Below are 72,089 nucleotides of genomic sequence, written 5' to 3'. Positions count from 1 at the left end.
AATAATGGAAATCTATATGTATGACAATAGAAAGAATACCATAGCTGAATATTTGCTACATCCCTAATCTTCATATAGAAAGAAGAACACCACAAATTATAAATTCCTGCCTGGGATACATACAGTGCACGTACGACTTTGATCTGATATGCACATTTTAATACTATATACACAAACACACACTTATATTGCATCAAAATTAACTTTGTCTTGCAATATCAAAAGAAACTTTCAAAAGAAACTTTCTCAGCATAAAAAAAAAAGTGAGTTGGCTTACCTCTGCTCGATGGCGTCACCCACATGTTCAAATCCGTCACTATCTTCACTCGAGGACCCTTCCGAAGAAGACGATGATGACGAATTTGGACCATCCTCTTCCTCAAGTTGATCAAAAAGCACAATTGCTTGCGCTAAATTTAGTTTTCCGTTCATTCTCAAAGTCACACAAAGTCGCTCGCTCGAATCAAACGGCCGTCGCTCGCCACCTCGCTGCTTCAGAACACTCCTCCCTCTCGTTTGGTGGAACTTCGCACGGCAGTTATATTTATTTTAAAAAAAAGCATTTTGTGCTTCCACTGTGACTTCGAAAGGGTTCGTTTGATTTGTGTTTTTTTCATGGAGCTTCCGTTTTGAAAAAGGACAAGAAATGATGGAAATATAGACATAAACAAATGATCCATGCAGCGTTTTAATGTTTTTTTGAGAGGACAATAAAACTATAAAACTTAAATGACAATATCTCACGTTTTAATTGGTCGATTGACTTCAAATAATAACGAGAGTAAACCGCAACTTCCGCACTTTAAAACGAGACCAACCAACGGCATGTGGGTGACGTAATTAAAACGTGAGGGCGCTTCAAAGACGACGTGCGCTGAGGACGCGCCGGCGCGTCCTTCGACTCTCAAGGGTGAAACTTGAGGTGGCATCATACAACAGAGTAGTCCTTGGTGCGTTGGATGCACTGCAGGGAAAATAAACATTCAATCATGAAGGCTCATTATGTATTTTTAGCCGGCTTAGTTAATTTGATAGTAGGCTAATATAGCTAATACACACGGGTGCACATAAGTGGTCCACATGCGCACATGCGTACTGGATGTAGACAAACGTGCTGGCCCTCAACGGTTTCCATACGCTTTTGCGTACCGATGGCTGACCACTGTATTTGCAGCGGACACAAGAAAATAACTTGTCAAAATGTCAAAGAGGCAGGCCCCACTGAATAATTATTTCGTCTGTGTTCCCCCACCCCCGTCAAAAGACAGACAGACGACAGAGACGTCACCGGAGCTACCGAAAAAAAAGGACTTTTGCTGAAAAGTGGCTGCAGGAGGTAGGATGGCTAGAAGTAAATGATGCTCGCACGGAAATGCGGTACAAAATGTGCCGTGAGAATCCCAATGTCGCTGATAAGAGCAGCGCATTTTATGTAGGGTCAAAGAATTTCAGCCATCCAAACTTTGAAACGCACGAAAAAAAACAGCGCATGTGGCAATTAAGCAAACTATCGATGTCAGACAGAACCCCACTTGCCCTATGGACAAGTGGCGGAATAAAGGTAATGAAGAACAGCGCCATGCACTGACAAACGTGTTTTTGCTCACATTTTACAAAGCTAAACATGCACGTTCAATGAGGTCTTTATGAGGAGGACAACCCACTTTTACAAAGGTTTGGAGTTAATGTGGGAGACGCATAATGCCCTTTATTTTGAATTGGTGCTTTCATGTTTATTTCTTTACATTTCACTTCAAAGTAATGGCAGTTTTTTTGTGCCAGTTGATGTTAATCAAGCATTAATTGTTAATATAATTAATTAAAGTTACTTGGCTCTAAGTAAAGCTTGTCATAATTTTATCGCATCAGGCGGGTCTGCTCTCAAGCTCAATCAGGACCAAGTCACATCTACAGGTCCTCCTCTGAGAACCTGGGCAAAAAAAATATGTTTACCCCTACTAATACAGATACATACAGCATGTGTTGCCTTCATTATTAAGTTTATTTAAGGGCTTTTAATTTTTTGCAGATCCAGACATATTATTTCTTGTTTTTTTTTGCCCAATATGGCTCTTTCAACATTTTGGGTTGCCGACCCCTGCTCTAGCAGAATGACTAACATTTAACTACAGTTCCTTTGTAGGCCTGTGTGTTCACACCTCGATACTGCATACCTTAAAATACTCAAAACACACCTGTTCACTCTTTGTTACCCACCATGATCCCTACCTCTGTTCTATCTTTACGTCTCTTTATCGTGCTTTTAATCTTTTTTTATGATTGTTTTGTTGATTTGTCTTTGTGTGGATTGAAAAGCGCTCTAGAAATGAAATGTATTATCATTCTTAAATTATGACTCCAAATATATTACACATACTGTAAAATCTGGAAAAATTAGAATTTTGAAAATTGAATAGATGCTTTGAAAACAAACCAATCGAAATTATTACGAGAAAAAAAAAAAAAGTATTTTAACAGGTTTTGAAGAAAAATACAGTAAGTTCTAATGGAGTGATTTTTTTTTTTTTTCTCGCCTACTAAAAGAGGGCATCCGCATACCACCAGTAGTACATATACCACCCTATGAGATTGATCTATACAATATCACTCCCCGTATTGTATTGAAAGCAGTTTTCTGCATTGGTCATGCTGGTAAAAAAATAAAAATAAAAAAATCAACAAACAATATAATGAATACTTTAAAAACAAGAAATAATATGCCGCCTATAACTACTAGTATTGCATTTCCATAATCATAAAACAAACATTGATTTAAATAATTATATTATTTGCTTGTTGTGGAATGCATACAAAATGACAACAATGCATATTCAATTATTTTTTCCCATGTGCAAATACAATTTATGCATAATGGCAATTATGTGCACCATCAAACAGATGTGCTTTCTGAGCATCCAGCTTGGATATATTTAAAGGCTTTTTAATGAGCTGCACTCATTCGCTAAATTTAGAAACATTTGACTGATGCATTGTGCATGATTCATTGACATGATTTTATCTACTGCACCTCACTTATGGGCAATGTTTGCAAAAGTAAGGTATTTCTCTTTTATTTAGCACTTCTTCTGTCACAACTCTGTAATTGTATAGATGTTAATGCTCTTCTCATTGTTACATGGAGCTATGGATATCAGTAGATTACTTGAATAGACATTATCATTTTAATTGCACTGTCTTTGCTGGGTAATGTTATTCTCTTGTTGACCGAAGAGACTTAGAACTAGCATCCACAAATTACTACTACTACTAAACTAGAATATAGAGTGAGAAATATACTCTGTAAATAATGGCTTAATTGTAGTATTATAAGTAGTAACATGAAATACTAATCAGCTGATAATTTTTGCTACATTGAATATTAATTCAAAAGCTACACTATTTAGAATTGTTTGTTTTTCCATGTTCAGTTCGCTTCCAAGATGGCTTCTGTGGTTTCTGCTCTGTAAGGGGAATAAGTGTTTGTTGCGCCACGCCAGTGTCTTCAAGCCATGTTCTTTAAAAGGTCATTCATTCCCTTTGGATTTCCCTTTACACCATTAGGAAACCATTCTGAGGGTCAGGGGAAAAATAGGGTAAAAGTCCCTTCTACTTCACACAAAACTGTTGTTGCACGGCACTAGGAACAAATTCTCAACCATTATAATCAATGTGTGTAATTCCATAGAATGTGTTTGCTGATGGGGCCCTACACTACATTTAAAAAAAAAAAAAGCAGGTTCTACTTCATGAGTGACGTATGACCAGGGGTGAAAGTGGGCCAGAACGGTCAGGAACACAGTTCCGGTATAAGATTCAGGGCCGGAATGCTGTTCCAGTACATGGTGCTTTCATTCCAAAAATATGATGGTAACTGTCAAAACATTATGTAAAAAAAAATATCTATCTATCTATCTATCTATCTATCTATCTATCTGTCTATCTGTCTATCTGTCCATCTATCTATCTATCTATCTATCTATCTATCTATCTATCTATCTATCTATCTATCTATCTATCTATCTATCTATCTATCTATCTATCTATCTATCTATCTATCTATCTATCTATCTATCTATCTATCTATCTATCTATCTATCTATCTATCTATCTATCTATCTATCTATCTATCTATCTATCTATCTATCTATCTATCTATCTATCTAGAGAGAGAGAGAGAGATGTTTCCAGTTATTTCTACAACTCTGATTTTTCTCTGATAGAGTGATTGGAACAGATACTTCTTTGTCACAAAAAACATTCATGAAGTTTGGTTCTTTTATGACTTTTTTATGGGTGAACAGAAAAAAGTGATCAAGTCTGCTGGGTCAAAAATATACATACAGCAGTGCTAATATTTGGTAACATGTTCCTTGGCCATTTTCACTTCAATTAGGTGCTTTTGGTAGCCATCCACAAGCTTCTGGCAAGCTTCTGGTTGAATCTTTGACCACTCCTCTTAACAGAATTGGTGCAGTTCAGTTAAATTTGATGGCTTTCTGACATGGACTTGTTTCTTCAGCATTGTCCACTAGTTCTCAATGGGGTTTAAGTCAGGACTTTGGGAAGGCCATTCGAAAACCTTAATTCTAGCCTGATTTAGCCATTCCATTACCACTTTTGATGTGTGTTTGTGGTCATTGTCCTGTTGGAACACCCAACTGCGCCCAAGACCCAATCTTCGGGCTGATGACGTTAGGTTATCTTGAAGAAATTGAAGGTAATCCTCCTTTTCATTATCCCATTTACTCTCTGTAAAGCACCAGTTCCATTGGTAGCAAACAGCCCCACAGCATAATACTACCACCACCGTGGTTGACGGTAGGCATGGTGTACTTGGGGTTAAAGGCCTCACCTTTTCTCCTCCAAACATATTGCTGGGCATTGTGGCCAAACAGCTCGATTTTTGTTTCGTCTGACCACAGAACTTTCCTCCAGAAGGTCTTATCTTTGTCCATGTGATCAGCAGCAAACTTCAGTCGAGCCTTAAGGTGCCGCTTTTGGAGCAAGGGCTTCCTTCTTGAACGGCAGCCTCTCAGTCCATGGAGATGCAAAACACGCTTGACTGTGGACACTGACACCTGTGTTCCAGCAGCTTCTAATTCTTGGCAGATCTGCTTTTTGGTGATTCTCGGTTGAATCTTCACCCTCCTGACAGATTTTCTCTCAGCAGCAGGTGATAGCTTGCGTTATCTTCCTGATCGTGGCAGTGACAAAACAGTGCCATGCACTTTATACTTTCAAACAATTGTTTGCATAGTTGCTCTTGGGACCTGCAGCTGCTTTGAAATGGCTCCAAGTGACTTTCCTGACTTGTTCAAGTCAATGATTCGCTTTTTCAGATCCATGCTGAGCTCCTTTGACTTTCCCGTTGTAGCGTTTGTGCATCCAATGAGCCCAATTTAAATGGCCTCCGAGAAGTCACCAGCGCACCACTCATAATCACTCACAAGAAGTTAAGAGGCCATGCTATGAAGCTCATTTCAATGACACAACTTTCTAAGTCACCAAAATTGCTAATTGGCGTTGCTGTATGTATATTTTTGACCCAGCAGAGTTGATCACTTTTTCTGTTAACCCATAATAAAGTGATAAACATTGGATCATTCAGAGATCCTCACTGAACTTCTGGAGTGAGTTTGCTGCACTGAAAGTGAAGGGGCCGAATAATATTGCACGCCCCACTTTTCGGTTTTTTATTTGTTAAAAAAGTTTAAATTATCCAATAAATTTTGTTCCACTTCACGATTGTGTCCCACTTGTTGTTGATTCTTGACAAAAAATTAAAATTTTATATCTTTATGTTTGAAGCCTGAAATGTGGCGAAAGGTTGCAAGGTTCAAGGGGGCCGAATACTTTTGCAAGGCACTGTATATCTTTATTATGAAAAAAAAAAGAAAGCAAATGTAAATGTTTACATTAACTTCAATTTTAATATACATATGTTCTTAAGTAGTTAAAATTGAGATTTGGCATTTAGTATGTGAGGAAATGAGGGAAAATAAAAAGTAGGAGATGGAGGTTGTGGTTATTGCTGTTTTTGTTAACTTTTATTTTGCAAATTATTGAAAAAATAAAATTTTGAATGAAAATCAGTTTTTGTATGTGTTATAGTGCCAAAATAGTTTTCTTTGCATTTCAGTAGTTTTAGGAGGTTACCCCCCCCCCCCCCAAAAAAAAAGAAAATAAATAAATAAATAAATAAACAAAATTTCAGGCTCCGTGGCGACCTTCACGTCGGGGAGTTCCTGCAATAAATTCTAGCTACTTTCAACCCTGCGTATGACTGTGACTGTATGTGGCCACTCCTCTTACTGGACCCAAAAGTTCATACGTTTATATGTATAATTTGTTGTACGTTGATTTTTGGGGAGCTGCTTGGCACTGCTAACCTACAGTAGACATCACCATATCATATATTTTTATGACTGTGATGTACTGTTTATGTTTATGTGTGCGTTGTTGTTTTTTTTTTCAAGGGGTACTATCCCCTCGTACATTATGGTCACACAGGTTATGAGTTTGATCCCATTGCTGAAGATGTATGCTAAATTTAACTTCTGTGACTGGAAACCAATGAAAAGAAATTTGAAGAAAAACTATATATACTTATGTGATAATCTATGTACATCGATGATTATATTTTGCTAAATAATACCTCCCCAACAGACACACACCCAAAAATTAACGAATCACTCATGTGGTTGGGAGACAAATGACTGTGATTATACTCTTAGCCAGTAGGTGGTTCCGTGGACACATGAAGCTCGGAGAAATGAACCCTTTCTTGAACCAATTGGCTCAAGTGGTGCAATGCCTCATGAAGCTTCATCTAACTATCACTAGCAGGACCTTTTAAAAAAAAACACTCCACTGGGGGACAAAAACGCTATCAAAAACACAAAGTAGCAAACTCAAATAGCTTATGAAATTCTTTCGAATTAGAGTCAGTTGAAGTCTTTGGTTGTGGACAATAGCTGGCTCAGATGACACGTTGGACATTGACTATTTATACACAGAACGTAATGGGAAGCAGGTGGAACCCATTGGTTATCAGGGAGGACATGAGGAATAGCAAGTGCTCACAAATGAAGAGGGTAAACACCTTCAAAATAAAGCATGAAATGGCAGTCCTACTGTGGTATGACATATATATATATATATATATATATATATATATATATATATATATATATATATATATATATATATATATATACTGTTATTCTTAAAGTATACAAAATATACTTGAAGTTATTCCAATTTAGTGCATGTAAGTACATTAAGTACACTTCAAGTTGAACTTTTTCACAATTTAATTACAATTAAAACATATTTAGTATAAAATTACCGGTAGTTGTTCCAAAATATCATGCTCTAAGTAAATTATCCCTTAACACTTGAAGTATACTGTTGATTATTGTGTCTTCAAGTACACAAAATTATGCCACGTTTTGGTACACTTAACACATTTATTTTTCACCAGGACTATGGGGCTACAGAATAAAATATCCAATTGATTTTCTAAATGCTAGTACAATGTGACACTGCACAGCCAAATGAGTCACTTTGACCCATTTTTCAAAATTGAGGTTTGGTAATGGTAATGATTTGGTAAAGAGTAATGTCTCAGCTTTCCAATGACACATTACCATTCTGCTATAACTTTTCATCTTTGAGAAATTGCTGCTAAAATCATCATCAAGTTGAGCAGAACCTCCTTCATTCAATTATTCCTCCCAATCACTGGCTTCACTCTTTTTAAAATCACACATCAACACAAGTTCAATCCACAGCCATGAATTTTGCTGCATGATCCAAATTTCTAGCTAGCAGCTGATTCAGACGGACTTCTGCTTAAAACAAAAACAGAAGAGCCAACAAGCCTTAATAATATATATGCTCCTTTAACATTGTGTTGTTATATTACTGTGTATTGGTGTCTTTATATATATAGTTACAGCATGTCATGAAAAAAACAGATACAGTGGCATCTCAATATACAAAGTTAATTCTTTCCAGGGCCTTGTTTGTAAGTGGAAATGGTCATATGTGAAGCAGGATTTTCCCATAAGAATACATTATAATTCCATTAATTCGTTCCACAGCCCGAAAACCTACACTAAATCCTTAATAAATACTGCCGGAAAAAAATTGACGGTGCTGGAAACATTACAAATGGCAATTACACATAGCGAAACAAATGAATTTGAAATAAAAATTGGAATAATAATATAATAAGAAGAATAATTCCTGAAATAATATAATAAATCGGGTTCTAATGTGTTGATTGTGTTTTGCATGGTGTACCTGACCGCACCGCTTGGCTGACGTGACAGTGAGATAGGTGCAGTAGAGATTTTACTTTCTCTTTTATTGTTGTTGTTGGCGTCAACTGTGGCGGACAGTAGGCGTGTTGTGTTGCACAAGTTCAGAAATAAATTATTAAAAACCTGACGATGCTAGTGATTTCTTTGGCGATGTTGCCACAATAATAATTGTCACCTTAAAGTCTTATAAAGACTGGCGAACGGAGGTCGGAGGAGGACCGTCGACATCGTAAACATTCTACGGCCGTATTGTCAAGCCAGTTCACAGACGAGCACACCACACTCATATTTTTGTATAATTTCCATCCTCATTTCAATGGTCAGCGTCACACTTTTCCTTTTTTTACCACCAGCACTAACCTTCTTGGAACGCATGTTGATTTCTCTCACAAGAAAATCCGCCGTTCGTCCGTCTTGTGGAAAAACAAAGAAACTGCGGCGCTGTCATAAATCGTCGTACTTTGAGCATTTCATCAGATGTAGAAACAAACGACGAGTCAAATTTTACATCGCGGGGTCAAAAAGATGGTATGTCGAAGTGATCGTATGTTTAGGTACCACTGTATTTTTACACGTATTTTTATGCCAATTGTATTTGCACATTTAAAGACATTAATATTCTGCTTCATGTTGCTACACTTTGCAAGAGGTGTACATTAAGAAGATAATTTTAACATAACATAACATAACATAAAATAAAATGTTGATTAACTCATACATGTTCCTTTTAAAAGGATTACCTCAGTAACATTTCTTCCACAATAAACAATTTTCAGCCACTCGACAAAAGCTAAATTGGTTACTTCTTTTGCAGCCAAATGATTCTAAAATACTCTTGGTGATTACAAAGCAAACAGTGGCAACCTTTTGGATTACATAGGGATTTTTTGTCATTTTAATTAGCTCTTTATCCCCCAGGCCAGGGAGATAATAGGCAAGTGTCGACATAATAAATGTTATTTGTTACTGGATTTTTGCCCAAAGGTAAACAAAACTAGGTAGTTAATCTTCAAAGCTTCTAGGTCAAGTGGGAGGAAGTATTGCTCATAGGGCAATCTCGTTTCTACCCTCGTAGCATCTTATTGACACAAAGTGAGTGACTCGCACACACACTTACGCACAAACCAAGACAGAAAGCATCGTGAATATGGTTGATGTTCAGATTCAATGATTACTGTTGAGACTTCAATAATGCAACAGATGAGGAACATTTTCGTGCAGGAGCTGAAAGATAGAAAGGGGGGGTTACCAGGTTCAACACATTTTCTGAAACCAACCTGTAAAAAGTTAAATGCACTGGTAAACAGTAGACTGTTGATTGTAAAGAACTACACAGCTGTGTTCAAAATTATAATTATATATTCATTCATTTTCCATGTCGCTTTTCCTCACGAGGGTCGCGGAGGTGCTGGAGCCTATCCCAGCTAACTATGGGCAGTAGGCAGGGTACATCCTGAACTGGTTGCCAGCCAATCGCAGGGTACAAGGAGACATACAACCATTCACACACACACTCATACCTACGGACAATGTAGAGTGTTCAATCAGCCTACCATGCATGTTTTGGGGATGTGGGAGGAAACCGGAGTTCCGGGAGAAAACCCACGCAGGCATGGGGAGAACATGCAAACTCCACACAGGAAGGTCGGAGCCCGGGATTGAACTCTTGATCTCAGAACTGTGAGGCGGACGTGCTAAACAGCTGCGCGGAAGTTTTATGGGGGGTATTGTATTGGGTATTGGGAAGAGCCGTATAAAGAGAGTCGCGACACTCTTTGTTCTTGCCACCGGTGGTCACATGGTTCATGTGGGGCGTGCGTAGTTCCAAGCACAAGCAGCACTGTAGTGGTTTGCAATGGAACTGACAGCGGTAATTGTGACATTTATGGAAAAATGGATAAAAATCATGTATCTAAGTACTTGTTTGATTATGTCATTGCATTATGACATATATGTAAGTGCTAGTTTTACATTTGGAGTGGTCAGGCAACAACTGAAAAATATGCAAACGCTAACACAGAAGGGAACTCTCCCATGTTGTGGAGTGCACATACTGTATCATTTTTCTGTTAGCATGAGCATGGGAAATCGACTTTTACATTGAAATGCAAGATGATTTAGGTTTTTCTTTTTCACAACTAGAATACTGTTTTTCCAAAGAATGTCTAGATTTTCTTGATTCACCTACCTGTGGTAATATATTAAACGTGACGCCATGTATTACATATTTTGTTCCCAAGTTCTAAGTGGCAGTTCCAAGTTTGTTTTGTCGCATTGACAACTAAAAACACTTCTGTTCCCCAAAAAGTTTGGGCTTGTGGTCACGATTTTTAAATTCTATTTTCCACTTTCTACTGCTTATATACAGTGGGGCAAATAAGTATTTAGTCAACCTCTAATTGTGCAAGTTCTCCCACTTGAAAATATTAGAGAGGCCTGTAATTGTCAACATGGGTAAACCTCAACCATGAGAGACAGAATGTGGAAAAAAAAAAAAAAAAAACAGAAAATCACATTGTTTGATTTTTAAAGAATATATTTGCAAATCATGGTGGAACATTAGTATTTGGTCTATACCAAAAGTTCATCTCAATATTTTGTTATGCACCCTTTGTTGGCAATAACGAAGGCCAAACGTTTTCTGTAACTCTTCACAAGCTTTTCAAACACTGTTGCTGGTATTTTGGCCCATTCTTCCATGCAGATCTTCTCTAGAGCAGTGATGTTTTGGGGCTGTCGTTGGGCAACACGGACTTTCAACTACCTCCTCACCCCGTGGCCTCAAATGATAACAAGAACGGGGAGCAAAAATCCCTGAACCACACAGGAGGACCTAGTGAATGACCTACAGAGAGCTGGGACCACAGTAACAAAGGCTACTATCAGTAACACAATGCGCCGCCAGGGACTCAAATCCTGCACTGCCAGACGTGTCCCCCTGCTGAAGAAAGTACATGTCCAGGCCCGTCTGCGGTTCGCTACAGAACATTTGGATGATCCAGAAGAGGACTGGGAGAATGTGTAATGGTCAGATGAAACCAAAATAGAACTTTTTGGTAGAAACACTCTTGTTTGAAGGAAAAAGAATATTGAATTGCACCATACCCACTGTGAAGCATGGGGGTGAAAACATCATGCTTTGAGGCTGTTTTTCTGCAAAGGGACCAGGACGACTGATCTGTGTAAAGGAAAGAATGAATGTGGCCATGTATCGAGAGATATTGAGTGAGAATCTACTTCCATCAACAAGGGCATTGAAGATGAGACGTGGGTGGGTCTTTCAGCATGACAATGATCCCAAACACACAGCCAGGGCAACAAAGGAGTGTCTTCGTAAGAAGCATTTCAAGGTCTTGGAGTGGCCTAGCCAGCCTCCAGGTCTCAACCCCATAGAAAATCTGCGGAGGGAGTTGAAAGTCCATGTTGCCCAACGACAGCCCCAAAACACGACTGCTCTAGAGGAGATCTCCATGGAGGAATGGGCCAAAATACCAGCTTGTGTGTGAAAAGCTTGTGAAGAGTTACAAAAAATGTTTGCCCTCCGTTATTGCCAACAAAGGGTACATAACAAAGTACTGAGATGAACTTTTGGTATTGACCAATTGAACAATTTATTTATTGAACAATTGGTGAAATTGGTCATGGTTCATTGGTTACACCTAACATTTTATAGATCAGTGGCCTGTTATGGTTGGTTGTGCAGCATGGTTTTCCCAAAGACCAAGAGCAGCAGAAAAAATGGATGGCAATGGTGAGTCATCAAAACATGAAATAAAAGACTTTTTTTGTTTGTTTGTTTGTTGCTATTTAAAAATAGGCTTAGTGCCCACAGCTAGCAGTCACCATCAGCAGGCACCAACAACAGCTTGATGAAACCCCCATCATCCCTTCCTGGTACAAAATTTGAATTACCCCACAGAGGACCATACTGAGAAATTTGAGGAACATCCTTAACGTGTTGATGTGTTTTATGCCAGATGGCAATGCGATTTTTGACAAATGGGTTTCTTGTTTTCCTTTTTAAAGCTTTGAGGTCAGCAGAGTACAAATACAGTCTTAAAGGTAGGCATGGTACCGGTGTCTGCTCTACAGCCAACCAAGATGGTTGTGTCTCATCTGCAAAGTAAAATGCCATTGAACATAGTTAAGCATCCCAATAGTACCATTTTAAATTTGGAAAGCGTTGTCCACCTCGTTCATATGGGAGGTATAGGAGTCTAAGATGCAACCTAGATTTTTTTCGTGTTCCAAATAAAAATGGTAAAAAGTTTGTTTACTGTACTAACGAACACATCTGGCGGATGCAGCGGAACTGACTGAAATAAATACAAAAATTTAGGTGATATATTCATTTTTATCAAATTAATTTGTAAAATTATCAATACAGGAAGTACCATTAAACGGTCAAGCGTTTGTTTCACGTTATTAACTAAAGGATCATAATTCAGAGGAACCATTGTTGTAATTGAAGGTGTTATCTTAACTCCAAGATAGCTAATTCCACCTTTAGCATTAATAAATGGAGTTCTTATGATTTGGGTTGATCGTTCGTCATTATTCAAAAATAATATAGAGGATTTTGTATAGTTGATGCTGTAACCAGAAAACTGCCCAAATACATCAATACACCTAATAAGGCTTGGGATACTTTTGCATAGATTCGTTAGGAAAAGAATCACATCATCAGCATATAATGAAATTTTGTGTTCCAGTCCACCTAAGCGGACACCAGCAATATCATTCTGTGTTCTAACTGCTATTGCTAACAGCTCTATGGCATGTATAAACAGCACAGGCGACAGGGGACATCCCTGGTGAGTTCAACGCGCAAGAGTTATTGGTTTTGAGGCAATAGCTTTTGTCAATATACTGGACAATGGAGTACTGTACAGTATCCGAACTCATTTAAGACAATTATTTCCAAAACTCTATTTAGGAAGACATGCAAATAAATATGGCCATTCAATCCTATCAAAAGCTTCTTTGGCATGTGTGACAACAATGCCGTGTCCTTAGCGTTACACTTTACATGAATTATGTTCAAGACTCATTTTACATTATGAAACCCTTGGCGTTTTCGCACAAAACCACTTTGATCTTCATGTATTAAATAAGGAATACATTTTTCTAACCTCTGGGCTAATCATTTGCAAAGTATCTTAGTGTCACAGCACGTCAAACTTATTGGTCTATAAGAGGACTGTTCTGTCAGAGGTTTCCCTAGTTTTAAAATCAGTGTTAGAACTGCCAATCGTAATGATGGTGGGAGCACTCGATTTTGAAATGATTCATTAAACATATTTAGTAATGGGATTAGCAACTTTTCATTAAATATTTTATAGAATTCAATCAGTATGCCATCATGTCCACACACTTTCCCACTACATGTATTTTGGATTGCTTTTGAAATTTCCTCAATCGCTAAATTACTCTCCAATTCCGTTTTAAAGTCTTCTCCTAATGCATACCTGTCAAACCGAGGCCGTTGGCTATCTTACAAATAGTGACGTATGCTCTTTCAAATTGGTGACTAATCTTATGTTTTATATAAGCATGCAATATGAAACAAAAATAAAACTCAATTTTTAAAATAATATGAATGTATTTGTAATATCGTCAAATATAATCTGGTACAATCGAAAAACAATATCTTCAGCTACATCATAATAACTAAAATTTAACAGTGACTTTTGTTATAATTGTATGTAGCACTTTTGGCAATTTCATGTCTTTTGATGGCTGCACTTAATGCCACTTCAGCTCGCAATTCAGTTTGACTTGAAGGTAGTTCGTTCGTGTGTCCAATCATAAATTAAAAAGGTCAATTGATAAAATTAATTTACCGATGCAATAAGGGAATCAGGAAACATTTGTTTTGCTGATTCAGAGAAGTGATCAGCAATAGTTGCAGGCAAAATGTGTTCGGCAACAAATTGACAGAATAAAATCTCCGCTTCCGTCACTTTTCATTCTGCAGACTTCATCTTTATGACAGGTGTTGTTAATCTTACTTTTAAAAAGTAATCCATTACAGTTACAAATTACTTCTCCCAAAAGGTAATTGAGTTAGTAACTCAGTTACCTGAATATAAGAGTAATTAGTTACTTGGCAAAGTAACTGGTGTTACCTTTCATGTTTTCTTTTCATTAAAAGAAAAAAACGTAGTAACCTTTGCTATGTCATGAAGTCATTTAATATTGTGAATCATCTGTTAAAGTTGTTAAAATTGCTCCCGTTTTTACATTAGTTCCCTTCTGTCTACTTTGGACATGTAAAAGTTTTAAAACGGTTTCATCATTTAAAGATAGATTCATGTCAAGATTTTGCCGATTTAGGAGTATTTTAGATAAAAAGTTACTAAGGTTTGCTAGGAAGGCTCACTACAACAGAGCCTTTCTGTGAAGTCTACTGCTTTAAAATGGCGACTGTTTACTAAAGAGGCCGAGTCTGTCATTTCGCATGTAATTCTATATGCATGTGATATCTAGTGTAGAATCAAGTAGGCGTAGATTGTTGGCTGTTGGCTACAGTCAGGAAATATTGGAGCCACCTAGCCTAGCATCGCGTTTGCAGCAGTGTCACAACACCCTTCCCTCCTTCCCACTCTCACTCTTCTCTCTTCGTGTTTCTCGCATCATTCAAACAACGTAGTAACGCATAGCAACGCACATTGTCTCGTTGCCGAAATGGTGACAAAATCCGAACGGAGAAAACATAACGTAATGCATGAAAAACGCACAGATTTTGACTGTACGGCGTACACATTTAAAAATGAGTGCTCACTTGTACAAATTACGCCGAAACCGTACAACTTGACAGGTATGCTTAATGTTTGAAATTGATATTGATCCAGAAATTCAATTTGTTCATCAAAGGTTTTTGATAGTTCCGATTTATATATCAATTGATAACATTCTCTGAAACTGTCATTTATTTCTAATGGATCTCTGGTCAAATGGGCAGACGAATTTTTTAGACATTTATAAGTTCTCTCAGATTGTATCTTTTTTTATCTGCCAGTATAACAATTTTCCCGCCTTCTCTCCTTGACCATAATAGGTATGTTTCAACCATAAATAATATATACTTTGAATGCTTTTTAGCGTACACTCACCGTAGTTTCATTTGTATTCAATTCAAAACAAGTATCAATTTTACCACCAATATGATTGACAAATTCCGAATTTTGTAACCAGTACACCTGTAAGCACCAATTTGGCAGATTACGGACAACATTTTTATAAGCAAATTCACTGTAATAGCAGCATGGTCACTAATCACAAGACTGTCATACCAGCATTCTTCAATATTAAACATTAGTTAGTTCTCGTGTCACAAGAAAGTAATCAATGCGGGACGGAGACCTAAATGCAGCTGAATGACAGGAATATTCTTTCTTATCAGGATTTCGTTCTCTCCACAACTCAACCAGGTTTAAATCAGACATATGTTGACCCATTATTTTTCTGGTCTGTGTCTTGGTGGTGTCAATACCTGTAAAACGATCAAATTTAGGTTCTCCAGAGAGAAAAATCTAAGCTGCCATCTTGGATCGCAGCCCCACAGCGCCCCCGTTCATCTCAACATTTTGGTAGCCACTGCTTCACATGAGGAACATCTGCCACATTTTGGCCAGGTTTTCAAGCTTCTGGATGCAAATGGCCAAATCATAGGCAAAGCGTCAAATTAATTCGCTGGTGATTGATTTATTTGGGTCACTGCATTTCGTCGGAGGGTGCAGGACATTTCCCTTTCTTAGTACAGGCCATTGCATATTTTCCTCTCCCTGTCACAGTCAAAGGGGTTCAGGAGTTTTTTGGTATGTTAAATTTTTACAACCGGTTCCTTCTCTCCTGTAGCAGCTTCAATGTGCCTTGCGGGGCAAAAAGGCTAGCGATCCTCTTGACTGGATTCTTTAGCAAGGCCAAGTTATTTTATAAGTCAGCCCTCGCAAACGTTACCTTCCTGGCCCACCCAAATACTTCAGCTCCAGTTGCCTTGACGACCGACGCGTCTAATGTTGTCGTGGGAGCGGTTGAACAGCAAGTGAGAAATGTGTGAAAGACTCTTTCGTTTAACAGCCGTATGCTGCGGGATAGCGACCAAAAAGTGTTTTTAGCCATGATTTGCTGGCACTGTATCTTGCAACTAGGCATTTTCATTTCCTGCTGGAGGAGACACTATTTCACAGCATATGTGGACCACAAAACATTTACTTGCACCATGGTGAACATTCCCAAATTGCACCAACCCTTACTGGCCACATGCCTAATGTCCATAGTGAACTTGGATATGGGAAATTAAATGTGTGACAGACACTCGGACTAGCGAGGCTTCTCACTCTGGAAGTGGAAACAGTGGAATTACAGCTGCCTTTCATGCTGTGTGTGTGATGTTTTTTGTGAGTAATGCTCTACTTGGCAGTCAAGAAGTAAAGACGTGTTTGTACAAGATTGTGTCTTTTTGATCTTCTCTGATCCTGATCATGAAATCAACAAAAGCATTTGTTCATATGATAGGGTGACCGTATTTTGCTTTCCAAAAACGAGGACACTCTGCTCGGCCTCAAGATAACTACATTTTACTTAAAGTTCACTCAAAGATGCCTTATCACTTTAATATATTTAAAAGCCTGCCTCCTCTGCTTGGATAGAAAAATTCAGTTTTATTTATACTTTTTTTTCTTTTAGTTTTTGAATTTGATTGAACAATAAAGACAGAAATCTACCTCCATATAATCAGTCAGCAAGGTCCTCATTACACAGAAGTTGTTTTAAAACTAATAGCAAAATATTGTGTGAATATAATGCAGACCCATGGAAGTGTAGTCCAGTCAATACACACACGCAGTAGGCTATGTGACAACTGGGGGGGGGGGGGGGGGGGGGGGGGGAATCTTTGGGCACCTAACGATTCGATTACGATTCCGAGGCTACGATTCGATTATAAATCAATTGTTGATGACCTCCCACCACCACCTCCCCAAGCTATTAGCTACTTTTAATGTTTCGTACATTAGTTACAAAAACTGTACAAAAAGCCTCTCAGGCTTAAACAAACGACTATTTCAGTGTCAAGTATCAACATTTCAAAACAGTAAATAAAATACTGAAGTCCTCATTCTGTATCAACAGCTTTCAACTATATTTAAATAATTTAATGTTGTGAATTAACTGTTAAAATTGATAAAATTGCTCCCTTTATTCCATAATTTTCCTAATGTCTACTTTGGACATGCGAAAGTTTTAAAACTTTTTGAAAGATAGATTCAAGTCAAGATTTTGCCGATTTAGGAGTATTTTAGATACAAAGTTAATTAGGTTCGCTTGGAAGGTTTGCTACAACTGCCTTCCTGGGAAGTCTACTGCAATAAGATGGCGGCTGTTTACTAACGCCGGCAAGTCTGTCATTTCCCATCTGGTTTTCTATACATCTGCTGCTAACGCCACCGAGTGTCATTTCGGCATCTAGTTCTATATACATATGATATCTATCACCTACAGTAGCATTATGTGGACGTAGTTTGTAGCGGCTGTCGGCAGCGGTCAGGTATTATTGTTTTTTTATCTTGCGGCATGAGTTTAGCCAGAGCCGTGAGTTGAGCATTGACATTACCCGGGTACTGACAAGCATGATGTTTACTCTCGATCCGATCCTCTTTGCGTCCTGAAGACCGCGCTGTGTTTTAGTTCTGCTTTACTTGACATATTTCAGTAATCGGAATTTGGGTGTCTGTGAATCGTTCTCGAATCGTCCACGGCTCTAGTGAGAACTAAACATTTTTAGAAATTACTATCAATACAACTGTCTTTGACAAATTGTTATTCCCTCTCAATTATTATCCTCATTCATTGTTCTGGATTGCACGCAAACAATAACCGAAATAATTTGACAATTCAACCAGTTTGTTTCCAAGTGCAGCAGTTAAAAACTTCAATTCCCATAATGCCTAGCATGGCTTAGCTCAATGACAGCTACCCTATTAGCGAGCACCTATAGCTGAGGTAAAAATCAAACATTGCTATAAAAGTTTACAATCATCGGCAGCGCAATGATGCGACACCAAGCGGGATTTTACAGATCACACCAGTACAAAGTTCCAACAGAAGTCAACAGTTGTTGAAAGGTAAATTTAGCAAGTGTACATACCGATAGCCTGTGAGCTCCTGGTGTGACGAAGGTTTGTTTGGAAATGACGCGATGATAAAGCCAGTCTGTGACTATGCACGCATGCGCAAATTGATATCCGAAGTAGAATAAATATATTTTTGACTTAAATACTCTATTGGGTACATGAGTGTTTGATTATATTCCTATTGATCTTAATAAAAGTCTTTAACAACTGGGCAGGCTCTCTGGGAACACGTCACAGGCAGCACATTACCGTAGTATCCTGTGCAAAGTATCAGTACATTTTGACACACGCTAATTGGTCCCGTAAAAAATAATAAAAACCTATCATTTTCATGATTTTAAAAAACCCTGTTGGACGCCACGGACAGGATGTAAAAAGTGGACATGTCCAGGCAAAAGAGGACGTTTGATCACCCTATCACCTCACACTTAAGGCCTAATATGATCTGTTTATGAGTGAGATAGTAATAAAAAAATAAATGTCAGAATTGCCACAAAACTACAGTATACGGCAATGGTGGTTGAATCATTTGGAACACACGGCTACACAGTACACTGCACAACTAATGGATTTCATTTTAAAATAATGAAGAGGAAAACCAGAAATGCACTGCAAGATTAATGGACAAAGACGTGCAGTTACATTAAGTTTTCTATCACTCTGGTGTGATACTGCATGTGCATAACAGTATATTATTTGCATCTTCTTAAGACATTACACGTTTTTTCATCAGCCTCCGTGAATTTCTGTGCATATGTCATTAAGAGCCGATGTCTTTTCAAATTACCTGTTCAGAATTCCTTCATCATATTTTCCTTTTTTTTTCTTAAATATTGCATCATTTAATCCATGAAGGAATGAAGTCTTCAAATAATTTTGATTCTTACCCAAACAGTCATCACCAAGCAAACATACAGTAGTATAGTCTGTTGCCCAAGAAAGAGGAAATGTTTATCTTCACAGTGTCAGTGTAGGAAAGACACTGTCATTACATATGCTTCTGCCAATGCTGCCAGGAGCTTGGCAACACAAGCCAAACACTGTTGGTTTCCATGGAGGTAATCTGCAAGGCAGAGCCAGGCCAGATTATGGATAGGAGAGACTTTGGGTTGGCCACCGGCATCCCCTGAAGCTTTTGTCTGTCACGCTGTTTCACTGAAGAGTAGGGCAACACACTGGGGGATGAAAGGATCTCTGTGTCTGTAACTGAGCTTGCTGAGAGGATGAAAGGGATTTGGCTGAAGAAGGCGAGGGTGAAACATTTAAAAATCTGTGCTAGACTTGAGTTGGAAAAGAGATATACCAAGCAAGATCATTTAGCTCAAAACATGCCCCTAGAGAGATCATGTGGGAGCCACAAAACAGCACCATGTATACATTACATAAGTCTCATGTAAAGGCCGAGTTATACTTCCGCGTCAGACCTACGCCGTCAAGGAAGAATCAAGTTACGACCCTACGCCGTAGGCTTACGCGCGCCTCTCGAATTTTCTAACCTTCGCGTCACCTAGACGTGTATGACGTGACGAAAATGGACTGTGATTGGTCCGCTCAGACTGTTGTTTCCGGTTTACCGCGAAAACACCGCCATTGTAGACATTATTTTCTACACGCAAAAATGCACCAAGCCGACGGGAGTATCATCGAAGAGCAAGTCTCGTCAAGACATTATTATTGTGATTGCCAAATGGCAAGGTCGGCGATCGGAAAAAAAAAAATGGAAGAACCACCGAGACGTGGGTGTTCGGAATCGAGTGGCCACACGAAGCGGTGACCCAGTCGGCCAAAAACTGCCAACTCTTTATCACTTTATGTCGTATTTTTGGTTGGTGCACTTCATCATTTACTGTGTACATATGTTTCAAGTATATGAAGAATAAAGCACAGATTTGGTGTCAAAAGAGTTGTTTTGAGCTTTAATTTTCAATAGCAAATCTTCACCAACTGATCAAAAATAAAATCAATTTTAATGCACAAAAAAAAAAAAAACACCAAGTGGGTGGCAGAAGTGCATTTGATGAGCTCATAGCCACCGCCACTTGACCATAAAAAAGTAAATTGTCAGGACAAAGATGAGGTGCTGAGGCAAAAAAGGATTAAATGGTAAATGGTGTTATACTTATATAGCGCTTTTCCACCTTTCAAGGCGCTCAAAGCGCTTTACATTATCTCGCCATCTACCTACTGGTGACGCAGCACCAGGAGCAACAACAACATTATTTATTGCTGTTACTGTGGTTGGTGGGGCGTAAGCACCAATTCTTGTGAGGCCACGCCAAAAATGGTCCGAACTCAGCGGCGACGAGAAAAAGTAGTTGGTAGAGGTTTCAAAATTTACTTTCTTACAGAAATGTAATTGTCCTAAAAGGGTTGTGGTTAAGTACGAGTCTCACAGGGCTCCACTTTGGGCTTTTTGGGTCAAAATGAGAGCGGGGCGTAGAGATGGAAGTTCCAAAATGCATTTATGTGGATACGTATGTGTTGTTTCTCAACCCAGTCTTTTTATTAGGCGTAACTGACACGACAGCAGACAAAAAGATTTTAATGTGCTTAACTCATTCACTCCCAGCCATTTTCACCAGAGCAAGGCCCTTCGCTCCCGGCCGTTTTACTGGATTTTGAATGATTTTGAAAGGCCCACAGAAAATTCTGTTCTATTGCTATATACACATGGAACCCACCAAAAGAAAGATTAGACTCTCTTCTTTCAGCAGGAAAAAAAGTAAGTTAATCTTTTTTCATTCTTTAGAAATCAGCATTAGAAAATAGCTTAGATTGAGCAATTTTCCAATTTCTGATGAAAAAACAGAGAAATTGAGCTTTTTGTGAAAGCATACATTTCAAACATAACTTTGACTTTAACACAGCTATTTTTTGCTTTAGTTACATCCCAAACATCTGAATAATGTTTCCTTTTACAAAATATCATAATGAACAAGACAAATAGAGCTTTTGATAGCAAAGTAACAATTTATTTACACATAACTAACTGAGAGATGGCGGTGTTATCGCCGTGACAGCCGGGTAAACTTTTTACCTCATCGCTGCCCGTCTCATAAAGAGGGATTTTTTTTGAGTCTCTGCGGCATCTGCTTGGCGAGCAGCACGGACTCAACGGCATCTTTCACTGCACTGGTGGTCCTGGTCGGTCGTCCAGCGCCTGGCATCCCGGGCGTCCTCCCGGTTGTACTGCTTGGTCGTCCTCCACCTGGCATCATTCTGCCGGCGCTCCAACCGTGCGGCCCGGCCGTTCGTTGCCGTTGAATCAGGTTGCGGGTCTTACCAAATGCGCTACTGCCCTCCAGTGGCCAGTTTAATTGCTTTAAAATAGATTTTCAGCTTTGTGCTTTGGAGCTCAGTTGAATCAGGACCCAGAGAGGTCTTTTATTAAAAAAAAAAAATAAATAAATAAATCAAATAAAAATGTAACAGATGTATAAATACATCTTTGGGACACTGAAACAATTAAAATGGAACATATTTATACGTTTTTGGGAGCAAATGAGTTAATTTGACAATCAAATCCACTCGCATTCAGATGGGTTGTATCGCAGCTTCAATAATGAAAGCATGGAAACTCACTGACTTCTTTGTTGTAACATGACAAAACGGCACACAGCAATTAATACCAATGTCCTTGCCGGCTAAAACGAATATAGCCTCTTTATAATGCTCAAAAGACTCATTACTCCACCACAACTGGCACCAGAGACCTTAAGACCACAGTTTCGAGCGGCTGCATCGACAATGGATGAGGAAAACAGCCCACTCGAACTCCATTACTCCAACATTGGCAGAAACACTCTCAGAGGTGGAAGTTGAAGACCACGGTGGCAGAGAGCTGCGCCAGATGTGCCAAACTCAATATGCTCTGGCCTGCAAGGTCGGACCGGATTTCTCTTCTGCCTGCGAATCCAACTCACTACATTGTGAAATGGCAAAGCTTTGGGTCCTTGGAAGAACGATTGTAGTAGGTTTTTTTGCGAGCTCACAGGTTACTGTCAATATCTTAGCCCGTCTCATTGCGAGATGTGAATATTTGGTTTTTACTCTGCTTGAACTTGTGTCACGATACAATCGTCTCACACTATGAGACAGGATCATGACTCTCAATTTCATTACGGGCTCATTGCAGACCCGATAATGTTGCTCTCATAAGCAATAGAAGTCTGATTTGAAGAATGTCAAACCACTTGAGGATTGTTTGTCAGAGGCAGTAAGCTATACACTGTAAAATATAAGTTGACTTTACTGAAAAAAAAATGCAATTGCAATTGCTATTCTATTCTATTCTATTCTATTCTATTCTATTCTATTCTATTCTATTCTATTCTATTCTATTCTATCATGAGTAAGATTGAGCCTATTGCAGATCAAATTAAGTGAAAGGTATGCTACTCCCTATACTGGTCATCACTGAATTGCATGGTCTATAGTTAACCTTTTTTTAACCTGTCTTGTTCAGCTGCTTGACACAGATAATGGGAATCTGAGTGTCCTATTGGTCTGAACTGTTTTAATGTATCACATGGGAGTGTGATATACTCCCATTGTAATTGTTCATTGTCGATCCATCCATCCATCCATCCATCCATCCATCCATCCATCCATCCATCCATCCATCCATCCATCCATCCATCCATCCATCCATCCATCCATCCATCCATCCATCCATCCATCCATCCATCCATCCATCCATCCATCCATCCATCCATCCATCCATCCATCCATAATCTGCCAAAGGGGTTATGGGGGGACAGAAAGAAAAATCGAAGAGGAGAGAGACAGAGGAGAAGAACAAACCATAACAAGGAATACATTAATTGCCTACACTACCTATGAATGTAGCGGTGCTATCTTTAGCTAATTGTATTTCCAGTAGACATCATGTGGGGCGGCCTGATAACTGAGTAGAAAGGGAGGGGGGGGGGGGTCAAAAAGAGATGTGATTAGGCGGGGTGGAGCATACATAGTTAAACTTAGGTTCCTGCCCATCTCAACACCAGTTGTTCTACACAGATGCATATGAATTGAATAGACACACTTTGCTAAAAAGATTATTGATGAGCCTAACTCCTTTAAAAAAAAAAAAAAAAAAAGGTGGGGGGATAAACATCTGAGGTCAATTTGCCATTAAAGTACAAATTGAGAGGGATGGCTGATTCACATACAGTGGGGCAAATAAGTATTTAGTCAACCACCAATTGTGCAAGTTCTCCTACTTGAAAAGATTAGAGAGGCCTGTAATTGTCAACATCGGTAAACCTCAACCATGAGAGACAGAATGTGGAAAAAAAAACAGAAAATCACATTGTTTGATTTTTAAAGAATTTATTTCCAAATTAGAGTGGAAAGTAAGTATTTGGTCACCTACAAACAAGCAAGATTTCTGGCTGTCAAAGAGGTCTAACTTCTTATAACAAGGTCTAACGAGGCTCCACTCGTTACCTGTATTAATGGCACCTGTTTTAACTCATTATCGGTATAAAAGACACCTGTCCACAATCTCAGTCAGTCACACTCCAAACTCCACTATGGCCAAGACCAAAGAGCTGTCGAAGGACACCAGAGACAAAATTGTAGACCTGCACCAGGCTGAGAAGACGGAATCTGCAATAGGTAAAACGCTTGGTGTGAAGAAATCAACTGTGGGAGCAATTACCGTATTTTTCGGACTAAAAAGTCGCACCGGAGTATAAGTCACACCAGACATAAAATGCCCAACGAAGAGAAAAAAAAACATATATAAGTCGCATTTGGGGGGACATTTACTTGATAAAATCCAACACATAGAACAGATCTGTCATCTTGAAAGGCAATTTAATATAAAAATACAATAGAGAAAAACATGCTGAATAAGTGTACAGTGCATGAACAACGAAATGCGAATATACTGTCCTCGCCAAGACGCTACGGCTCTTTCCTGGCTATACAGCGAGCTAAACTGCCAAATGACGATGCTTGACGTCCGTATATAATGCGGAATCAATTTCATCCCCGATACCGAACAGTTTAGTGACGGGATCTGTCGTTCACTTGAGGAAACAAATCCATTCCAGTTCGTTCAGTAAAAACACTCGTTCAAACAAGTCATTCAACGAATCGTTCGCCCCCCTCATCCCCCTCCCGCCCAAATGAATCGTTCGGTTAGTGAACGGGAAGTGACTTTGCCGAACGAATCACCAAAGACCGCTTCGCAGTATAACTGAACGGGAAGTGACATTGCTTGGTCCCTCCCTCTCTTGCACACAGGCTACCCATTGACCGCCCGTCGTAGTTTCAGAAATGAGTGACAGACGATATCATTCTGGTCTCCCAGCCTCGTCTCCTTGCCGCTGCTGCAAAAGCGAGGGAGAACTTCCGCGTCGTCTGTCGTATTTCTATGGGATCAAAGTCATGGCTCGTGCTTGCATTTCGATTTAGGACATGGTTAAACATTGTCCTTTTATGGGGGGAGTGGGGGTTTGGGGTCGGGGGCGCACGGACTTTCTTTAGCATGATCTTGATCACATACAATGCTGCGCTACCAGCCAACGCGGCATGCTTGCTGTCACGAGATTAAAAATAAATTGAAAGATTAATTTCTAAATATGGAATGACCAACACATCATATTGACCTCACGCTCTGTTGTGGTTTTGTTTTCATGCTCATCACTATTATTTTTGGTAATTATTGTTAAAACTAAAGTGTAAATAGCTAGTTGTTGTGTTGCTCTGAAATGAAAACAATACTCCATTTTGATATTAGACAGTTTCATTGCGAATCACTGGTATTAATAAATAAAATAATCCGGTCAGCTTCCCTGTCGTCCCCTCATCTCAGATCGTCAAATGCTGATGAGAAATAATTGTTTGCTCTTTACGATGTCGCCTTTCTACTCTCATTAGTCTGTTAAGAAAAATGTAGACATACTGCGACATCTCCCGTGCTCGCGTGCGCTGATTTTGGGCGCTTGAGTAGCACATGATGGATGGATGGACATAATTTGTCAAACCAACCAACACCCGACACGCTCTGACACGAAAAAAATAAATAAAACACTCTGAAAAAATGGACATGTATATAGTTTCATTGCAAATCAGTATTATGGTGATCATACTATTCTTTTTTCTGTGCACATATGAGGTAAATATCGCTGCCATGAAGCCTCCATACAATGATAGTTCCCCCCCGCACTGCCATTACGCGACCGCAGCTCAGCTTTTGCTTGCCTCGTAGCTACCTGCGAAAGTGTTTTAAACTACTGTAAATTTGATAGTATGTCATCATATGTAGTCCCGAGTCTGTTGAGAAAAGTAGTACACTAAACCATGCTCGCTAGGTTTGTGTGGTGTTTTTGTCTGTTTGAGCAGCATATGATAGGCTCCGGATTAACAAATATGTTGATAGGCTCCGAATTAACAAATATGTGACAAAGTTATTTCCTTTCATTTTTTGACTCGTTCACCGCATCACTGGAAAGCTAAGTGAGCAACAAGCTCGGTCAGGAGCCAGAGGACCGAGTAAGTGAACGGGAAGTGACATAACTCAGTCTTGCCCCCTTGCGTGCACGCTGGCTGCTTATTGGCCACACATGGAAGTGAGTGACGGACACCCTGATTCTGTTTCCGCTCCCTCCCCTGCCCGCGATGAGGCTGGTGTCTGATTGGTCGTGTGCGATGTCAGAAAACGCTGCCGCTTGCTCAACGCCCTCCCACGCAGCTAACAAGTCCCAACTTTAGAACGAATCAGTGCAGAAGGTGATTAGTTCGGTCTCGTTCACCCAAACAATTCGTTCAAAAAGAACGAATCGTTCACGACCGATACAACACTAGAACAGGTTCACATCAACGTAAATAAATGATAATTAGGTGCTATTACAGCAATGACACAAACGGTTAGCATGCGTTCGCTAGCATTAGCACATCGTTCAAACAACCACACAACTGGCTTTAAGTGTCCGATCGTGGGTGGAAAACACACAAAAACAACAGAAAAGATGATACACACAGGCGTTGCCTCTGTAGAGATATTTTACAAGCATAAACAATGAACGTAGGTTCGCAGCCGTGTTTCTTTCTCGCTAACTCGCCCACTCACTCAAGCTGCGTAGCTGTCCGTCTTCCTCTTGCGTGTGAGCGGTCTTTTTCACGTAAACGAGTGCGCCCTCACGTGGGCGTGAAAGCGCCACAAACTAAAAGCATGCATTTCAATATAAAAAAGTCAATAATACAATTAAAAACACATTGCCAAAGGCAGAACACGAACGTGGCCATCACTATTAAGAGTTATTCAGATAACTACTGCATAAAGAACATGCTAACGAGTTTAGCAAACCATCAGTGTCACTCCAAAACACCAAAATAACATGTGAAATGATATCATAATGTGTTAATAATTTCACACACAAGTCGCTCCTTAGTATAAGTCGCACCCCCAGCCAAACTGTGAAAAAAACTGACTTATAGTCCAAAAAATACGGTATTAGAAAATGGAAGACATGCAAGACCACTGATAATCTCCCTCGATCAGGGGCTCCATGCAAGATATCACCCCATGGCATCAAAATGATAACAAGAACGGTGAGCAAAAATCAAACAACCACACAAAGGCTATATCAGTAACACAATGCGCCGTCAGGGACTCAAATCCTGCACTGCCAGGTGTGCCCCTGCTGAAGAAAATACACGTCCAGGCCGGTCTGCGGTTCGCTAGAGAGCATTTGGATGATCCAGAAGAGGACTGGGAGCATGTGTTATGGTCAGATGAAACCAAAATAGAACTTTTTGGTAGAAACAAAGGTTCTCGTGTTTGGAGGAAAAAGAATACTGACTTGTATCCGAAGAACACCATCCCACTGTGAAGCATGGGGGTGGAAACATCATGCTTTGGGGCTGTTTTTCTGCAAAGGGACCAGGACGACTGATCTGTGTAAAGGAAAGAATGAATGGGGCCATGTATCGAGAGATTTTGAGTGAAAATCGCCTTCCATCAGCAAGGGCATTGAAGATGAGACGTGGCTGGGTCTTTCAGCATGACAATGATCCCAAACACACAGCCAGGGCAACAAAGGAGTGGCTTCGTAAGAAGCATTTCAAGGTCCTGGAGTGGCCTAGCCAGTCTAAAGATCTCAACCCCATCGAAAATCTGTGGAGGGAGTTGAAAGTCCGTGTTGCCCAACGACAGCCCCAAAATGTCACTGCTCTAGAGGAGATCTACATGGAGGAATGGGCCAAAATACCAGCAACAGTGTGTGAAAAGCTTGTGAAGAGTTACAGAAAACGTTTGGCCTCCGTTATTGCCAACAAAGGGTACATAACAAAGTATTGTAAGTAATACCAAGTCAGTACCAAAAGTAAGTACTTTTGGTATTGACCAAATATTTATTTTCCACCATGATTTGCAAATTAATTCTTCGAAAATCAAACAATGTGATTTTCTGGGGGGTTTTCCATACTCTGTCTCTCATGGTTGAGGTTTACCCATGTGGACAATTACAGGCCTCTCTAATATTTCCAAGTGGGAGAACTTGCACAATTAGTGGTTGACTAAATGCTTATTTGCACCACTGTACTCATGTAAATATTAATACCAGTATATATTGCGCAGCGGGACCTGTGAAACAAACTATTATAATTTACTATGCATTGTTTTATAGCATTCTAATACTGTGAGTTTGCAGACATCTTGTTTTACCGTTTGGTTGACGCATTGCATTTTAAGCTGATGATATCTCAGATGTTAAGTAACTTTGGCAGTAAATTATGCACTGAAATGGGGAAACGGCAAACATTACGAGCCTCCACATTTACGCTGAAAAAAAGAACAAATTAAATATATAAAACGTGCATAGTAACTGATATCTTTCTCCTCTTTCAAATGGACTTCCGAGGACTGAGAAGGAATGTAGAAAATTAAAGTGGGAAGGAAAAGTATTTGGATGCTTTGAAATTTGTTACATCAAAGAATCATTGCAGTTAGTAACTGGTTGACCCTACCTTTGCCAGCGATGACATCAGCCAAATGTTCCCTGTTGATCCATATGAAACATGAATAAGAATCTTAAATTAATACATTTTGGACCACTTATTTGTACATATCAATTAGGCTACAATGTGTTTCTAATACTATATAACTTCTACTTTTAATGTGTGTATAGATGGTTGTTTGTCAACAAGTCCGGTTTTTACCCTACTCTTTGATAGCCCGTGATATACTAATGAATGTTCCTCATGCCATTCTTTAACAATTGTGTTTTATGATTATGATGCCAAAATGGTAGGTGTTTCCATTATTTGGTCCACCCACTGTAGTATATAATGGATATAACATGTAATATTATGATGTAATTATATTACGAGATTATATACTGTATTACATTAAAATGTGGGGATGCACTATAGCTAATGTACAGTGCCTTGCAAAAGTATTCGGCCCCCTTGAATCTTGCAACCTTTTGCCACATTTCAGGCTTCAAACATAAAGATGTGAAATTTAATTTTTTTGTCAAGAATCAACAACAAGTGGGACACAATCGTGAAGTGGAACAACATTTATTGGATAATTTAAACTTTTTTAACAAATAAAAAACTGAAAAGTGGGGCGTGCAATATTATTTGGCCCCTTTACTTTCAGTGCAGCAAACTCACTCCAGAAGTTCAGTGAGGATCTCTGAATGATCCAATGTTGTCCTAAATGACCGATGATGATAAATAGAATCCACCTATGTGTAATCAAGTCTCCGTATAAATGCACCTGCTCTGTGATAGTCTCAGGGTTCTGTTTAAAGTGCAGAGAGCATTATGAAAACCAAGGAACACAACAGGCAGGTCCGAGATACTGTTGTGGAGAAGTTTAAAGCCGGATTTGGATACAAAAAGATTTCCCAAGCTTTAAACATCTCGGGGAGCACTGTGCAAGCCATCATATTGAAATGGAAGGAGCATCAGACCACTGCAAATCTACCAAGACCCGGCCGTCCTTCCAAACTTTCTTCTCAAACAAGGAGAAAACTGATCAGAGATACAGCCAAGAAGCCCATGATCACTCTGGATGAACTGCAGAGATCTACAGCTGAGGTGGGAGAGTCTGTCCATAGGACAACAATCAGTCATACACTGCACAAATCTGGCCTTTATGGAAGAGTGGCAAGAAGAAAGCCATTTCTCAAAGATATCCATAAAAAGCCTCGTTTAAAGTTTGCCACAAGCCACCTGGGAGACACACCAAACATGTGGAAGAAGGTGCTCTGGTCAGATGAAACCAAAATGGAACTTTTTGGCCACAATGCAAAACGATATGTTTGGCGTAAAAGCAACACATCTCATCACCCTGAACACACCATCCCCACTGTCAAACATGGTGGTGGCAGCATCATGGTTTGGGCCTGCTTTTCTTCAGCAGGGACCGGGAAGATGATTAAAATTGACGGGAAGATGGATGCAGCCAAATATAGGAACATTCTGCAAGAAAACCTGTTGGTATCTGCACAAGACCTGAGACTGGGACGGAGATTTATCTTCCAACAGGACAATGATCCAAAACATAAAGCCAAATCTACAATGGAATGGTTAAAAAATAAGCGTATCCAGGTGTTAGAATGGCCAAGTCAAAGTCCGGACCTGAATCCAATTGAGAATCTGTGGAGAGAGCTGAAGACTGCTGTTCACAAACACTCTCCATCCAACCTCACTGAGCTCGAGCTGTTTTGCAAGGAAGAATGGGCAATAATGTCAGTCTCTCGATGTGCAAAACTGATAGAAACATACCCCAAGCGACTTGCAGCTGTAATTGGAGCAAAAGGTGGCGCTACAAAGTATTAACGCAAGGGGGCTGAATAATATTGCACGCCCCACTTTTCAGTTTTTTATTTGTTAAAAAAGTTTAAATTATCCAATAAATTTTGTTCCACTTCACGATTGTGTCCCACTTGTTGTTGATTCTTTACAAAAAAATTAAAATTTTATATCTTTATGTTTGAAGCCTGAAATGTGGCGAAAGGTTGCAAGGTTCAAGGGGGCCGAAAACTTTTGCAAGGCACTGTAGCTTAATTAGCTGCTACATACTTTATGTACCTCTAAACCACCTCCATAAAAACGAACAAATAAATTGGGAGCTACTACGAAGTATTTGTTTAAATGCATATATCGTTAGAAATCAAATGTTAATAGGCCACTGGACCCCAATGGGGGTCAAGGGAAAACTGTTAATCATCTTTTAGTCGTGTTCGTTTTGTAATGATTCAATAAAACAGAGTTTAAAGAAGACTCACATACGGAAAGTTCCGATCTGATCCAAGTATATTGATTCCAGAGATATTGCAAATGTCAAGTACAGAATTCTGGCTGATAATTCCCGTACCCGGAGAGTGCCCATGATAGCGGAAGTATCAGTAAAGTCCCTTAGCCAGTGCACATTGTAATATACTGTACTACAAAGGCATGGAAACATTAGCATTCTATTTCGAGTCACAGATGAGGTGATGTCTTCTGCTGGTCTCGTGGAGACGTCGGCGTCATCCCAGTTCCCATTTTCCCTGGTCCCAATGGAAAGCGTCGTGACCTGTTGACCTGTTAGTTTGCAGAGCTTAACGATTTATTGTACCTGGACACTGGGTGATAAGTCCCAGACACATTCCAAGGGAAGCAAAACCCATAACGCTCGACACTCCACGCCGGCGTCCCCTTGATATCTGTGGGCAATAATGTTTGTTATACTCATTATAAAGATGTTACTTTTGACCAGTGAATAGACGAATAGTAGCTCTTTCATTCAACACCAGATGGCAGCACTGTTTCATCGTAACTAAACAAGTTTTGCCTAGCCAACTGGAAAAATCCAATCGAAGTATACGTCAGTGGCCGGCACCTTGAATCCGCTAAGTTTTTATATTGGAAATATGCCATCACAACGACAAGGCAAGGGTAGAAGAAGGTGTGGAACACCAGGAGAAAAACATCCAATCCGTAGGACACAGCCTCACGAGATGTTCTCAATATCAATAATATCGGAGGCAGTTCAGCGCTGTTTATGCATTACCACTAACACAAAATTCTACAGGCCAACAAATCGACGACTTCCAACAGCGATGTACAAGCAGGTACATATATTTTTCACTGTCCAAAAAAATTGATTCATGACAATGTGGTTTTGTGAAAAGGGCTTCATTTTGTTCCATTTAAATCTATTAGCCTTATACGTTTGAATATATGTATGGATCGTGAATATATTATGATGGCTAGAGGGGACAACACAAGCCAAAAGTTTGCAATGTAGCATTAAAGCAACACTTTCAAACTTTTCAGTTTTGGTCGATTTTAGCGACGCCGGTGGACAAAAGCGATAGGGTTTTGCCTAAAAGTGCCTCTGACAACAAAAAGCATGCTTATTTCATATTTCACGTGATATTTTATGCTCCTGAATGAAATGGACCGCTTGGATGTGTGTGGAAGCAATCGATATATATATATTACATTTTTTTAATCCCGCGCCATGAAAATTTGTAACTTCCTGGATTTACGAACAATGCGAATGTGACGTCAGCGGGATAATCATCTCAGTATAAAGCCAATACTACAGTATGCAGAACGACTGCGGATTGAGCCTATTTTGCGGATTATTTCATTTATTTTTCACATCACGCCAGACCTGTGTGCTGCAGGCTTTTGTTGCTGCACAAGGGAGAGTCTGTGAGCCTTTTGGGGTTTCAAAAACTTCATCTTTACCGTGGATAATGGCTAAAACAAGTCCGACAACTGTGGGACCATTCTGAGGTGAGTAAGCTACGTGTTATATTATGTCAAATACTGGGATCATGGCACACGTTATAATTGGGAAGTTGCTTGCATTTTGTGGGTGAAAATACTCCATGTCCACCGAGAAGGCCACACACCCGACGACCGGCAGCTTGTTGCACACCATAGTCGCCGGCTGATAAAGGTGTGCCCGCTGAGAATGCGCTTTCCTCGGCTTGGCCACGAGCAAACCCCCGCCTCAAGGTCGGCCGGTTTGTCCGGCAGTCATTTTCCAGCTGCGCCCCCGGCAAGCAGCACTCCTGCCCGCAGCAGGGGAACAACGAGCCGAAACTTCCTCACTGAGCTGAGCGATCGGTGAAGACAATTAACCCCTCCGCCGTGTGTGACACGATTCTGAAAGGCAAAAGTAAAACTCGGAAAAGCTACTCAGTTCAAGTTAGCATGTCAGCTAGCTGTCACGCCTCCTGCTTTGTTTATGCTCTTTCCTACGTCTCCGAAGCCGGGGCAGTGAAATGACAAAATCCGGACTAACTCTGGTGGCATAAAATACTGTTCGGCAGTCGGCAGTTTTGACCATTATGGAGTAATTTTGCCCTGTCGTACTGAATAAGTGCATTTTTATTATTTCATATTCTTTTTAGCACAAGACTGTTATTTGACATGACCATAACATTATTTTTAGCAATTGGGGAAAATACTTAGATAAAAAGAATAACCTGTGAAAATATTGGAGTAGAGAGATTGAAATAAAGATGACATTTTGCTGCTCTGTGATGTATTTCCCTCATTCTTAATCTTTCCCCTCAATGGGTTGAATTCTAAGTCAGATGGAATTCAGACCCTGCCGACGTCATCACACGCAGGTCTAAACAGCAAATTAAAAGACTTAATTTCTCTTCATCTCCACTTTGCCAAATTCTTGTATATAGTCGAATTGTCTCAAAATATGAATCTAATTCACATAATAATGCTATTTAAGATTTTTTTATGCTGTCACAGGCACTTTAGGAAGACTGCACTTCCCATGAGGACCAGCGCACATCCGAACAGTGTCGTAAAATCATCAATGAATCAAAAATTAATCTCCCGGTCACCTGCAGATGGATTAAATAACATTTCTTTTTCCAGCGACTGTGTGAAGGACAAATAAGAGAATGAATCCAGTTGTGGCTGAACAATAGCATATGACGGTGAGCAGCCACGTGGCTTAGTCTGGCTAACCCTCACAACCCACCCGAACTTGTCACTGCTGACGAGTTCAGTTGGGGGCCTGGGGTTTGGCGTCAAGCCAGCGAGCGAAAGCCAGGCCAATGTTTATTCTGTATATCCTGGTAACCCTCTTTTTTTCCTCCTTAGACCAAACTTTGTCTTTTTTGTTGCTCTGCCATCTTTGCAACATTCGCGCGAATCCGTTCTCATCAACTTCCGTCTTTATAATGAATGGGGAAAGGGGAAAGTGACGTATGCCGTAAAGCGGTCAGTATATTTGTAGGTTTTTTGTGTGTGGCAGGGTTACTGCCACCCTCTTCAAAGTTAATTAGTGCCGCTGAAAGCGATACAGACCCCCTCAAGATATAAAAGAGGTGTCATTCAACTAGTTAGTCGACATACAGTGTATGACAAAAGTGAGTACACCTCTTGCATTTCTGAAGATATTTAAGTATATCTTTTCATGGGACAACACTGACAAATGATACTTTGATACAATGACAAGTAGTCTGTGTGCAGCTTATATAATAGCGTTAATTTATTTTCCCCTCAAAATAACTCAAAATATAGCTGTAAATATTTAACACTAGAAGTCCCAGCGAATTCTGGGTCATGAGGATTTGCCATTGGGAAAAGCCAAACTGGCCTCTGCTGGGCATTCTAGATTTGGAAACAAAAGTGAGTACACCCCATAGAAACTACGAATATCCCTAAATGTCCAAATTGAGTATTTTTGTCATTTTCCCTCCAAAATGTCATGTGACTCGTTACAGGAGCGCTGTCAGCATTGCAGCAGAGATTGAAAAGGTGTGGGGTCAGCCTGTTAGTGCTCAGACCATACGAAGCACTCTACATCAAATTGGTGTGCATGGCTGTCACCCCAGGAGGAAGCCTCTTCTGAAGACGGTACACAAGAAAGCCCGCAAACAGTTTGCTGATGACATGTCAATGAAGCACATGGATTACTGACACCATGTCCTATGGTCTGATGAGACAGGCAGGCTTTCTTGTGTACCATCTTCAGGAGACGCTTCCTCCTGGGGTGACAGCCATGCACACCAATTTGATATAGAGTGCGGTGTATGGTCTGAGCACTAACAGGCTGACCCCCCACCTCTTCAATCTCGGCAGCAATGCTGACAGCACTCCTGTGGTGGTGGTGGTGGTGGTGTTATGCTTATATAGTAACGAGTCTCATGGCATTTTGGACAGAAAATGACAAAAATACTCAATTTGGACATTTAGGCTGTATGTTTTTTCATAGTTGTGTACTAGCTTTTGTTGCCAGGGGTTTAGATATTAATAGCTATATTTTGAGTTATTTTGAGGGGAAAGTAAATTAACTCTATTATAAAAGCTGCACACAGACTACTTGTCATTGTGTCAAAGTGTCATTTTGTCAGTGTTGTCTCATGAAAAGATATACTAGAACTTAAATATATGCAGAAATGTGAGGGGTGTATTCACTTTTGTGATATACTGTATCATCACAAATGTTTCTAAAATATTTTTGAAAGGTTGAAAAGTCACCTAGTGTTGCTTTAAATTAAAATAGTAAGTACAGTGTGCAGTACAGTACAATATGGTACTTTTTATGACTACGACTACTAGAATGGATAAGTGACACCCTTAATATGAGAGGAGAGGTTAGTTTGTGTTAACAGTTGGGGCAAGCAGTGTAATGATATCACTCAACTTTTGCAAACAAAACAAATTAAAACATACAGAGCTGGCTGAATTCGAAAAAAAAAAAAAAAAAAAAAAAAAAAACTATATTTTGTGTCCTCATTAATGATACAGGTAATTAAAACCACTAGACAGCCAACTACTTTGTAACTATACATTTGAATCTATGAGTAAATCATGTTTGAAGTGTTCCTGCTATACTGCTGGTTATTTCCCCTGAGTTGTTCATGAGTTTACCCTCATTATTTACCACCATACACTGATATGGCAATAACAACCTTGGAAAAAGAAATCACAATGAATAATGAGTATGTTTTCTTTGTGCGAGTACACAGAAGTTCCATTTACAAAACAAACACAGCGCATTGTCTTTAGGGATTTGGGGAAGTGGTTTTGAATGCCTGCAGAATCAGCACCAAAAGGCAAAAGCACTTAAAAATACAAAAAATGACGCACGACATGAAACTTAAGACTCAAGTAAGACAAAAAGCTCATTAAAATCATTCTTTCAAATATTATGCATTCAATGCACCATGATGAAATGAAAAGCAAGTGAATCCCATCTCAAAGTGACAAAACATTTGGGATTAATGTTTTTTCACTGTAAAAAAATACTCTCATTTTAACCCCATATACACATTCAGCCATATTACGCAGAGTTCTGTTGAACAATGTGTAGATTATTCACAAGCTGTAATTTTCTTCAACAAATACTGTGCCAATGATTTTTAAATTACGCAGAGGTTGAAGCAGAGTCCATGCATTTAATTTTCTTTTCCTTCCTTCACTTTGCATGAGCCTTCAAAGGCACACAAATTGGCACATGGCTCTTAAACCAAGCAGGGAGCCGTCATTTGATTGGAATGCTGATAGAAACCGTGTTGTGGCCTTGGCCATTCGCCTGTTGGTCTCAGCTGGAAAGTCTTTTCCCAGCAATTTCATGTGTGTGGCATTTTGTCATCAAGCAAGGACGTCCTGTTCATGAAGAGTAGATTATTTGCCTAATGTCAAGGAGGGATTTTGTCTCCCCTGCCTACTTATGGGATGCTGAAATCTTAGAGACGGCCATTTATTCTCTCCCCCGTGGTTTTTTGCCAAGTAACACTTGAAATAATGACATTAAAGTGGGATGTAAAATGTCTCAGTATGAGCTAAGTGTTCTTTAAATATCAACGTTAAAATCTTTAAAATTATTTCATATAATTTACAAAAACATATCCATATTGACAATATTTTGGTCATCCATTCAACCATGCTCTCTACCCTCTCTAGGGTTGTCGGTGTGCTAGAGCTTTTACCAGCTGATTTAGAGCAGGAGATTAGGTATAACCTTCATTTGTCACCAGCTATTTGCGAGCACAAGTTAGAGCCTAGCGGTATACCGAAAACTTAACGTTACAGAAATTCTTCACGATGGCTGACGTAATTTTGACGTTGTTGGTAAATTCGGTAATTTAATAAAACAAAAAAAATGTTGTCTTTTCATCCCACTTTGGCTCTGTGTTGTTCGGCTATGTTCATTCCCCTTTAAGTAAGCAGTCAGTGTACTCACGCATGAAGTCACGTGGTTATCAGGAACTCAAACAGAAGCCCGGTAGGCTAACGCTAGCGGCTATCGCTACAAGCAAACGTGATGGAGTCGGGCTTAAGGGAGCTTCGCCAAACTTTCACCCGACATTAAGTTGACACTTTGCGGCCTCCAAACGGGCTTTCACACGCTTTCCTCCCTGGTTCTCACGATTTTAGGAGAGGGTGCTTTCTACTGGTAGCCAGGCCACAGGCTAACGCTAGCGGCTAACGCTATAAAATGAACGTGACGGAGTCGGATAGCGGCTCTAACCTTGTCAAAACGGCTGAACTTAATGAGTGGATTGGGCAAAGACTGCATCTAGCAATTAGTATGTCGCGTTATTTTGTATCTGTGTGTGTGTGTGATTTCTTTGATATCTTTTATGAGGGTAAAGCATAAATTATAATGCAACAGTAAAGCGTATAATATGACCGTTTAATGGCCACAGCGATTTCTCTGTATGTGCTTGCTTCATTATGTGTCATTACTGCTATGATAAAATCTTAAATGTTTCATTGGCAAAAGAGCAATATAGCTTTAATGTGTGAGTGTCTCTGTGTGGGGGGTGCATGTGTGCGTGCATGTATTAAAAAAAATGCTCAGGGGAAAAAAAAACTGAAACCTTGAAGTAAACACTTGTGTTGAGTACTTATGTCACAGCAGCCATTAACAATAAGTTGTCTGTTTGAAATGTTTGTTTTAAGTCATGTGTGTTACAATGACATGTTTGCACAGTCATCGTATTGATTTTTATAATGTTGTACATTGTTCAAGTCATACAAGCTGTTATAAATGTTCATACCTGAATTCTTATGGTTTACAAGAAATTTTTATATACTTAATGTTTAGACTGCATGTACAGTTGTTTAAATATGTTAAATTGAAATCTGGTAAATACATCAACGAGAAACAGTTAATTTGTATTTCACGGATTGATTCAGATTTTCAAATTACATAACAGTCCGCTTGGGCGAATTGATCGTCATTTATCGTTATCGAAGTAAATCTGCTCAATTTTCCGTGATACGTACTTTAAGCCATATCGCCCAGCCCTAGCACAAATATACGACAATCATTGAGCCTCACATTCACATTTTTATATAATTCAGTCTTCAGTTAACCTACCGTGCATGTTTTTGGGATGTGGGACAAAACCCGTGCCCATAGAAACCCATGGGGGCGCCCATTCAATATTCACAAAGGAAGAAATGTAAGGAAGACAGGCCACTATGACTGTAATACATATTCAGTTCAGTCATTGCAATAAAAAAAACAATCATGTCCGCGTGGAGAAACAATAACTGGTGCGAGTGTTGTAACTCTCTCAAGACTGTTCTTGGACTTGAGACTGGTCTGGAGACATTTTGAGGGACCTATGTTAATTTTTCACCTGGATTACACAAATCAAACACTTGAATGCACTATTCACTTAGCCAATGACAATGAGTCTGCAATAGTCGGCTGAGCAGCTGGGTTAGTGATTCCACCTTTGTTATTTTAATTTTTTTTCCCTTTTTGCTCATGAATTTCAAGTGGCGTGCCGCAGCTGTGATGGCAAAGTTGTTATTAACACGGAAAGTTATAGAAATGCTCAATTTGAGATAGCTTTTAACAGTCAATGTTTACTCGTTTATTCGGATGTTGTGATGAGTAGCAGCAGTCTAATCGCTGGGTTGAAAGTAAGGTGACCACTTGTCCGGTTTTAGGACAAACACTCAGCCTTTTCAGTGATGTGTGCGGCGTCTCACACAACCCATTAGCCGGACGCTATTTGTTCGGCTTTAAACGAAAATGGGCCGCGGTTCTGTTTTTGTGACGCAACTCAGCCCCACAGTTGTTACAACTGGTCTGTGATTGGCCAAGAGTGGATTCAGTTAAAAAAACATCCTATATTATTGGTTCAATAAAATGTAAAAACAAAGCTTCCCGAGTGGCTATGTGACGACATCATTCCCTTGCCGAGATTTTACAACATTGCAAGCACACATATGCCAATACGGCGGACATCTTTTAACATTGAATGGACGAAAGAGCACAATTTCTTCGCCTAAAGCAGTAGAGACTCGTTCCACTGTTTCTGCATGGTTTGCTGGTGTGACGTGAGCCGCAGGATCAAAGCAGCCATAGAATGTCACATAAAAGAACGTGGTGAGCAGCGGGTGTGTCGACATTGAAAACATTTTTTTGAGAACACTCATCGCCTCTGAATAAAAAAATAACTGCAGTTGAACTTTGCAAAACTTTCCTCTCTTAAAGGGTTCACTTCTTTTTAGCAGTTCAATGCTCACATTGTATTTATACACAAAAATCTTGTTCTGCCGAAATATCTACAATGGTGAAACGTCTACCTAGGACGAATTTGACTAAGTAGTACTGTGCGCTTTCAGCTTGTTTTATTTAGCTGCATAGAGGGAGAACGTACAAAAAATACCTTAAGAAAATACTTAAATGTAATAATATCAAATAAGGGTGGTTTAGATAGATAGATGGATGGATGAATGGATGGATGGATGGATGGAGGGGCAGAGAGAGAGAGAGAGAGAGAGAGAGAGAGAGAGATACAGTAGATAGATAGATGATAGAGATTTTCGTTTTTTCTTGACTTTTTTGCCAAAATCATCAATATTAAAACATTAAAAGGCTTGAACTACTTCAGTTGTGTGTAATGAATCTAAAATATATGAGAGTCTAATGTTTAGCAGTACATTACAGAAAATAATTTACTTTCTCACAATATGCAAATTTTTTGAGAAGGACCTGTACAGTACGTGACTGATGTGGTCAACAGATCAACACTCTGCTTTAAAGCTACCACAAGAAATCACAATGCTTAAAAGCTATCAGAGGAAAAACACACACCGAAAGTATTTTGAGGCAAAGGAAAGGTAAAAAACAGACTCAATAAAAACAAAAATAATACGTACCCCTTATTTTGAACTGATGTGCGCATGCGTGCGCAAGCGCAATGGGCATTGGTAGAATGTTTTGCCGTGGAGCATATTTTGGCAGAATAGTTTCAAAATAAGACTGCAAACTAAATAAATTGTCATAAAAAGTTTGACCTTGAATAGATATTTTTTACTATTTAGTTCCACAAATATGATCTATAAACCGTGCAAAACTTTATTGTTGATGAAAATACGTCACAAGTCTGATGTATTATTATTTTTAAAATATGTTCTCCGTTTTGACCTTATCAAAGTGATCACTCTATCATTGTTGGAATAATTATGCACATATTTAACATTTATGCTATCTTATTCTACACATAGTTAGTCATCATCTTGGATAACTTCAGTCTCCAGTCTTCCTTTCATGGGCTTTGAAGCCTTTCTGTATTCTTTGTTAATTTGCTTGCCTGCCAACACCTTTGCCCTCCCCTGTCCCTATAATAAAAGGGTTAATTACAAAGCAACTTGAGGTCAAAGCCTGTAGCTGGCCTAGAGTTGTTTTGGGACTCTCAACCGAAGAGAACTTCATTTATCTCCTGCGTGTATTTTCCTGCTAGATGCTAGGTGTAAATGAATGTAGCATTTCCTGAATAACACTGAAACTCATTCACTGCTGGTAAATGAGTGTCAATAGCAGCCTTCCCATTTCAACTAGGAAGGGTGCCATTGATTGATTTCACTGCCATTTATGGTGATAGATGTCCAATCCAATTTGACTGGGGGGCTGGCAGAGATTGAACAACATCCCTAACATGCATATTAGTGCTCTACAATATGACAATATACTGTATATCATGTTTAACAAATGAAAGTGGAAGTTGGCCCTTGCATCCTTCGATTTTTCTGAAAGTGGCCCTCAAAGAAAGAAGTTTGGACACCGTTGGCCTAAGTGTTGTTTCCTTTCACGTCGCTGGAGGAGCTGTAGTGATCCTTTGATATTGTTCTTCCCACACCAAAGGCTTCTAGTTCCATATGTCATCCAACACAACAAACTCCTGCCTGTGGAGTGGTATCGGGGTGGGAGTGTCAATTGTGTCCTCCTCCATGTTTGGTGGCTGCTGCGACGATGCCCAAGCGTAACGCTGGGAATAAGTCAGCTGGTTGACAGAGACCTCGTTTGCTAGTGTGGTCTTTGGCCAAGGTCCGACCCTGTCCTGCAGACATACTACCGGATCGTTTTGTGGTATCAAGGTGCCGGTGATGAGCGCGTCAATGTCGTTCAAGCAACCATAGACTTGATCGGCGTGGGTCCCCCTGGTCAGTGGTTCCATCTTGAGCCAGAGTAGCTGTTGCTGTACAAACTTGGTTGCAGTATCTTCCACCATTTTATGGAGAACTTTGATATCCTCCATGTTTTCCTCATCCACCTCCAAGACGAGTGACTCTGAGAAGCCCCTCCACACCGTGGCTGACCGGACCGTAATCCTGTTCGTGGTCATGTAACGGTAGATTTTATCCACCAGGTCTTGCAAGAACTCATCGGCTTCTGGTCGCAACGTGTCCACATCTACGGTGGTATCGGCGGCCGGGAATACCACTTTACGGAACAGCGCTTCGAGACCCGCTCGAACTCCTTGGAAGCCAAGCTCGCTTTCGGGCAGAGGGATTGGCGGGACACTGCCGGGTAGGCAGATCTCTTCTTCCCAACTCATACGCATGCAACGGCACCGAACCTTCTGTAGCTCAAAGGACAGCGCCTTGAAAGTCTTGTTGCCAAAGTTTAAAAAGTTGTGTTTGCGAGAAGCTTCATCGGCACTGGTGTACAATGCGCAAGATTCAAAGAAGTTGCTAAGTTGATCCTTGATCAGTCCCAGATTGAAATGAGGCGTAGAGGAGCGACCACGTCCCTCCTCCAAAGGGTCAGGGTAATGCAGGTCATTGATGACAGCCTCCAAAATCTCTGCTGCTGTTTTCTTGAGTTCCCGACTAGTCCTGAGTGAGAGGGATTCGTCTTGGCTGTCTGTCCATTTGCGGAGGATGTTCATTACTGCCTCTGTGGTTTCTTCCCTGTTACCTACGCAGGCGTTGCCACACTTTGAGTCACGAGAGGGTTCTTGTCTGCTCTTTTGGCGCCAGCACGGTCGGAAGCACTTGGTGTAAATAGCCATCTTACTCAGGTAAACCTTCAGAGTGCTGCATGCCAGCAGCACCATCTTGGCCAGAACGTCCACCTTGGTGAAGGTTCCCAGGATGTAAACAAGCGGTACCGGTTGACCATCGACGCCAGCGGCCATGGACAGAGCGTGATTGGCCCTCTGAGAGAGCTCTCTCTTGAAGAGGGCGTCCAGCTTTTGGGAGCTCTTGCTCTGTTGCTCCTGGAAGCCCAGCGCCGATGCCAAGGCTCCACTCAGTCCACCTTCCACTTTGAGCTTCATTCTTTTCCTGTCGGCGCGCTTCTTAAACTCCGGGACAATAACTCTGATGGTGTCGGCGCAGAGTTTCTGCGTAATGTCGGTGCACATGTCGGCCAAGGTGACCTGCGTGGCTGAGTCGATGGTCCCCGCGGCCAGCATGCTCCACTGCGCCGGCAGTATCCGCTCAAAGTATTTCTGGACCATGGGGAGAATGACCTCTGCCTTGATGGAGTAGGTCTCTGTCTCCATTGTTGTGACGCTTGCCATTGACTTTCTCTCATCAAAGCGTTGCCTGTCGCTTGTATTGTTTGGCGATGTCACAAAGCTTTTCACCAAAGACCAAGCTCTTTGTGAGCAAGCACCATACTATAAGTCGCTCTGGAGTGTAATTCAAACTTAAAAAAAAAAAAAAAAATGCATCAGAGAAAGAAAGAACAACGTGGATCAGTCGCATTGGACTCTTAAGTTGAATTTTTGAAGTAAAAATGTACCCTATGTTGTCCATCATTTGTGGCCAAGTCGCTCAAACACAGTTACTAGTATTGAATCAGCAACAAAAGAGTGGTTAAAATGAATTAAATAGTTGCCAAACCTACAGCATTGCTGCACACACTCATAATTAGCAGTGGTGCTGCGAATACTAACCTAAGCACCATTTAGCTTAGCAAGCGACTACGATGCAGCACTTCAGCTCAACAATGACCACTTTGTCAGTTTTCTTCTACTTCCTAGCATGCGCAGACCCTTTTACTCATTGTTTTGGCTAATACTTAGCTCATCTAAGGTAGCTTATTATCTCTAGTGGCTTCACATTCTCCTTATTAGCTTCAGTTGCTAGTTTCCAGTGACCAAGTTGTAGACCTGCTAGTCTTCAAAATGTTCCGTTTATTTTCTGTACTGCGCTCACGCCAAATATATTCCTTCACATGGCTCCAGAGACAATTTTATTTGTTCAGATTTATGTAGCTAGAGGAGACTGGGGCAATGTGAAACATTTTTTTACATTTGCTCTCCCCCATGATAGCTAAAACAACAAAGTTTACATATTTCCCATTAATTTAGGATGTTTCCAAGCAATGGAAATTATCAGAATGTACTCAGGATGAGTTATTTGATGAAGAATAGTTTTTTTTTTTTTTTTTTTTTCTGACTGGGGACGGAATATTTATTGCACCATTGTATCACGTATTGAATCGTTCGCTGATGAATACTTTATTGGATTGTTATTTCAACTTGTTAATTTCATGGCATAAGGTGAGCTGGCAAACAGTCGAGATGAATAGGTTCCATCCAGTTCACTCCAAATGTGGACGCATAGTAAAGAAAAATGATGGATGGGGGGAGGGATTTTATGGGACTTGGACATGGAACAAAAATGGTTATTTTGCATTGCAAATCATTTCCTGAGTGTGTACATTATTGTGACGGTTGTTGCTTTGTATTTCATTTGATATTTTTCAAAAGTCACACATAGTGAAGCTTTTTCTATGTGTGTTATTAGCGTTACTCCAAAGATTGCTTTCTGCTGTCAAGTTGCCCAGCCAGTTGACTTAGTAGTCTACTCACACTGAAAGAGCCTTCTTCTTTGGACAAGTACTGCACTCTCCTCTGTGATGGATGATGTGACTATCTGCTTGCACTTTTTTAACCTAATTAATAGTGATTGCTCTCACCATAAACACTATTGGACTACTGGACCTCTTCACAACCAACACTTGCACCTATTCTGTAACTCAAGATGTGATTCATTTTCTTTCATTAATTTAGTTCTCTTTCTCAATGTATTTGTTTGATGTCTCATCTGCAACATTTGAAAAAGTTCAATGCAAATTTTGAAAATGTTTTTATCCTTGCTGCCGGGCAAATAACTGCTATTATCCATTTGCAAAAGTAATGCTGTTTGAGTCAAATAGAAATTAAAAATATGACATCTTGTTACATATTACAGGGACTGCAGTAACAAATAAAATTCTTATAAAACAGCTGGAAATTATGATGAGCACACATACAAAATTCTTAGAAGTTATATCCCAAAGATAGGCAACTAAGTCATACAAACAAAAAGAATTACTGTAATTTTTACACTATAAGGCGTACTTGACTATAAGCTGCCACCCACCAGAGACAGTCAACCTCTGCTGCCACTTGCTGTCAACACTGTTGTCATCCAACATGCCTCCTAGCATACATTGCAGTGCCACAGATGTAAATAACAATAAAAATTCATGGTCTGTGTTAATAATTTACTCAGTTACTGTTGTAGTTGTTTCATTACTTGCCTGTTACGGAATCTCGTAAAACTTTATTTGACAGAGGCACCATATGACATGACATGCCACTGCCATTAGCATTAATGAATGCATATGACAGACATCATTTTGTGTCATCCGGCAAATTATCTCCCTTTTGAATGGATGTAAAAGATCCGAGCTGGACATAAATGGAGTAAGTGACATAATTTGCCAGATGAAACTTCATGATATCCTAAACTTATATCATAAACTTTCATCAATGTCCATAATAATGTCATGTCATATTTATGACGGTCTTATGACGGTCTTATGGCAGTCTTATGATGCCGCTGTCAAATAAAGTGTTACCTATTAACCCAAATAAATCAACAAATAAACCGCACTGAACTATAAACTGCAGGATTCAAAATGAGGGAAAAAAGTAGAGGCTTATAGTCCAAAAATTATTGTAGTATTAATACAGTTCAAATATCACACATCATATTCACACAATATTAGACAAAGATCTTGAGTGAGAGCCTCTCACTCAAATCACATTTAATTGTCACTGTATTCATAGTTACTTAGCTAAAAGACGGCAGCTAATCTGCTACTTCAATTTGCGACCTGAGTAGTATACCGCAGTTAACTGCCTGAACAGAGTAAACTGAACTGAGAAAAATTGAACCATTTCAATTCACAATTCATGGGAATAGACAACCAAACAAACATCAACACAGAGGTAAAAAATAACCGAACTACAAGGATAGGCAGTTTATCTGCCACTAACCGCTAAAGCAGGTAGGAAGATGTAATTTGCACCATTGACTGATTGGCACACGCACCTTGATATTGATGCTGCATTCATGTGTTGATGGGGAAATCGAGAAAATAAATCTCAATTAAATAGTGTTGTATGTAAAAAGTGCCAAACAGTCACTCAACTTGTGATGTATCGTTAGAGCATAAAAATAGGTTCCTCTTCTTTGTAACATGTTAGCAACCATGTTTGTATCCCATGTTACGACTTTACCACACATTAAAACGATTTTCCAACTTGGAAACTCAGATCTCCCGACATACATGAACACAGCATATCTCCCCAAGGTGCATTGCGGAATATCCCCTTCTATGCCTATCACAGCCAAAGTTACGTGCATGAATTACCATATTAAGGTGGTATGTGCAGATCGTGTATGTGGAGGAAATAGAGTAATATGACCATATTTAATAGGCACATTCTGACCCATAATGCACGACAACATTCATTCATTCATTCATTCATTTTCCAGGCCGCTTTTCCTCATATGTCTACAAAGTAAGATTGTTTGGCCTTTTTTAAAGGGGAACTGAAGAGCTTTTCAGATTTCGCTCTTAAGTGTTTTACTCAGTTGAATTGTATTAAATGCGTCATTCGCTCTCTCAAAAAGTCACATAAAAAAAAAAAAAAAAAAAATTGACCGCGTAGTTTTTGAGTTATGGCCATAGCAACACCATAGCAACGAGGGACGCGCCGTCCTGCCGACCCCTACCTCGTGACGTAACTTCCAGGAAGCCTCGCCACCACCCTGAACACGGAAATATAGCACCACGCTATCCTCGCCATATATTGCAAACATTTTCTGGGTTTTACTCGCGGGATTCGTCATGCCATCTCGATGTGTAGCGATATGAATTACTCACAGGAAGACTCGAGACTCTAGGAGTGGTCCAAAAAAAAAAACTTCTCCTGCAAAGGTTTGGACCGTTTTTGTTAGCATGCATACAGGTCCCCAATCGGCTCATTGTTTTCATCATTTCAGCCATGACAGCTTTGAAAACCTACAACAATGCAACCTTGGTTTTCCAAAGACGTAAGTAGAACATTAATGGCTTTTTTTTTTTTATAAACTACTGCCAGTTTGTTGAAGTGCGACATTTTTTTTTTTTTTTTTTTTTTTTTTTGCTGTTGGCCTGTCATAAGTAGATAGGTTGGCTGACATGTCGTCTACTCATGTGATTTTATTACTATATCAATAGGTGTTATGTAAATTCAAATGTCCCCAGCACCAAATAGGTCCTTGGCTCGTTGTTTTTTATATTTCAACATCAAGGTCTGCCTATTTGAAGAGGGAACAATAGCATCAAATAGATGCTGCTATGACTGGGGCATTATTATTTGATCACCAAGAAATTATTATTACATTAAAATTGGGATTCATCCAATATTTTCATGCTGCTGTGATTTTTTTTTTCCTCCAGGAAGCCAAACATAAAAAATAAAGTGGCGGAAACCCTCAACACGATGAAAAAAGCGTTGCAAGTCAGTTGCCACCCAGTTTCCCAAAATCAAGAGAGAGTGGGTCGAGTCATATGATGACCGAAGTGATGCGGTGTCCAGCGATGACGACTGAAGAGATCCTATGAGGCCTGCCAGATGCTGAATTTCTTCCGTCTGCGACATCAGATGACGATGATTTAGGAGAAATAAATGTAGCAAATTTTGATGATATGAAATCATAAACTAGTCATATATACAGTACACATTTTTTAAAAGAAAAATCAAGTTACCTTCATATTTTAATGATAATGCATTATCTTTGTATAGAGAACACTACATGCTACAGAAAAGAGTAAATACATATTTCCCACTGCCATTATCATTTTTCAATGTTGCGCTAGTCCGTTGCTATCCTAACTTTGTGTTGCTTACTAAAATTATGCTCTTTGATGTGTGCCGTTATGTGCTTGGTATAACGTGTCACAATCTGACAACGAAAGCTAATGCTGATTCAACATAAACCTGGTATCATTTATTATTGCGGCCTATTGAATATTTTTTCAGAATGTAATATAATTACAATATATTATATACCAATAGAATACATTAAACAGTCAACAAAATGTGTCAATGTTGTTAACAATTTATGGTTTTATTTTTTTAATGAAATTCATGCCCCTGTCAGTGCTTCAGCCTCCGCAAGTTTGGCTCTCACGTCTGGGATCTCCTGATGACACAGGCATACTCTTGGAAGGGTAATTACTTGACGGTTTACAGCAAGACCTGGAAAATAAAATGGTTTTGTCATTTATTTTGAAATATCAATACCATATCATTCATTTAGCCACATTTGGGCTAGCTTTATCATATTTAGATCGGTAGGAGCTGTCCCATTACCTAAAATCCAGTTTTAGCTATGTGTAGAGCATTCATCTAGCCACATTTGGGCTAGCTTTATCATATTTAGATCGGTAGGAGCGGTCCCATTACCTAAAATCCAGTTTTAGCTATGTGTAGAGCATTCATTTAGCCACATTTGGGCTAGCTTTATCATATTTAGATCGGTAGGAGCTGTCTCATTACCTAATATCCAGTTTTAGCTATGTGTAGAGCATTCATTTAGCCACATTTGGGCTAGCTTTATCATATTTAGATCGGTAGGAGCTGTCCCATTACCTAATATCCAGTTTTAGCTATGTGTAGAGCATTCATTTAGCCACATTTGGGCTAGCTTTATCATATTTAGATCGGTAGGAGCTGTCCCATTACCTAATATCCAGTTTTAGCTATGTGTAGAGCATTCATTTAGCCACATTTGGGCTAGCTTTATCATATTTAGATCGGTAGGAGCTGTCCCATTACCTAATATCCAGTTTTAGCTATGTGTAGAGCATGGGAAAAAAATATACAACCATGTAATCGCATTCTAATAAAAAAATCACGATGCTGGATTTACCACTCTCCCGTTCGTGAAGTGTCGAGCTGTCAATTGGCGTCATGACGCCATCTGCTGTGTCAAGTAAATCGCCGTCATCTGACGCCTCAGGTTCAAACATGTAGGGATTAATTGTAGTTCATCTTTCCTGGGAGCCTTTGCCATCGGTAGCGTCACGAAAGAGCGATCCTGAATGGTTACCTTTGGTGGAAATATCACTGACATCGCTGTTGCTGCTATGTTAGCTGTGAGTAGTCTTCTGTTGCCTACGTCACACTTCCGGGTTTGCGAAGGGACCATTAACGGAGTGCAAAAAAACTAAAAAAACGCAAATTATCCTTACAATTACGTGTTGATAATGTCATGGTTGTTTTGACGAACTTGTCCCAAGTTTATATTCATAAAATTACACCAAAATCCGGAAAGGTCTTCAGTTCCCCTTTAATAGTTACAGTATGTCATATTTACATATGCCTATTTCTCCACCATAGATATTCATTACCACAATGTGTAATATTAAGTGCTGTCAAATTTATCGCGTTAACGGGCGGTAATTAATTTTTTAAATTGAACACGTGAAAATATTTTACGCATTTAACGCATGCGCGGAATGACCTGCTCATGCATTTCCTCAGATTGCAATGACGCCATTTTTTTGCACTTTAAGAGCTAGAAGGCAGAGAAAGGTGTCTTGTTTTGTGCTTGCTCTTAACAAAGGTATACTACACGCAATGTGCTGACACATTCAGCTTCAACATTAACACAGCTTACGTCTCTCGGCAGGTCGTGACTCTAACTCACTCCTGCATCATGTGAGTAAACAATATTAGCGCCGCGTGCACTTCATGGTGCTTCGGATAATTCTATATCAGAATATTACAATAGGCGAGTGGACACAGGCGTTCATTGGACCGCACCGTTTATTGGCATAAGCTTCGGCAACTCCTTCACAACAAACATAAGTATCATTTAGTGAAAATACAACAAAAATAATATTCCAATCTCTCAAAAAATATAATCTTCACAAAAAGAAAAGTTATTCAATCTGTATCAATGAGGCCCTATTCTCACACAGTTAAACAACAATGAAAAGAGAACTGGCATTCCTAATCAAAATAGCTATACAAAATACACATAAAACTTACTCAGACTTTGGTCAAACTCTATTCAATCATTTCGTTTAGCTCAAAAAATACACTGGATGACAATATTTAGTCACAATATAAAAACTATCAAAGGTCTCACACATTGTGAAGCCTGCACTCGAATGACCGTGAAGTACAATGGATGCACCAGTAAACAGGGAACTACGCCGTCAGTCGAGGGACAAAACACACTCTTTGGTTTGATTTCTAAGTAATTTAAAACTCGCCATTGACACATTGTGATGTATTTCAATCACTACCTTCTGTAGTTAAAGTGACTTTTTTTTTTTTTTTTTTTTTAATGTGAAGTCACCACTTGGCGACGTCAACAATGGCGAGCTACTAGTTTGTTTTTTGATTGAAACTTTAACACATTTTATTCAAACGAAAACAATAAGAGGGGTTTTAATATAAAATTACTATAACTTGTAATAACATTTTTCTTTTAAGAAGTACACGTCTTTCTATTCATTGATCCTTTTAACAGAAAGAATGTTAATGCCATCTTGTGGATTTATTATTATAATAAACAAATACAGTACTTATGTACAGTATGTTGAATGTTTATGTCCATCTTGTCTTATCTTTCCATTCCAACAATAATTTACAGAAAAATATGGCATATTTTAGAGATGGTTTGAATTGCGATCAATTACGATTAATTAATTTTTAAGCTGTGATTAACTCGAGTAAAAAATGTAATCGTTTGACAGCCCTAGTAATATTACAAGTTTTCAGACATTAACCAATTAGATATTTTACTGAAAATATAATATTTCTGAGCTCAAACTGTTGATGAAAAAAAAATACTCAGTCATCATAGCATTCAGCTATTTTAAGATAGCTTTGGTAAATGTCCTTCATTACCGTAATGCATAGGTTTCAGGAGAATCACCTAGTTGTTAAACACCTGTGCAACACGCGTGACTCCATGTGGGCAACACAGTTGTTCTCCGAGTGCAAACATGTCTGACTCGTTTGGTTCTTTGGCCACATACTCAGCAATTAGATCTCAAGTGCCTCGGACTAGTACATTTTGCGCCTAATAAGTTAAAAATAACAATTCATTTTTCAAACATAATTTCTAAATAAATAAATACACATAGTACTGGCAACATCGACATAAATAACAATTTACATTTACTGAGGATCATCTTGTTGTGAATATTTTCTAAAATCAACAAAACAAAATGAGTGCAACTTTATTTAACAATACAATGCATCGTTTTTTTCCGCTCAGCAGACCACTTCAAAGAATTTGTGCTAGAACTGACTTGGAAGTCTTCCAATGCAACGTGCTGCCAAGTTGGCAGCCACTCCCCGACTCACTCGACCTGACTACCGGGACATCCGCTGAGAGAGTTTTACCAGCCTTCCCTCAACATATTGGCCCAAAAGTTTCAAAGAATAATATTTTTGCCTCTGACTGTTTAATGGCTACTTCCTCCACATTTACTTTTTGGCAAACAATTGTGGCATGTTTCCTTTTGATTAAATAGTTTGGATGTGTTTGATGTGAACATTCATACTTCACTCACATCGTATAACATTCCATGGGAAAAAAATGATAAAATGGACTCACGTTGCATTTGGACAAAAAAAAAAAAATCAATGTTGCGAAAGAGAAAGACCAAGAGTTGCATGACATGACTACAGACTGTTATGTTTTTCCAGTTACATGCATTCAGCTTAACTATACAGTAAGTTTTCACTAGTTACACAGACTTATTTAATTTCATATGGCTGTAGGTAGATGTGTACAGTTCCTTAAATGGTAAGCCATAAACAAACAAAAAAACATCAGATAATTTTACCTGCACTCCTGTTTCTAGAATCTACATAACATTGCAACCAGTATGCTTGATTGAGAACATTACAAAATTGAGCAGCATGACATTGCCATCTTTTAAGTATGTGTGATTGAAGGTGCTGCATCCTAAAATTAATGTAGGTTAACTTTAAAAAAATACCCCCCCCTCTTTTTTAATTTGTTTTATTTGTTTTTATTTAATTTACTTATTTATTTATTTTTACAAAGTTTTATCAGATTCTAGACCAGGGGTCCTCAAATACAAATCTTGAGGGTCCACAAATCATTTTTTTCATACAGGCATGGGTCCATTTATTAATGTCGGTCAAGTACAAGGCAGGTCGAAGGTGATATTCTTTTGACCAAACAAAGATACAGTGGACATTCTGATTAAATAAAAATAAATTAACAAAACATTTTCTTTTCTTCATAAAAAAAAAAAAAAATAAATAAATAAATACACCAAAAAATAAAAAATAAATACACCAAAAAAAACAAACAAACAAACAAACAAACATGCAAGTACAATGTTTACACATGTACACAAAATAATTGACAAGATCTGTCATTAAAGTGCAAACAATAACTATTGACAGTACATTTTGTAACTGTAAAACACTGTTGGACAAAAAAGAAAATGTGGAAGTAGTACAGTACATGTTCACATGTACAGAACATAAATGACAAGCTCTATCCTTAGGATGCAAACATAATATTTATTGGCAGTAACTTTAACTGTAAAACACTGCTCAATGAGAGAAGTGGTATTTGCGGGTCACAAATCATCAGCCAGTACTTCAGTGTGTCTTGTGGTTGATGAATCTTAGAGTGAGATTTGATTTTTGTTCTAATTTCGTCCTTTTCTTTTCCTTCGAACATTGCTGCCATGACCTCAATACTACACTTTTTTTTTATTATTTCTCCATCAGAGAATGTACCAGCACCCACGACACTCTGAGTGAGCACTCCGTTGCAATTTGTTGTTGTGTCATAGATTTAACAATAACCTTACTTGACTCTTGATATGACCGCTTCAACCTGTTAATTTCTTGGCTTCTCAATTCTGATTTAGGAGGAAACTTATCTTTAAAAGAGCTGTGCTCTTTAACATAATGGTGTTTCACATTTTCACTTTTTATCAGAGCAACTGCCTTTAATCATATTGAGCACATAGGTTTGGTACTTGCAGGTAGTAAAATGGACACATATTTGTCGTTGTTCACTTTTCTTTCTCTTGGTCAACTTTGAGCATGCCATTTTGATAGATTCGGTCTACTGATGGCATGTGTGGTGTTAGTGAACGTTGCTTAACATTGTGAGCTCGAACGTTGCCCGCATGTAGAGAGAGTGCCGGGGTAACACGGGGAAATAAATTAATAAATCACGTTTGCTCACAGTAAGACTCACGGTCTTGAATGAAAAATACAGTACACGACAGCATGTACACTTGGTACAGATTGCAAAGTGCCGGGTGCAACTCAAATTTGAGCTAGCTAGTAGCATGCAGGCCCTCTCAGCCAATCAGCTCATCAATGCTTACTTTCTCAGCCAATCAGCATGTCCACACAGGCTCTCTCAGCCAATCAGCGCATTCTTGTCATAAAAATGACAACAGAAGTGAGAACATGGAAGATATTAGACTAAAAATGAAACAGAATTTAGCCATAGAATAGTAGCGCATAGCGATAGATCGGCGCTTCATACATATATTTGTTGAAAAAAAGTTTTGGTTTTATTTCCGTTTCTTCGTTCGTCCGTGGGTCTGCAGAGAGGTGTGCCATGGCCCGGTCGTGGTCCACGGTCCGCCAATTGAGGACCCCGGCTCTAGATCAGATAACATTGCCCTCAAAGACAAAATTATATGAAAAAAAGGCAATGATTTAATTTATCTCAAATTACACTTATAACATTGTTATCTACCACCAGTCAGTTGTCGGTGTAACACACAATAGGTATTTTGTTGATGAATAAGAAGCTTACATTTGGGGTAGCCACAAACCACCCAAGAATAGAAGACATCTGAGCTGAGCTATTCGAAAGCCTCTTTGAGGGAGAATAATCTTGGCAGACAGTTGAGAGTCTAAGAGGTACTGAAGGGTGTCAATATCGTGCAAAATTAAAGTGTAATTAGGGAAATCATTACTTGACACTTATGCAGCAGAGGATTTTGTTAATTTACTGAATAGTACTTCAGTGAATTAAATGAATCTTTTTCCACATATGTCAAGGGTGGCTGAACGCATACATGCATCCATGCATGGTAGAGGTTGAATTAAAAATGTACACCTTAATTATAGATTGCAGATCAAATTGAATCTATTTTACAGTGTAAAACAAACATGAAAAAAAAAATATCTTGTCACCCTCTAAAAATAATTACCTAAGACCTTTAAAAAAATCTATAACCTAAATCTAAAAAAATTTATCAAAAGTTAATTTTTTTGTGTTTCCTGAAAAATCTGTGTTAAAAAAATATTTGATTAGTTGATATTTACGTGAGATGGGTAGTACCGTACACTCACTAAGCAAAGTCTTGCCTCGTTGCATGTACCGCTTTTCGAAAAAGTCACGTGGCTGACACAGTCACTGAATTTCTTGCCAAACAAGCTGTCAAACTGAGGGACCGAGGAAATAAGGACGAGCCCCTGCCAGCCGCCATGGGATGAATTGGATCTAAATTATGACTTTAGCTTAATCCCATACCGTTGAGCCCATACAAAATGGAGCACGTTCTAGAACATGAGAATAAAAGAAAGCACACTGAGGTATGGTGTCATTATCGACCGCATTTCGGAAGAAAAGGTATGTTATTCCAGTTCTCGTTTTTTTCCTTTTTATTTTCTGCAACTAAGGGCACTTTCACATTAGACCACGAGGATCAGGGTCCAGTTGGAAAGCTACCTTGCAACAACACTTGCAAATGACTTGTTGAAAGGCTTCAGTATTCACACTGCGCCAACCGAACTTTCTGCGTAGCATCACATGGATGCAAGGCACACTCAGGTGCTGTGAAGCTGCATGTAATTTAGCATAATTTAAGTCGCCGCTCAACCAGCGGCAGGCTCACTCCCTCCCGGCTCTATGCCGAGCAAACCGGAGTATATAAAAAATGCATAGGGGATAATTAAACCACGAAGGGGAACTGCGTGGTACCCCAAGTCACACAGGCGCTCATTTGCTCTCACTTTCGTGACTTTTTGGACTGTCAAATTGTCGCCTCTTCCAGGAGAACGAGACTCACGAAACGGCCGTCCCGAGAGGCTCCGCCTGTCTCAGCCACTGTAACTCTCATACGGTCCATTCAACAGCATGCAAAACACAACAGCCACATTAGATCCGGATTCTATGTATCAAATGCAACTTCTTAGCGCAGCACAACAACATTTGGCCATGGTTCATCGTTTGTCATCTTGCCATTTGTTACGGGTCCCAAAAATTTGGAATCCCGGATAACAAAAAGATGTGTTTGCCGTGTCTGAAAAGCACAGGCAAAGCAGTTAAGGAAAGGAGACACGAACCAGTCTGCTCTCATCCCAAGTTTCCCCTCTTTATTACAAAATTTTCACTTTTAAAGTGCATGTCAAAAATCAAAATTTTCATCTAATTTCTAAATTCTCAAAACAGAAAATAGCATTGCTATCATTTAAGTGTTTTATATAACTCAGAGTTACATGTTCCAGTAATATCACATCAACTAAATAAATGAGGCATGTAAAACATACTTTTACGAAAGGCATTATGCTGGGAAGTTTTCTTTTTTTTTTCTATGAACAATGACGGTTAAGAACAATTCCTTTTTTTTCACATAACATATCAACACATGCGCATTACACACATTAACAATCGTTCTGAAGGATTCAAGTCGGAGGTGGAAATATAGTTCGCTCTATAATATTGTGTTCAACAATGGACGTTAGCCGTTAGCTAGCGCACAGCTAACATTACCGCTTGAATTCACTACTAAAGTTGAGAGGGGTCTCTTGGGGCTAAGGATTGGGGATGCCCAGGACTTGAACTTTATCAAATTCATCTACTGTTTCTGACTTTGTATCATATTGCCTCTGCAAAGCCCTTTGAGACAACCTTGTTGTGATATAGGGCTATACAGATAAAACTGAATTGAATTGATTTTTAACAGTGCTAGTGTAAACGCGCCCTAAAAGAACACATTTCTCAGACGGCGCTCTCTCCCTTCCATGCGTTGCGAGTGTTCAAATCGTTAGAGATTCCTATTTTCCTGATTAAAAATTTGTGATGGAAAATTAAAATCTAAATGTCTTCAATACAAGTACGTACACAACACAACATTATAACAATTGTACTTTGATTTTACCTTTATTATTCACATTTATTGACTTTATTTAAAAAATGGCAGCCATACATTTAAAATATATTCAGATATTAATAATAGAATCATCTTAATCATTTTAGAGGTCACTGATTTAGCCTGCCAGTTCACAAAGTTGCTTGCAAAAATATTAAGATCCATCAGGTATCATCGTTAGACAATAAAGTGACACAGTACCGATGTGCATTGGTTGCCTGCCACGGCCAGACTGTTCTCCCTGTGTTTTTCAAACACTGGGAGAATAGTCTGGGACCCAGCCCATTAACGGCCTCTTGAGCCAGTACAAAATCAATCGACAAATCAGATTCGTTTATTTGCGTGACGTGTTCTTAACGAGCAACGTCACTCTTCCGCGTCGGAAGTCGTCTCCACAACAACACAGATGGCGAACAGGAGAGCCGAGAATATTTTCCAATCCACGGTAAAATCAGTTTTAAATGACCAAAAACACATCAACACAAGTCATTGACAACTTTCTGTCTCACGCTAGCCATGTTGAATAAAGTCCGCTCTCCTCGTATGTTTACTTCCGCGCACAAGTCCCTCGTCCCGCCCGTCGCTGATTGGTCCACTCCGCTGTCTGTTTGCTGTGGCTTGCTCTGCCCTGGAAATTTTATCTGCTTAATGGTGGCCAGACTCAATAGCTGGAACAGCGGTGAGTCTGGAGTACCAGGCTAGTGCATTGGTGCATTGCGGCCAATGTGCCAAGCCCCCTTTCGGTGCCTCTTCAACCCATCTCTAATATTTACTATAGCAAACTTTTGGATGTGGATGGAGACCCCGAAGAAGGAATATAATGGAAAACCAAAGAGGAACTAACGACTGCACTCCAAAGAAATAACTGATGAAACAAGCAGCACCTGACTGCAATCAACTGATTTAAGACACCAGATCGGTGAAATGGTGACCAATTGTTCCGTTGGAATTAAAAAACCTGCACCCAACTTTGTGGAACAATTTCCGACCCTTGTGTTAGAATAAACTTCCGGTTACTGATTTCATATTCATTTGGAACTGCTTTGTTTAAAGGAAGTTTTTTCATATTCCCTGCAATTTTATTCCACATCAGAAGTGGGTTTGGGTTATCAGGTGATCAACCATTGTGTAGAAACAAATCTAGACTGCCATATGTTACTCTGAGATCATAGCAAATTACAGTTGTATTCAATACAATGGAAGTCCCACAACCATAGAGTGATAAATAGCAGGTTTTGATAGAATTTCAACTTCTACTCTGCAAGTAGGTTTGTACAGCGTATTGTAAATACATGGAAAATCAACAAACTCAACAGGCATAACATTCATACAGCTGATTCTGTGAACCTGAACCATTAAGGCAAGGCAAGGCAAATTTATTTATATAGCACAATTCAACACAAGGCAATTCAAAGTGCTTTACATCACATGAAGATCATTAAAATCACATTAAAATCAATAGAACGTAAAAAAAAAAGACAATCAAAATAGGAAATAAAATTATGCATAAAAATCGCATTTAATCACGAATAGAATAAAATAAATAAATAAATAAAGAATAAAACAAATACTACTACTACTGCTAATCATTGAAATCAGCAATGGAGTTAAGCACAAGAGGAATAGAAAGCAAATAGATTGAAATATATAGACATTTATGGATATGCAGTGGTAAACAAAAGCGTTTCTAGCCCTGATTTAAAGGAGCTAACAGTTTGAGCATACTTCAGACCTTCAGGTAACTTGTTCCAGAGGTGAGGAGCATAATAACTAAATGCTGCCTCACCCTGCTTGGTTCATGTTCTTGGGACATACAGAAGACCAGTTCCAGACGACCTTAGGGGCCTATATGTTTCATAGGAATCTAACAAATCAAGCATGTATTTTGGTCCAAGGCCATTAAGTGTTTTGTAGACAAGCAGTGGTATTTTATAGTCTATCCTTTGACTCACTGGAAGCCAGTGTAAGGATTTCAAAAACGGTGTAATGTGGTGCAGTTTCCTTGTATTTGTGAGGACTTAAGCAAATTTGTGAGGACTCTGGCTGCAGCATTCTGTACGAGCTGCAGCTTCCTGACTGATTTTTTATCAAGTCCTGTAAATATACCGTTACAAAGCCCCTTAATTCTGGCTATATTTTTTAGGTGGTAATAAGCAGATTTAGTGACAGACTTTAGATGGCTATCAAATTTTAGGTCTGAGTCAATAATTGATGTCTCATATTTCGTTTAAAAAAAAAAAAAAAAAAAAGCGACTTTAAAAAATGATTCACTCGCATATTTTAAACTTTTAAACAAATTATGTCACAATGAAATAAATGATGCTGTAAAAAAGTCACGGATATATACCTCATAACTATCGCTTAATTGTATTATTTTTTGTTACTGTCGCATTTTCTCCGATATGTTAGATGATAAATGATCAATCCAAACAAAGAAAATTTGAAAAAAAAAAAAAAAAAGTTTAAAAGGGTAAATATATGAAAAAGACGACCACTCCTTGATGTCTGCGATTTCTGCATCGCGACCCTTCTTATATTACCATGTTTAACACATAAAATCCCCAAAAAATCCAGCTGTGGCCATACACAGCTGTGAGTTGACACTCAGTGATACATGCTACATGGAGTTTTTTGATCAAAACATGGTAGGTATGCAATATTATTTTGTTATAGTCATGGCGTCTGTAATTCTACTCTCGCATGCTCTCACCTCCAGGTAGGGTTTTGGTGTTTAAAAAACATTTTTTTTTTTTTTTTTTTTAAATGCTCTCCTGTTCAAAAGTTTTCTTCCCCCAGGGAATTGGTATTTTAAGCTTTCCAATGATGTATCACACATGCATATAGGACAATTTTGAAAGTTGGCCAAATTAGGGTTCTCAGAGTGGAACTTCAAGTCACCTGAGTGTTTTCCGCCATGTATAATTGCTATTTATAATTGTACCAGCAGTATTGATTAAGTATTTAATGTAGCTTTTAGGGCTCTGGAACGAATTAATCGAATTGTAATGTGATGGGAAAATCCCTCTTGACATCCAACCATTTCAACTTAAAACCAAGTCCTTAAACAAATTTGTATGTAGAGGTACCACTGTATTATATTAATAATCATAATATTATTTGAAAATAATAGTAAGAAATTATACCATTTTTGTTGTGCACAGCACTTTTGAAATAGGGCTGAAATTGCTGCAATATTTTCCCCAGGACATGAAAAGTGAAAAGAAAAAAAAAACCAAGAGAAAATAGCATATTCTATAAACAAGAGTAGGCCAACATCACATTTTGGGATGTTCCAGTTACGCAGCAAATGCTTCACCAGTGTGGGATTCTATGAACTCGCATGCAGCACTGCACTTTCCAAATTAAATGTTTCAATGTCAACTCAGTGAACAGTTTTACTAAACAGAGAAAGTGGGGTGACGTCGCTGGTCCCAATATCTGTTGTAAAGCTGTTTGAGTGGCGGGACAGCCACCTCTGTGACTTAAGGTATTTGCTGTTTGTGACTTGCATTTTGATAACGTGTGAATCTTAAAAACTCGAAGCTTAAGTTTTCACCAAAGAAAAGGAGCAGGTTGCAGAGCATAGTCATTTGAGTAATTTTCTCAAACATCTCCAATTGTCCTTCCTATGAAATGAACTCACCACCATTTGATGCTATGGACCTCACAGTTGTCGCCGCCTCAAACTCTTTGTGGTCTTTTTGGTCCCATGTTTCGTTCTTAGGATTTTTGTAAGATTTCAGGAATTGAAACTCACCGTTTTTGTGCTGTCCCTCAGAACATTAGGCATGGACTTCATGCATGTCACTATTGGACATGCTGGAGGTTTCGTAATGAAATACAGTATTTCCAAACTGCTGACACTGTTACGGTGTCACACTGGGTTGTTCAGGTTTGACTTTAGCATGAGCATGATACAGCTTTAGCTATATAGATGCTTGACAAGCCATGCACTGAATACGTGATCACAAAGCAGTGAGTGCTCGGGGTCTGGGGGGCAGTTAGCCCCTAGGACCAAGAAGGAAGAGGGAAGTAATGCTCCATGTTTACATTTCTATTTTAGCGGTATCGGCGCATTAATTATTAATTCTCACCGATACCGAATACCGATAGTGAATGAGGGCCACTGTAGCCATGGGCTGAAGATGGTACACCTTCCACCAGAGCTCATCGATCGGTTTGAAAAATGGAAAGTGTTGCGGAAAGTATCGCATAGAAAATAGAGGATTCTGCTGAAACCAGTTGTGGACCTGTGCAGAGCGATGGAATGATACATTGTTCCAAAAGACAACGTATTGCATCAGTTTAAATTGGTTCACTGTCAGGATGTGCAATTTGTCCAGAAATGTCAGAATGTAAGATCTATTACAAGGGGCCATACTAGCATTTTTTGTAATGCCAAAGAAATATTGGTCAATCTAATGTAATCTAATGTAATCTAATGTAATCTAATCTAATCTAATCTAATCTAATCTAATCTAATCTAATCTAATCTAATCTAATCTGTCCGTCCGTCCGTCTGTCCGCCCGTCCGTCCGTCCGTCCATCCACAGTGTATCACAAAAGTGAGTACACACCTCGCATTTCTGCAGATAATTAAGTATATCTTTTAATGGGACAACACTGACAAAATGACACTTTGACACAATGAAAAGTAGTCTGCGTGCAGTTTATATAATAGAGTTAATCTATTTCCCCCTCAAAAGAACTCAAAACATAGCCATTAATATCTAAACTCCTGGCAACAAAAGTGAGTACACCGCATGGGAACTACGTACATCCCTAAATGTCCAAATTGAGTACTGCTTGTCATTTTCCTTTCAAAATGTCATGTGACTCGTTACAGGAGTGCTGTCAGCATTACTGCAGAGATTGAAAAGATGGTGTGGGGGGGGGGGGGGGGGGGGGGGGGAGTGGTGTCATTCCCGCCACCATGCTTGACTGTAGGCATGACACACTTATCTTTGTACTCCTCACCTGGTCGCCGCCACACATGCTTGAGACCATTGGAACCAAACAAATTAATCTTTGTCTCATCAGACCATAGGACATGGTTCCAGTAATTCATGTGCTTTGTTGAGAAATCTTCAGCAAGCTGTTTGCGGGCTTTCTTGTGTACCATCTTCAGAAGAGGCTTACTCCTGAGGTGACAGCCATGCATACCAATTTGATGTAGAGTACGGCGTATTGTCTGAGCACTAACAGGCAGACCCCCTACCTCTTCAATCTCTGCAGCAATACTGACAGCACTCCTGTAATAAGTCACAAGACATTTTGGAGGGAAAATGACAAGCAGTACTCATGCGGTGTACTCACTTTTATTGCCAGGGGTTTAGATATTAATGGCTATATTTTGAGTTATTTTGAGGGGAAAATAAATTAGCTCTATTATATAAGCTTCACACAGACTACTTTTCATTGTGTCAAAGTGTCATTTTGTCTATCTATCTATCTATCTATCTATCTATCTATCTATCTATCTATCTATCTATCTATCTATCTATCTATCTATCTATCTATCTATCTATCTATCTATCTATCTATCTATCTATCTATCTATCTATCTATCTATTTGATACACTGCTAATGGGAAAACCCATTGCCATTGTATCAAATACTATTATACAGTAAAATATATTTATCCTGGGAGTACCACGTCAATTTTTGTTGTTTCACAATGGCAAAGTAATCGCATCAAAACCTTAAACCAATAACTGTCAACATGGCATTAAAAAGTTCAAATTAATGCTTCACAACCTGAACCTTATTCCCGTTAACATGGGAAACATAACACTTGAAAATAAAAAAATTAAGCGATATCAATGACTTGACTCCAGGCAAATGACAAATTTTGCTAATAGAGTGCTTATTAAACCACATACACTATACATATAGTTTCGGGTTGGGGGATTAGACTCACAAGATGCATTGGCTGGGAATCAAACCCAAGCCTCTTGCATGGCAAGCAAGAATTCTACCACTGAACTACCAATGCTCAGACAGAGGAAAAAATGAAACTTTTCATTGATAACAGAAACATTTAATTTAACAAGCATGTTAAAACGCAGCAAAAATGTTAACCTTATCAAGGTATAACAGAATATCACTGCATTATAGCGTTAAACTAAACATCAAAACGTGAAACTATCAAGCAGCAATGGCTGGGAATTCGACCTCAGCCTCCTGCATGGCAAGTGAGAAATATTACCACTGAACTACCAATGCTTAATGGGAAAATGCGACAAAAGTGAAACTTATCTTATACTAAGCATTCAAGACAAAATTCAGTCATTTTCATTTCACATTTGAATAAATACACTGAACAAACAAAAAATCTGAAACTTATCATGGTATAATGGAACGTCATTACGTTACAATGTGAAACCAATCATATTAAACAATGAAACCATTATTTGATTAATTAAAGTTGGCAAGTTTGATTTAAATGATTAGGCCTGCTCATACAGTACTAAGTGCATCATGCTTAGTATCATACTTAAAGTTTCAAGTTGTAGGGTATTGAATTCAGGTGCTGTACTGGCTGAGAATCGGACCCAGGCCTCTCGCATGACAAGCGAGAACTCTACCACTGAACTATCAATGCTTACATGACAAGGATTTGTGAAAAAATGAAACATTTCATTAAACGAGCAAAGATTAAACGTCAGTCAAAAAGTGAAACTTATCATTGTAAAACAGAACTAATCATATCAAAACTTGAACCCAATGAAGAGAAACATGTCGTCATAAACTTAATGCATCATATCGTGAAACCCTCCGCATAGACTTCATAATAATATTGACGGGACGCCCCTTCAAGTAGGGGGCCGTCCCACACTCCGCTTCAGTCGGTCGAAGTCGGTTGCATTTAATCTCAAACACATGCAGCGATCCAATGCCACATTTAGGTTGAAAAAGTACAAAAGCTGTACCGCATACAAACAGGAAGGATTGTCTCAGGAGTGATTTGGTCGATGATTAAGGGATAATCTTTTTTTTTTTTTTTTGTACCATGCATGCATTTTGAAACCTTGTGAAAAAAATTAATGGGAGAAATTAACCGCTCTGGCACTGGCTTCATGATTCACAATATTTACGCAAAATAAATGCCCCGTTTTTTGCTTTTAACCAAGAATCGAAACCTTTTTACGTTCAAATCTATCAAGAATTCACAAGAATTTTCAACGTAAAAAGTTCTTTGTGGTGCTAAAGCGGCACCACAGTGGCTTAAAGCCTAGCAGCACATTCGACATATTTACGTAAAATAAATGCTAACTGCCCGGTTCTTTGCTCTTTTAACAAAGAACCGAGACTGTTTTACATCCATATCTATAAAGAAATCAGGGATTTACGCATTTATTCACAAGAATTTTCAGCGTAAAAAGCTCTTTGTGGTGATAAGGCGGTGCCACAGTGGCTTAAAGATTAGCAGCACATTCGACATATTTACACCCGGTTCATTGCTCTTTTAACAAAGAATCGAGACTGGATTACGTCCATATCTGCTGTATAAAGAAGTCAGGGACTTAAGCATTTGGTCACAAGAATTTTCAAAATAAAATGGTCTTTGTCTGTGTCTCCACTCGGCTTTGACAGAGATAGGCCCCCTATCAATCGGCCCCGCGCCCTGTGTTCCGTCAATATATTATGAAGTGTATGCTATCCGTATTGACAGTTGGTACATACCACTTCCGATTCCCAACCATTGCAGTATCTGAAGCATGATGCTATCAATTTATCCATTGTAACTTTTATTGGGACTAATACAGGGTTTGAATAAAGACTCCACAAATTTACCCACCATGAAGGAAATTATTTTGAAATTATTAATTCAAAATATTACCTTATCTCATGTAAAACATTTTTACCCCAATATTATTTTTGGATATTACATTGTGTGTGTGCACTGTGCATGCGATGCATGTCCAAGATGTAAAGTTAGCAAGACAAATGTTGAGTTTGATACTTGATCATTTAATGCTCTTTTCTACCAATCATGATTAGGATTCTTGGCGAATTATTGGTCGGCCTGCATGGCTGATTTTTTATATTTTGTTTTCTTTTCCCTTACCTAAAATTAGATCCCCACACAGACGTCTCCATTTGCCGCAGGATCGTCACATCACAACATTACATTATTTAGTAAGTGTTTGTGATGTAGTGTGATTTTCTCTCCACTATCCAAGCGATTATGATGGCACGGATGAGGTCTCGCAAAGCCAAGCCTTTTGTTCCCCCATGAGAATGTCCCCCAAAACAGCATCTGGCCTTGCCTAAAGCCAAAAGCACATGTGCATACACACCAAACAACACACATGTGTGCAGACACATTTGCCATTTATACCCTATCTTAAATTTCTCTGAGCCTTGAAAACACTTAAAAAAATAATTCCTGTAATAGCTCTTTAACTTTTTAACACAGCCCATACTGTATATTTAATGATGTTTCTTAACACTGTATGGACAACGCTTCACTTTGATTGGCTACTGGCAAGATTGCTTTGGAAAAATGTTTTTCATATAAAGACCAAAGTCATTCTCCATTAATTTAGCCTGTTTCATATATAAAATATGTCGAAATGGGAGTGTGTCACGGTTGAAATGTGCTATCTGTGTAGTTATTTATTTTTTTTAATTGGAATCATGTTTTCATGTGAATTTTTCCTGGAATTGGTCATGGTGTGACGTCACACCATGCCTTATTGTGCAGGTATCTGCCCTCTTCGTTTATCCTTCATGCCCACTAATATGGGGAAGGGTTAGCACTGAGAGCCATCTGGACTCTGGAGGTTGCCACTTCCTAATTCTAAACTGTGCCACATTAAAAGTGCACATGACAGCAAAAAGCATGTTTATTTCATATTCCACACTGTGTTTTATGCTCCTGAATGGAATGGACCGCTTGGATGTGTGTGGAAGCGATCGTTTTATATATTCAAATTTTGAATCCCGCGCCATGAAAATTAGTGACCTCTGGCTCCAGTTTCGGGTTTAGGACAAATGCGAATGTGACGTCACCATGGTCAGCATCTCACAATACAGCACTGCTTTATAGCATGCAGATGGACTGCGGATTCCGCTGATTTTGCGGATTAATTCGTTTATTTTTCGCATCACGCCAGTCAAATGTCAGCAGCCTTTTGTAGCTGCACCATGGAGAGGCGTGTGAGCCCTTTTGGGTTTCAGAAAGTTCCTGTTCACTCCGAGATCGGCCATAACAAGTGTGCAACAACTGTAGGACCATTGGACTTACGAGGAAGTGAGTAAACATTGTGTTTTGTGTTATGTCAAATACTGGGATCATGGCACACGTTTTAATACGGAGGTGGCTTGCATTTTGTGGCCGACATGCTCCTTCTCCTCCAAGAATGCCACTCGGCCGAAAACCAGTGGCTTGTCGCACATCCCCCCGCCGGGAGAGCGCTATACTCAGTTTATTGCCCTCTTCGGTGCCCGGTATTCTGTCAAATTTTCCACCCCCCCAGACACTGCAAATTTGTTTAAAAATGGCCGCGAATACTGCGATTATAAAGTAAACACTACAAACTTTCTTTAAATAAAGGAGTATTTACTTACCTATGATCATGGACGGGCATGTAGAAAAGATACATCCTGCCATGTTAGCTGAACAACAACTGTACACCACTCTCTCACTGTTTACGACTTCGCCGTGTAGTTAAGCATTTATTTACTAGGGGTGCAACGGTTCAGTTAGCCCACGGTTCGGTTTGAACCTCGGTTTCGGGATCACGGTTTCGGTTCGGTTTTGGTTTGCGTTTTGCATTTTTTAAAATTTTTTAAACGGCCTTTATTTTGCTTTAAAAAAAAAAAAATGAAATAAACACTTAAAATGTAAACATTTTCGACTGTTAAAATGCCTCTTAGCTCTTTGGCTAGTGTAGTGACTGACTACTGAAATACACACACAGTAGTAAAAAAGTTACTTGGCAAAGTAACTGGTAATACCTTTCATGTTTTTTTTTTTTTTTTAATTAAAAAAAAAAAACAAATAAACCCAAAAACATAGTAACCTTTGCTATGCTTGGAGGTCATTTAATGTTGTGAATCAACCGTTAAAGTTCATAAAATTGCTCCCGTTTTTGCATTAGTTCCCTTCTGTCTACTTTCGACGTGAAAATTTTAAAACTGACTCAAGTCAAGATTTTGCCGATTTAGGAGTATTTTAGACAAAACGTTGCTAAGGTTCGCTCGTAAGGTTTACTACAACAGAGCCTTTCTGAGAAGTTTACTGCTCTAAAATGGCGGCTGTTTACTAACGCTACCGAGTCTGTCATTTCGCATATAGTTCTATATGCATGAGATATCTAGGCGTATATTGTATGTTGTCGTAATATTGGAGCCACCTAGCCTAGCATCGCCTTTGCTACAGCGTCTCAACAAACACTCTTCCCTCTCAGAGTCTCTGACTTTTCTCGCGTCATTCAACCAACGCATTGTCTCGTTGCAGAAACGGTGACCAAATCCGAACGGATGAAAAAAAAACGTAATGCACGAAAAACGTGCAGATTTTGAACGTAACGTACGGCGTACACATTTAAAAATGAGTGCTCACTTGTACAAATAATGATGAGACCGTACAATTTGACAGGTATGAATTATAGTGGACCGTCACAGTTAGGTAGGAGCACTCTGTAGCACGAGATGTCCAACTTCCATCTATCAGTGGTCAGGGCGAAACTATGTTCTTTAGCGAAATCATCTTCGATGGCTTTGCGTGCCATTTCATAAATGTCGGGGATTACGTTGTTGGAGAAATACAGTATGACCGCAAGGGAACAATGTAACGCGGGTCAAGTGTTGCAAATACATTAACGAAGCCCGCCGTGTGTTTTCACTGGTGTCATCTGCGGGGTTGTCTTACCCTGAGAAAGTGATATCTGTGGGTGATGCCGGCTGAGGTGCCGGAGTCATGTTATAAAAGCGCTGAGCAATGCTTGCAATTTTTTTTTTCTTCAATATTTTCTCTCCCTCCGCATTGTAGTCCACGGGGACACCAAAATGTTGCCACACCGCAGATTTGAAAGAAGCCAGTGCTTCCTCAAAATTCGGTCTCTCCACTCCTCCGCTCGCCATAGCTATTTGTTTTCTTTCTTGTTTCACTTTCACTTCGCTCGTAAGCGAAAGAGGACGTTACTCGACTTCTATTACACAGGTGCTTGACAGAGATCCGACATTTACTTGCAGGGCGGGAATTTCTACACAGCGGTGCTTCACGTCACACACAGGCACACAGAGCTCGATCAATTCATTCCACAAGCGTTCAGAATACATTAATTGTAAAACCGAAAAGGCATAAAGTTAGTTAAAATTATTTACACCATATTCTTGTTTACCATGTGGCAGCTACGCACTCCTCCGACGTCGGCCAGTTTGTCCGGCGGTAATTCTCCTGCTGCTTCCCTGGCAAACATGCTCTCCTCCCACAGCTGTAACTTGCTCGCCCCCGGGCGGGTTGCCGATCTGCAAAGACAATCGACAACCCCGCCACCGTGTGACATGATCCAAGCTAGTTTTGTGTGATTTAGAATAGACTTTGAAACATCACTGGGTTAGGGTTAGCATGTCGGCCTGCTGTCACGCCACCTGGTTTGTTTATGCTCTCTGAAGCCGGGGTATGGAAATCACAAAAGCCAGACTAATTCCAATGGCATAAAATATCGTTCGGGAGGTGCGACAATAAAGGTGAAGTCTTACTCCATTATGGAGTAATTTTGTCATGTACTAAATAAATGCATTTTTTAACCCTATACTTGTGCATTGCTGGGATTTTAACTTTTTGTAACAAGAGTGTTATTACCACACGCTACTATGATGCAATGCTAGAAATGTAAACAACATCTCAAAAGATCCTCCTATAAGACAATGACCTCCAGCCTTGACACACTATGTTCCATTTTGGAACCAGAAAGTCCAAGCAAAAGCCTGCCTCCTGACTGGAGTACTGTGGTATCGCTACATATGAATTTAAATCGTTTTCGGACGTGGTTTGTAAGTTGAAATGGTCGTATGTCGAGCAAGATTTTCCCATAAAAATACATTATAATTCGATTAATTTGTTCAACAGCCCAAATACCCACGCTAAATCCATAAAAAATACTGCAGTTATAATCACTAATAGCGATTACACATGGCAAAACAAATGAATTATTAACACAAAAATCGTAATAATAATAATAATAATAATAATAATAATAAATTGAGATTTTAAAAAAAGGTTTTTTTTATTGTCATCTTAATTTATAAAGACTGGCAAATAGAGGTGGCAGGATACGTCGGGTGCATTCGGATACGGAGAGCCGTGTTCTAATTTAACAAATGCATTTAATAACACACATGTAAAACAAATAAAGTAAGAAAAAGTAAATAACAAAAGCGTTTTTATTTTTATTGTCACCTTAACTTACTGGCGAACGGAGGTCGGAAGGAGGAGTCAGCGGTTGTCTAGGTAGCTAGAGGGTGGGGCGACTGGTGAGCCATGTTGTCTTGCCAGTTCACTCACGCATACACCACACTCATATTTTTCCATCATTTCCTTCTTAATTTCATTGGTACGTGTCATCTTTTTCCCTTTTTCACCACCTGCTCTAACATTCTTGGGACCCATGTTGATTCCTCTCACAAAAAAATCTGCCGTGCGTCCGTCATGCGGGAAAACAATCAAGTCATCATTTTTCGAGCATGTCGTCATATATCATACTGTATATGTTCCTTTTTAAAACTAAAAATAAACATGAAAATAACAATAATTTATCACACATAAACAATGAGGTCAAATGCTGATACCATTTACGCTACCGTTCAAAAGTTTGGGATCACTTTGACCCCAAACTTTTGAACCGTAGTGTATCATATGGGATTTTTCATTATGTATAATCCAGTTCAAAAGTTTGGGGTCACAGTGACCACAAACGTTTGAATGGGTGTTTTCTAGTGCAAAACAATGGAATATAAACAGATTCAGACCACTGACTTCACCTTTCCCACATTATTCAAAACAATTCTTATAAAAAAAAAAAAAAAAATCTGGCTTTATTATAATAGTATACAGTGCTACTATATGAAATAGTATTTTTATAATTATAATAATTATTCGTTGCCAATCATATTTTTCATAAAGGGCATTTATTTTAAAGCTATTCTTAGTGTAGAATCTGAATTCTGTAGTAATATGGTATTTACATTATAGTATTAATTCTGAAGTATGTGGGATTAAGAAATCATTATTTATATGACGAAATGATGTGCTTTTATTTTGAAATGTTCACCAGAAGTACGTTCGCTAAACCGCTAACCGTTAGCTTTACACTCTGCAAAAAAAAACACTTTTCGTCATTGCTTGTGGTGTCACTAATTTTCATTTTTTCTTTTGCAAATGGTGTCAACCAGCAATCTTTCGTGTTTGAAGTGTCACCTTTTAACCGCAAGTTTGCGTTTTGGACAAGACTACAAATGTTTTATAGCAGGCTAAAGTAGGTTGACATTTTTTCCCCATTAGTCTCAATGTAGCAATGCTAATGTTTACAATGTTTAATATAGATGTGTTTCCTTATTTTTTATGTCTGAACTGTAATTCTACGGCGTTTTGATGACCAATAAACATCTGTGAAATGAACTGGAGTCTCAAATGTCATCTGCACGCACGCACAAATGTATGCACGCACGCGGTGATAAAACGCAGCCGTGAAAATTACCGCCCTCATTTTTATTTACCTTGTGATAAATGAACTCATTGCATATCTGGACAGGCTGAGCAACTTCAATAAAACATGTTTTTAATTCAAAACGGCAAATTTCGCCGAAAGGTGAGAGATTTTCATGCCTGCAGATGACAAGTCAAATTTTACGTCGGATGTAAAAAGGATCGTATGTCGAAGCGATTGTATGTCGGGGTACCACTGTACATGCTGTATCCTCTGAGTTTGTGGAACTGACCACAAACAGTGGGGCAAATAAGTATTTAGTTAACCACCAATTGTGCAAGTTCTCCTACTTGAAAAGATTAGAGAGGCCTGTAATTGTCACCATGGGTAAACCTCAACCATGAGAGACAGAATGTGGGAAAAAAAACTGAAAATCACATTGTTTGATTTTTAAAGAATTTATTTCCAAATTAGAGTGGAAAATAAGTATTTGGTCACCTACAAACAAGAAAGATTTCTGACAGTCAAAGAGGTCTGACTTCTTCTAACGACGTCTAACGAGGCTCCACTCGTTACCTGTATTAATGGCACCTGTTTTAACTCATTATCGGTATAAAAGACACCTGTCCATAACCTCAGTCAGTCCCACTCCAAACTAATCAAATCTCCTTCCATCAGCAAGTGCACTGAAGATGAGACGTGGCTGGGTCTTTCAGCATGACAATGATCCCAAACACACACCCAAGGCAACAAAGGAGTGGCTTCGTAAGAAGCATTTCAAGGACCATGAGTGGCCTAGCTAATCTCCAAATCTCAACCCCATAGAAAATCTGTGGAGGGAGTTTAAAGTCCATGTCACAAAAATCTGTGGAGGGAGTTTAAAGTCCATGTCACCCAACGACAGCCCCAAAACATCACTGCTCTAGAGGAGATCTGCATGGAAGAATGGGCCAAAATACCAGTAAGAGTGTGTGAAAAGCTTGTGAAGAGTTACAGAAAACGTTTGGCCTCCGTTATTGCCAACAAAGGGTACATAACAAAGTATTAGATGAACTTTTGATATTGACCAAATACTTATTTTCCACCATGATTTGCAAATTCTTTTAAAATCAAACAATGTGATTTTCTGTTTTTTTATTCCACATTCTGTCTCTCATGGTTGAGGTTTACCCATGTTGACAATTACAGGCCTCTCTAATATTTTCAAGTGGGAGAACTTGCACAATTAAGTGTTGACTAAATACTTATTTGCCCCACTGTATAAATACCACAGTGCTTTTCTCTTTACTTCATTTGAGTATTTGTACCAAGACTAATAAATGTCAAATTTGAGAGATAAACTATACCTCTAATCCCAGGAGTCGGCATCATTTTTTTTCACCACAACTAATCGGTAGCAATTTTCATTTAGGAGCAACAGAGGCAGTTAACTTGTTCAGTCCCAAACAAAATGAAGGTCATCACGAAGATAAACACACCTTGACAGTGAAATTTATAAATTTATAAATTCCATTGAAGTCTCACCAGCCAACACTACAGTGCCAAAACACAGAGAAAGACTGTCAAGTATTCAAGCTTAAAACCCTTAAAAACCCTTAACTTTACTCCGTTGGCTGAACACTCCTCACAGAGACCCCCATGAGTGGCATCAATGAGAACATGCAGGCTTAAGTGAATGTTTACTTCCCCTAATGACTTTCTGCCTCAGTGCTAAGTAAATGCAATTGCTCTGCCACTCGTTGACTTGTCTCACATGGAGATAATACCTCATCCCAGCGTCTGTGTACCAGCCGCTCGTTGACACTCGATAATTTGCTGGACGTTATTATTTTGGTTTTGTGATAATTCGGTAGTATGGGACGGCAGAAAGCAGCCCCAGACCCAGATCATCTCACTCCCACCTCCGTGTTTAATTGTTTGGTATAATGTGTTTTCTCATAAAATGTGGTGTTACATTTACAGCAGGTTTAAGGAAACATTGACCAAAAAGTGTAGAATACTATATTCTCTCAAAGGTCTTAGGGATAATTCAGAGTTTTTTTTAATCTAATTTTGCTGGTTTGGTTTTTTTCTTACATTTTTGCAAATGTAAGAAGAGCGTTTATATTTATTTTTTATGTGCAGTGGTTTTGGCCTTGAAACTGTGATTGATGTGCCGTGGGTACGTGTGTGTAAAAAGAGGATCCCAAAGCTAATGGCAGGAACTACTGTATTGGCCCGAATATAGGACGGCCCTGATTATAAGACGACCCCCTCTTTTTCAAGACTCAAGTTTGAAAAAAGACTTTTTGAACACCAAATTAATTTTTATACAGAAAATAATTACAGTACATCCGAAACAAATGATTATAACAATATATTTGAGAGAAAAAGCATGTTATTTTGCCTCATTCAAATCTTACTATCTGAACATTTAAATATGTAAACTAAAGTGCAATCACATTTGTAAATGAATGGCTTCTGGTTTTTGAAATGTAAATAAACCAATCTATTGTGATAAAACAACAGAATTGCAATAACTGCATTAACCATCAAAGTGACGTCGAACTGTAACTGTAGTCTTGAAACAAATCTGAATAAGGAAAAACATTGCAATAAAATAATGCAAACTGGTTAAACTTGAGAGGAGCTTAAATCTGTCATGACAGAACATCGCTTCAATGATATCTGGCGCCCTTTAGCGTCGTGAATGGGGAGAGTAGCTGAGATCTGTCATGACAGAACATCGTTTCAATGATATCTGGCGCCATCTAGCGTCGTGAATGGGTATAATGTTTAGACCGCGAATATAAGATGACCCCCTCTTTTTCAGTCTTATTTCATTTCAAAAAACACCGTCTTATATTCGTGACAATACGCTATTAATAATATAAAACACTTGAGATGTGTGGTTTACAAAACAAATTTTACTATTGCTGTGATTTTTTTGGGGTTTGCGATATATTGCGATATTATAAAGCGATATTAAAAAAAAAAAAAAAATATATATATATATATATATATATATATATATATATATATATTTTTTTTTTTTTTTTTTTTTTTTTTAAAGACATTTTCACTTGATGACTTGAATACCTTTTTGGAAGGACTGGATGGGTCACCATGACCAGAGTGTACAGTGATACCTCGTTTTTCGTGGTTAATGGGGACCAGAACCCGTCACGATAATTAAAAAAAATGCGAAGTAGCGCACATCAACCCCCCCGAAAAGAATTTTTTTAAAAAATTATATATATACATATATATATATATA

At 39.0% G+C, this 72,089-nt stretch overlaps 1 protein-coding gene, 2 long non-coding RNA genes and 1 other non-coding gene across 4 annotated transcripts; 1 reads left to right on the top strand and 3 right to left on the bottom strand.

Annotated features, from left to right (window-relative positions):
* Positions 1-30,758: 30,758 nt before the first annotated feature.
* LOC130919309 (uncharacterized) lies at positions 30,759-42,216 on the bottom strand. The gene is made up of 2 exons (XM_057841890.1): positions 39,587-42,216; positions 30,759-31,134 (listed from the first exon to the last, which is right to left on the bottom strand). The coding sequence occupies exon 1, from the start codon at positions 42,214-42,216 to the stop codon at positions 40,576-40,578; it is 1,641 nt and encodes a 546-aa protein (XP_057697873.1). The 3' UTR covers positions 30,759-31,134; positions 39,587-40,575.
* A 3,554-nt stretch (positions 42,217-45,770) lies between these two features.
* Positions 45,771-47,230, top strand: LOC130919360 (uncharacterized). The gene is made up of 3 exons (XR_009063949.1): positions 45,771-45,935; positions 46,001-46,051; positions 46,440-47,230. It is a non-coding gene; the product is annotated as an uncharacterized LOC130919360 (long non-coding RNA).
* Positions 47,090-48,331, bottom strand: LOC130919359 (uncharacterized). Its single transcript, XR_009063948.1, has 2 exons — positions 47,915-48,331; positions 47,090-47,241 (listed from the first exon to the last, which is right to left on the bottom strand). It is a non-coding gene; the product is annotated as an uncharacterized LOC130919359 (long non-coding RNA).
* Positions 48,332-61,096: 12,765 nt separating this feature from the next.
* trnag-gcc (transfer RNA glycine (anticodon GCC)) lies at positions 61,097-61,167 on the bottom strand. Its single transcript has one exon. It is a non-coding gene; the product is annotated as a tRNA-Gly (tRNA).
* Positions 61,168-72,089: the final 10,922 nt, after the last annotated feature.

Source organism: Corythoichthys intestinalis, chromosome 7 (genome assembly GCF_030265065.1).
Source record: "Corythoichthys intestinalis isolate RoL2023-P3 chromosome 7, ASM3026506v1, whole genome shotgun sequence".
NCBI classification, from domain to species: Eukaryota; Metazoa; Chordata; class Actinopteri; order Syngnathiformes; family Syngnathidae; genus Corythoichthys; species Corythoichthys intestinalis.
This window is presented reverse-complemented; position numbering and strand designations above follow the sequence as displayed.

Coding starts and splice junctions, on each gene's coding strand:
- LOC130919309 (XM_057841890.1), bottom strand. CDS start 42,216: ATGGAGACAGAGACCTACTCCATCAAGGCAGAGGTCATTCTCCCCATG.